The sequence below is a fragment of the Oncorhynchus tshawytscha genome, unplaced genomic scaffold (genome assembly GCF_018296145.1).
Source record: "Oncorhynchus tshawytscha isolate Ot180627B unplaced genomic scaffold, Otsh_v2.0 Un_contig_3034_pilon_pilon, whole genome shotgun sequence".
NCBI classification, from domain to species: domain Eukaryota; kingdom Metazoa; phylum Chordata; class Actinopteri; order Salmoniformes; family Salmonidae; genus Oncorhynchus; species Oncorhynchus tshawytscha.
This window is the reverse complement of record NW_024609330.1, coordinates 25,044-96,264: the sequence shown is the minus strand read 5'-3', so window position 1 is coordinate 96,264 and position 71,221 is coordinate 25,044. Positions and strand designations below refer to the sequence as shown.

Here is a 71,221-nt window from a genome sequence, read left to right as displayed (position 1 = left end):
GAAACAGAGGAGGAGAGAGAGTTCAGACGGAAGACAGAGGAAGCTATTAGAGGAAAGTGAAGATATTAAGGAAATGGAGAATGAGGAGAGGGGCGGGGCCTCTGGGCCGAAAAGGGCCGAAGGGAAGAGGGGCGGGGCTGGGCAAGGGAAGAGAGGGGCAAGGGAAGAGAAGAGGGGCTGGGCCGAAGGGAAGAGAAGAGAGGGGCTGGGCCTAAGGAAGAGAAGAGAGGGGCGGGCTCTAAGGGAAGAGGAAGCGGGGCCGAAGGGAAGGAAGAGATGGGCCGAAGAATTAAGGGAAGAGAGGGGGGGCTGGGCCGAAGGGAAGAAAGAGAAGGAAAGAGTTAAGAGAGGGGCGGGGCCGAAGGGAAGAGAAGAGAGGGGCTGGGCGAAGGGAAGAGAAGAGAGGGGCGGGGCTCTAAGGAAGAGAAGAGAGGGGCTGGGCCGAAGGGAAGAGAAGAGAGGGGGGCGGGGCTAAGGGAAGAGAAGAGAGGGGCCCGAAGGGAAGAGAAGAGAAGAGAGGCTGGGCCGAAGGGAAGAGAAGAGAGGGCTGGGCCGAAGGAAGAGAAGAGAGGGCTGGGCCCCGAGGAAGAGAAGAGAGGGGCGGGGCCGAAGGAAGAGAAGAGAGGGGCCGAAGGGAAGGGCCGAAGGGAAGAGAGGGGCGGGGCTGGGCCGAAGGAAGAGAAGAGAGGGGCTGGGCCGAAGGGAAGAGAAGAGAGGGCCTCTAGGAAGAGAAGAGAGGGCTGGGCGAAGGGAAGAGAAGAGAGGGGCGGGGCCGAAGGGAGAAGAGAGGGGCTGGGCTCGAAGGGAAGAGAAGAGAGGGGCGGGGCCGAAGGGAAGAGAGGAAGAGAAGAGAGGGGCGGGGTAAGGGAAGAGAAGAGAGGGGGCGGGGCCGAAGGGAAGAGAAGAGAAGAGAGGGGAAGGGGGGGCGGGGCCGAAGGGAAGAGAAGAGAAGAGAGGGGCTGGGCTGAAGGAAGAGAAGAGAGGGGCGGGGCCGATGGGAAGAGAAGAGAGGGGCTGGGCCGAGGGAAGAGAAGAGAGGGGCTGGGCCGATGGGAAGAGAAGAGAGGGGGCTGGGCCGAAGGGAAGAGAAGAGAGGGGCTGGGCTGATGGGAAGAGAAGAGAAAGAGAAGAGAGGGCTGGGCTGAAGGGAAGAGAAGAGAGGGGCGGGGCTGAAGGGAAGAGAAAGAAGAGGGCGGGGCTGAAGGGAAGAGAAAGGGAAGAGAGGGCGGGGCTGAAGGGAAGAGAGGAAGAGAGGGTTCAGGCTGAAGGGAAGAGGGCTGAAGGGAAGAGAGGGGCGGGGCTGAAGGGGAGAGGGGCGGGGCTGAAGGGAAGAGAGGGGCGGGGCTGAAGGGAAGAGAGGGGCGGGGCTGAAGGGAAGAGAGGGGCGGCGCTGAAGGGAAGAGAGGGGCGGCGCTGAAGGGAAGAGAGGGGCGGCGCTGAAGGGAAGAGAGGGGCGGCGCTGAAGGGAAGAGAGGGGGGCGGCGCTGAAGGGAAGGGAGGGGCTGAAGGAGAGGAGGGAGGGGTAACCTACAGAGGTGTATGTAGAAGGCTCCCCACTGTTGTGAACTGGCATGGAAGTTCCCTCCCTCCACGTGTAGGTAGCGGGTACTGACGGTCTGAGAACGCAGCCGGTTAAACAACGCAACCTTGGTCCCTGACGCTATACACACTAGAGAGAGAGGGAGAGAGTAGGGAGAAAGAGAGAGAGGGTAGGGAGTGAGAGAGAGAGATGGGAGAGGGTAGTGAGTGAGTGAGGGAGAGGGTAGTGAGTGAGTGAGGGAGAGGGTAGTGAGTGAGGAGAGAGAGAGGGAGTGAGGGAGAGGGTAGGGAGGTGAGGGAGTAGGGAGAGAGGGAGAGGGTAGGAGTGAGGGAGAGGGTAGGGAGTGAGGGAGAGAGAGGGAGGAGGGAGAGGGTAGGGAGGAGTGAGGGAGAGGGTAGGGAGAAAGAGAGAGGGAGAGAGTAGGGGAGAGAGAGAGAGGGAGAGAGGGAGAGGGTAGGGAGTGAGTGAGGGAGAGGGTAGGGAGTGAGGGAGAGGGTAGGGAGTGAGGGAGAGAGTAGGGAGTGAGGGAGAAGGGAGAGTAGGAGAGAGAGGGGGAGAGGGAGAGATGGGAGAGGGTAGGGAGTGAGGGAGAGGGTAGGGAGTGAGGGAGAGGGTAGTGAGGAGTGAGGGAGAGGGTAGTGAGTGAGTGAGGGAGAGGGTAGTGGGAGTGAGGGAGAGGGTAGGAGGAGTGAGTGAGAGGGAAGTGAGGAGTGAGTGAGTGAGTGAGGGTAATGAGTGAGTGAGGGAGAGGGTAGTGAGGAGGAGGGAGAGGTAGGGAGGAGTGAGGGAGAGAGGGGAGTGAGGAGGGAGGGGAGTGAGGGAGAGGGTAGGGAGTGAGGGAGGAGTAGGGAGGGGGAGAGGGCTAGGGAGTGAGGGAGGGGTAGGGAGTGAGGGAGGGTAGGGAGTGGGTAGGGAGGGGTAGGGAGTGGGTAGGGAGGGGTAGGGAGTTCCCTCCCTGAGGGAGAGGGTAGGGGTGAGAGAGGGTAGGGAGAGGGAGAGGGTAGGGAAGGGAGAGGGTAGGGAGTGAGGGAGAGGGTAGGGAGTGAGGGAGAGGGTAGGGAGTGAGGGAGTAGGGAGAAAGAGAGAGAGAGTAGGGGAGGGAGTAGGGGTAGGGAGAGAGGAGGGAGAGGGTAGGGAGTGAGGGAGAGGAGGGAGTGAGGGAGAGAGTAGGGAGTGAGGAGAGAGTAGGGGGAGAGAGATGGGAGAGGGTAGTGAGTGAGTGAGGGAGAGGGTAGGAGGAGTGAGGGAGAGGGTAGTGAGTGAGTGAGGAGAGGGTAGGAGTGAGTGAGGAGGAGAGGGTAGGGTGAGTGAGTGAGGGAGAGGGTAGGAGTGAGTGAGGAGGGAGAGGGTAGGGTGAGTGAGGAGGGAGAGGGTAGTGGGAGTGAGTGAGTGAGAGGGAGAGGGTAGTGAGTGAGTGAGTGAGGGAGAGGGTAGGGTCAGTGAGGAGGGAGAGGGTAGTGAGTGAGTGAGGGAGAGGGTAGGGAGTGAGGGAGAGGGTAGTGAGTAGTGAGGGAGAGGGTAGGGAGTGAGGGAGAGGGTAGGGAGTGAGGGAGAGGGTAGGGGAGTGAGGGAGAGAGTAGGGAGTGAGGGAGAGAGTAGGGAGTGAGGGAGAGAGTAGGGAGGAGGGAGAGGGTAGGGAGTGAGGGAGAGGGTAGGGAGTGAGGGAGAGGGTAGGGAGTGAGGGAGAGGGTAGGGAGTGAGGGAGAGGGTAGGGTAGGGAGTGAGGGAGAGGGTAGGGAGTGAGGGAGAGGGTAGGGAGTGGGTAGGGAGTAGGGAGGGTAGAGGAGGGAGAGGGTAGGGAGTGAGGAGAGGGTAGGGAGTGAGGGAGAGGGTAGGGAGGGAGAAGGTTAGATATGCATTCGTAAAGAGATCATGAAAGAGAGACCACACTTTGAAGTTGATCATTGCCAAATAAAACCGGCAGAGTTACGACAGAGCTTGTAAAAAAAGACCTTTGTCCCGAAACCACTCAGGAAAACCGTACCACTGCGCATCAAGCGCGTGTGTGTGTGTGTGTGTGTGTGTGTGTGTGTCTGTGTGTGTGTGTGTTCTATGTAACCACAAATCTTCTCTAAATGTGGTGAGAGCATCCTGTGTGTGAGAGAGAGACGGATGGGTCCAAATACTATTTAAAACCTTTCAGTACCGTCCACATGCACTTAAAGCATTCAGATATATTTTTATTTGAAATGAAAAGTAGTTGAATATTAACGTATTTAAAAAACAAACACAGGTATTTGAAAATCCTTTCAAATACAATTTTGTAGACTATTTGGACTTCTACAAATAACCGTTACCTATTCCCTATGTAGTGCACTACTTTAGACCAGAGCCCTATAGAACCCTATTCCCTATATATAGTGCACTACTTTAGACCAGAGCCCTATAGAACCCTATTCCCTATATAGTGCACTACTTTAGACCAGAGCTCTATTCCCTATATATAGTGCACTACTTTAGACCAGAGCCCTATAGAACCCTATTCCCTATATATAGTGCACTACTTTAGACCAGAGCCCTATAGAACCCTATTATAGTGCACTACTTTAGACCAGAGCTCTATTCCCTATATATAGTGCACTACTTTAGACCAGAGCCCTATAGAACCCTATTCCCTATATATAGTGCACTACTTTAGACCAGAGCCCTATAGAACCCTATTCCCTATATAGTGCACTACTTTAGACCAGAGCTCTATTCCCTATATATAGTGCACTACTTTAGACCAGAGCTCTATTCCCTATATATAGTGCACTACTTTAGACCAGAGCCTTATAGAACCCTATTCCCTATATATAGTGCACTACTTTAGACCAGAGCCCTATAGAACCCTATTCCCTATATATAGTGCACTACTTTAGACCAGAGCCCTATAGAACCCTATTCCCTATATAGTGCACTACTTTAGACCAGAGCTCTATTCCTATATATAGTGCACTACTTTAGACCAGAGCTCTATTCCCTATATATAGTGCACTACTTTAGACCAGAGCCTTATAGAACCCTATTCCCTATATATAGTGCACTACTTTAGACCAGAGCCCTATAGAACCCTATTCCCTATATAGTGCACTACTTTAGACCAGAGCTCTATTCCCTATATATAGTGCACTACTTTAGACCAGAGCTCTATTCCCTATATATAGTGCACTACTTTAGACCAGAGCCTTATAGAACCCTATTCCCTATATATAGTGCACTACTTTAGACCAGAGCCCTATAGAACCCTATAAAAAAAATTAAAAAATTAGAAAAAACTATTTTATAATATCTGATACTCTAATACACTTTTATTATCCATTGCTGTGGAAATGTGTGTGTGTGTGTGTTCCTCTCCATACTCACGGTCAGCGTTCTTCAGAGACTGTTTCTTCTTGGACGGTTTAGAGATAACTTTGATCCTCTTACTAAGGAAGACTCCTATGTCTGTACTGTTACCATAGAACATCTTGACTGACAGCATGAAGTGTTTCCTCTTGTCACTGTCACTGATGTATAGAGTCTTAGCTGTGCAGAAGTCCTGGAGGGAGAGAGAAGGAGAGGAGAGGAGAGGAGAAGGAGAGAGAGAAGGAGAGGAGGGAGAGAGGAGAGAGAGAAGGAGGAGAGAGAAGGAGGAGAGGAGAGAGAGAAGGAGGAGGAGAAGGAGGAGAGGAGAGGAGGAGGAGAGAGAGGAGGAGAGAGAAGGAGGAGAGAGAAGGAGGAGAGAGAAGGAGAGAGAGAGAGGAGAGAGAGAGAGAGGAGAGGAGAGAGAGAGGGAGAGGAGAGAGAGAAGGAGGAGAGAAGGAGGAGAGAGAGAGAGAGGGAGGAGAAGGAGGAGGAGGAGAGAGAGAGGAGGAGAGAGAGGAGGAGAGAGAGAGGAGGAGAGAGAAGGAGGAGAGGAGAGAGAGAAGGAGGAGAGAGAAGGAGGAGAGGAGAGAGAGAAGGAGGAGAGAGAGAGAAGGAGGAGAGAGAAGGAGAGAGAGAGAAGGAGAGAGAGAGGAGGAGAGAGAGAGAAGGAGGAGAGGAGAGAGAGGAGGAGAGAGAGAGAGAGGAGGAGAGAGAGAGAAGGAGGAGAGAGAGAGAGAGAGAGAGAGAGAGAGAGGAGAGAGAGAGAGAGGAGAGAGAGAGAAGGAGAGAGAGAGAAGGAGAGAGAGAGAAGGAGAGAGAGAAGGAGAGAGAGAGAGAGAGAAGAGAGAGAGAGAAGGAGAGAGAGAGAAGGAGAGAGAAGGAGAGAGAGAGAAGGAGAGAGAAGGAGAGAGAGAGAAGGAGAGAGAAGGAGAGAGAGAAGGAGAGAGAGAAGGAGAGAGAGAAGGAGGTATTTTGCGAGAAGAGAAGTTATTTGAGGAAACAGGATGCAGAAGTTCTGTGAGGAAAGACTGAGGGAGGGGTTTCACTGTTCTGCCTCTGTGTGTGTGTGTGTGTGTGTGTGTGTGTGTGTGTGTGTGTGTGTGTAGACACACGGTTTTACCCTTGCAGACATTCTGGGGAGAGAAAATGAGGAAATTGTGGGTTTCAGTCAGCGTGTCTGTGTGTGTCAGTGTGTGTGTGTGTCAGTGTGACTCTCCCTCTGTGTGTGTGTGTGTTGTCCCTTACCTTCCCCTCTATGTTGAGTTGCTGCATCTCCTGGTCACTGTTTCCTATCCCTATAAAGGCACAGGGCTGAGCCTCCTGCTCTGAACAGCCCTCTCTCTCCATCTCCTCCGTCTTCTTCTTCCAGCCACAGCCCATCAGATAGATACAAGGAGGAGGGCAGAAGAACCTACAGGACAGATCAGCCCATCAGATAGATACAAGGAGGAGGGCAGAAGAACCTACAGGACAGATCAGCCCATCAGATAGATACAAGGAGGAGGGCAGAAGAACCTACAGGACAGACAGATCAGCCCATCAGATAGATACAAGGAGGAGGGCAGAAGAACCTACAGGACAGACAGATCAGCCCATCAGATAGATACAAGGAGGAGGGCAGAAGAACCTACAGGACAGACAGATCAGCCCATCAGATAGATACAAGGAGGAGGGCAGAAGAACCTACAGGACAGATCAGCCCATCAGATAGATACAAGGAGGAGGGCAGAAGAACCTACAGGACAGATCAGCCCATCAGATAGATACAAGGAGGAGGGCAGAAGAACCTACAGGACAGATCAGCCCATCAGATAGATACAAGGAGGAGGGCAGAAGAACCTACAGGACAGACAGATCAGCCCATCAGATAGATACAAGGAGGAGGGCAGAAGAACCTACAGGACAGACAGATCAGCCCATCAGATAGATACAAGGAGGAGGGCAGAAGAACCTATCAGATCAGATAGATACAAGGAGGAGGGCAGAAGAACCTACAGGACAGATCAGCCCATCAGATAGATACAAGGAGGAGGGCAGAAGAACCTACAGGACAGACAGATCAGCCCATCAGATAGATACAAGGAGGAGGGCAGAAGAACCTACAGGACAGACAGATCAGTCCTTCAGGTACACACACACACTATCAACTATAGAGGCACCATGAATACACACACACTATCAACTACAGAGACACCATGAATACACACACACATCAACTACAGACACCATGAATACACACACACACACAGGGACACCATGAACACACACTATCAACTAGAGACACCATGACACCCATCAGAGACACCATGAATACCGTTCTCTCTCTCATAAGACACCATGAATACTAGAGACACCATGAATACAGTTCTCTCTCTCTCACAGAGACACCATGAATACCGTTCTCTCTCTCACACAGAGACACCATGAATACCGTTCTCTCTCATACAGAGACACCATGAATACCGTTCTCTCTCATCAGAGACACCATGAATACACAGAGACACCATGAATACCGTTCTCTCTCTCAACACCATGAATACCGTTCAGACAGAGACACCATGAATACCGTTCTCTCTCTCACACAGAGACACCATGAATACCGTTCTCTCTCTCTCATACAGAGACACCATGAATACCGTTCTCTCTCTCTCATACAGAGACACCATGAATACTGTTCTCTCTCTCATACAGAGACACCATGAATACCGTTCTCTCTCTCATACAGAGACACCATGAATACACCACCATGAATACCGTTCTCTCTCTCACAGAGACACCATGAATACCGTTCTCTCTCTCACAGAGACACCATGAATACCGTTCTCTCACACAGAGACACCATGAATACTGTTCTCTCTCATACAGAGACACCATGAATACAGACACCATGAATACCGTTCTCTCTCTCATACAGAGACACCATGAATACCGTTCTCTCTCTCTCATACAGAGACACCATGAATACCGTTCTCTCTCTCTCATACAGAGACACCATGAATACCGTTCTCTCTCTCTCACAGAGACACCATGAATACCGTTCTCTCTCTCTCATACAGAGACACCATGAATACCGTTCTCTCTCTCTCATACAGAGACACCATGAATACCGAGAGACACCATGAATACCGTTCTCTCTCTTACAGAGACACCATGAATACCGTTCTCTCTCATACAGAGACACCATGAATACTGAGAGACACCATGAATACCGTTCTCTCTCTCTCATACAGAGACACCATGAATACACGTTCTCTCTCTCTCTCTCTCTCACAATACCGAGAGACACCATGAATACCGTTCTCTCTCTCTCTCTCTCATACAGAGACACCATGAATACCGTTCTCTCTCTCATACAGAGACACCATGAATACCGTTCTCTCTCTCTCATACAGAGACACCATGAATACTGTTCTCTCTCTCTCATGAGACACCATGAATACCGTTCTCTCTCTCTCATACAGAGACACCATGAATACCGTTCTCTCTCTCATACATACAGAGACACCATGAATACCGTTCTCTCTCTCTCATACAGAGACACCATGAATACCGTTCTCTCTCTCATACAGAGACACCATGAATACCGTTCTCTCTCTCTCATCAGAGACAGAGACACCATGAATACCGTTCTCTCTCTCATACAGAGACTCTCTCTCTCTCATACAGAGACACCATGAATACCGTTCTCTCTCTCATACAGAGACACCATGAATACTGTTCTCTCTCATACAGAGACACCATGAATACTTCTCTCTCTCTCTCTCTCATACAGAGACACCATGAATACCGTTCTCTCTCTCATACAGAGACACCATGAATACCGTTCTCTCTCTCTCATACAGAGACACCATGAATACCGTTCTCCCTCTCTCATACAGAGACACCATGAATACCGTTCTCTCTCTCATACAGAGACACCATGAATACCGTTCTCTCTCTCTCATACAGAGACACCATGAATACCGTTCTCTCTCTCTCTCATACAGAGACACCATGAATACCGTTCTCTCTCTCATACAGAGACACCATGAATACCGTTCTCTCTCATACAGAGACACCATGAATACCTCTCTCTCTCATACAGAGACACCATGAACACCGTTCTCTCTCTCTCATACAGAGACACCATGAACACCGTTCTCTCTCTCATACAGAGACACCATGAACACCATGAACACGTTCTCTCTCTCATACAGAGACACCATGAACACTGTTCTCTCTCTCTCATACAGAGACACCATGAATACCACCATGAATACCGTCTCTCTCTCATACAGAGACACCATGAATACCGTTCTCTCATACAGAGACACCATGAATACTGTTCTCTCTCTCATACAGAGACACCATGAACACCGTTCTCTCTCTCATACAGAGACACCATGAACACCGTTCTCTCTCTCATACAGAGACACCATGAACACCGTTCTCTCTCTCATACAGAGACACCATGAACACCGTTCTCTCTCTCACAGAGACACCATGAACACCGTTCTCTCTCTCATACAGAGACACCATGAACACTGTTCTCTCTCTCTCATACAGAGACACCATGAACACCGTTCTCTCTCATACAGAGACACCATGAACACCGTTCTCTCTCTCATACAGAGACACCATGAACACTGTTCTCTCTCTCTCATACAGAGACACCATGAATATCGTTCTCTCTCTCATACAGAGACACCATGAACACTGTTCTCTCTCTCTCTCTCTCTCATACAGAGACACCATGAATACCGTTCTCTCTCTCTCTCATACAGAGACACCATGAATACCATTCTCTCTCTCTCTCATACAGAGACACCATGAATACCGTTCTCTCTCTCATACAGAGACACCCTGAATACCGTTCTCTCTCTCATACAGAGACACCATGAATACCGTTCTCTCGCTCTCTCTCATACAGAGACACCCTGAATACCGTTCTCTCTCTCTCTCTCATACAGAGACACCATGAATACCGTTCTCTCTCTCATACAGAGACACCATGAATACCGTTCTCTCTCTCATACAGACCTCTTCTCGTTGCCGTAAGACTTCTGTGCCACTTTAGCGTGTAGTATGAGTAAGGTCTGGTCTCCCCTCTCCTTCAGGTAGTTTCTCATGGCCTCTCTATAGGGGGAAACACACACAACGTACAGACAACATTTATTGAACAGAATCAAACAACAACGTTCTGTCGACAACGTCACATAGAGGCACCGGGGGTACAGAGCCACATAGAGGCACCGGGGTACAGAGCCACATAGAGGCACCGGGGTACAGAGGCACAAAGAGGCACCGGGGTACAGAGGCACAGAGGCACGTACAGAGCCACATAGAGGCACAGAGACACAAAGAGGCAGAGCCACATAGAGGCACAGAGACACAAAGAGGCACCGGGGTACAGAGACACATAGAGGCACCGGGGTACAGAGACACAAAGAGGCACCGGGGTACAGAGACACCGGGGTACAGAGACACATAGAGACACAAAGAGACACAGAGGCACCGGGGTACAGAGGCACAAAGAGGCACCGGGGTACAGAGACACACAGAGGCACCGGGGTACAGAGACACACAGAGGCACCGGGGTACAGAGCCACATAGAGGCACCGAGGGGGTACAGAGCCACATAGAGGCACCGGGGTACAGAGCCACAGAGAGGCACATAGAGACACATAGAGGCACCGGGGTACAGAGGCACAAAGAGGCACCGGGGTACAGAGACAGAGGCACCGGGGTACAGAGACACAGAGGCACCGGGGTACAGAGCCACAGAGGCACCGGGGTACAGAGCCAGCCACAGAGGCACCGGGGTACAGAGCCACACAGAGGCACCGGGGTACAGAGCCACATAGAGGCACCGGGGGTACAGAGCCACATAGAGGCACCGGGGGTACAGAGCCACATAGAGGCACCGGGGGTACAGAGCGCTACAGAGGCACCGGGGTACAGAGCCACAAAGATGAACCTGGGTACAGAGCCACCGGGGGTACACTGCTATATAGAGCAAAATGTTAATTAAAGATTACATTTAAATAAAAAATATATATAATAAGCGTTCAGACAACGCTTATTCAAGGTAATATCACAACTATGTAAAGATCCATAGAACTGGGTGAAATAACAAGGGTGTATACACCATCGGTCAAATACGACGGAGAATTTGGGGTTAGAGTGTTGGGCCAGTAACCGAAAGGTTGCTAGATCGAATCCCCGAGCTGACAAGGTAAAAAAAATCTGTGCTTCTGCCCCCTGAACAAGGCAGTTAACCCCGGTAGGCCGTCATTGTAAATTAGAATTTATTCTTAACTGACTTGCCTGGTTAAATAAAAATAAATACATGCTCTTAGACACTTGCAGTATGAATGGTGTGTACATAGAAACGGGTGTAAAATCAATCTTATGGCAAAGAGGAAGAAATGAATGTGGATCATTTTTAATTTTACCTTTATTTAACTAGGCAAGTCAGTTAAGAACACATTCTTATTTTCAATGACGGCCTAGGAATAGTGGGTTAAGTGGGTGCCTGTTCCGTGGGTGCCTGTGGGTGCCTGTTCAGGGGCAGAATGACAGATTTGTACCTTGTCAGCTCGGGGTTTGACCTCGCAACCTTCCGGTTACTAGTCCAATGCTCGAACCACTAGGCTACGCTGCCGCCCCAAAGTGGCTCTACACCTTAGTAATACAAACGCTGTGGAGGAGGAAGCTAGACGTTTCTCACGTTTAAATGAGACTGATGAGTTATGAAACGTGTGGTGGGAACGTTTCCTTACCTCGTCAGGCGCTGCGGTGGAGCTTGCTCACCAAACTTCCTGTTTAAGTAAACAAAACAGGTACTTTTCTATCAGCTCCACATTATACTAGATAAAGTTAAATCATAAAGTTGTCACAATTCTAGCAATCTGAAAACATCATGACTATTAACAGGTGAGTATTACCATGAAAACAAAACAGTATATTTGATTTATGCTGCAGGTGGCAAGTGAACGATTCAAATCAGTGAAGTTAAAAACTAACTTTGTTGCCCGTTTTTTGTCGGACAAATGCGACTAATATACTGTCTTTGTTACTTTACATGATTAGTATTATTAAATAGGCAACATTGAACAAATATAAAAAACATTGTTTAATTGAACTCAGCAAATACATAATGACTAGGTGATCTGGACATAAAATGTAGCTAAAATAAATAAAATATAGTTAGATATATTATGACTGGCGGATAAAAAAAAAAAGAGGTAGTTTAGTTGGCTAGCTTTTCGTTGTGGCTAGCTAACACCGCACTAACATTGAACAAAAGTAGCAATAAGTGCGCGACGCCAATTTAATAAAGCACTTTAAAAGCTATCTGGTAAACAAAAACGAGTGTAACAAAGTGATTAGGAAACTTAAGTTACCCAAAAACAAAGAAAATGAACTTTTTAAACGGTTCTTTCCTTCATATATATATATATATATATATATATTTTTATTTTTTGTTGCTCTGAATTTCAACACTTACCCCGTCACAACGGGCGCCATTTTCCACTGGAACTTCTAAAGTCCCAACAATCGCGAGATTTCAAATCCATTCCCACCGCCGCTGGGACAAACACAACGAACAGAAGAACCCCCCCGACGGGAACAGATATAAACGAGAGAAAAAAAAAAAAAAAAAAAAAGGGAGAGGGAGAGGCGGACAGAGGGCAGACGCCACAACAGCCGTGGGAAAGTTACGAAATCGCGCGAGAATTGAAAAACTCTCACAATAGACAAGAATGGGGTTGGACTTGGTCTATCGCGAGATTATGCTCGTTTTTTTTTTTTTTTTTTCTCCCACAAGGTGAAACTGTAACTCGATTCCCACGCTTTTAAAAAGTCATACACTACAGTAGAGTGGTTGCTTTAGGAGTGAAGTTACACCTCACAGCATAATTGTAGCCTAAACTGTAGATTAAAATGTTATTCACAAAGTGAAGATGATATTGGTTTGCATTTACCAGTGAAGGGGATTGGAGTGCACAGAGCTAGTTAACCCCGTGAGCCGAGAATACAATTGGCTAGATGACAAAAAAACAACTCACTGTTAAAACTATACCTCACTTCAATTCAAGCCAACTAGATTAATATGATTTTATTAATTGTGTTCACCAGATGGCACTCATATAACATAGAAACCCAGTGCTTCTCAATATATCTCACTGGGTGTGCACATTTTGGTTCCAGCCCAGCACAAACACACCCGATTCAACTAAACAACGGATTTTGTCACAGGTTGATGGAAACGACGTTGTAAAGTAAGAACAAAACGGCACAAGGACCTTACGCAAAAAGATCACATGTAATAGATTATATTTTATTAAAATTAAAATAATTTAATGGAATCATTTGGGATATTCAAATGTCTAAAACAATAACAAAAAATGGGACAGAATGTCAGGATGTAAATGGGACTTTATTCACTATATAGAGTAGCCTGCTACTTCTGACCAGGGCTTTATTCACAATAGGGCTGCTATTCACTATATTCACTATATAGAGTAGCCTGCTACTTCTGACCAGGACCAATAGGGCTTTATTCACTATATAGAGTAGCCTACTACTTCTGACCAGGACCAATAGGGCTTTATTCACTATATAGAGTAGCCTGCTACTTCTGACCAGGACCAATAGGGCTTTATTCACTATATAGAGTAGCCTGCTACTTCTGACCAGAACCAATAGGGCTTTATTCACTATATAGAGTAGCCTGACCAGAACCAATAGGGCTTTATTCACTATATAGGAGTAGCCTGCTACTTCTGACCAGGACCAATAGGGCTGTATTCACTATATGGAGTAACCTGCTACTTCTAACCAATAGGGCTTTATTCACTATATAGAGTAGCCTGCTACTTCTGACCAGGACCAATAGGGCTTTATTCACTATATAGAGTAGCCTGCTACTTCCAGGACCAATGATTCCAGGACCAATAGGGCTTTATTCACTATATAGAGTAGCCTGCTACTTCTGACCAGAACCAATAGGGCTTTATTCACTAATAGGGCTTTTTATTCACTATATAGAGTAGCCTGCTACTTCTGACCAGGACCAATAGGGCTTTATTCACTATATAGAGTAGCCTGCTACTTCTGACCAGAAATAGGGCTTTATTCACTATATAGAGTAGCCTGCTACTTCTGACCAGAACCAATAGGGCTTTATTCACTATATAGAGTAGCCTGCTACTTCTGACCAGGACCAATAGGGCTTTATTCACTATATAGAGTAGCCTGCTAGGGCTTTATTCACTATATAGACCAGGACCAGGATAGGGCTTTATTCACTATATAGAGTAGCCTGCTACTTCTACCAGGACCAATAGGGCTCACTATATAGACCTGAACCAATAGGGCTTTATTCACTATATAGAGTAGCCTGCTACTTCTGACCAATAGGGCTTTATTCACTATATAGAGTAGCCTGACCAGAACCAATAGGGCTTTATTCACTATACCAGGACCAATAGGGCTTTATTCACTATATAGAGTAGCCTGCTACTTCTGACCAGGACCAATAGGGCTTTATTCACTATATAGAGTAGCCTGACCAGGACCAATAGGGCTTTATTCACTATATAGAGTAACTACTTCTGCCAATAGGGCTTTATTCACTATACCAATAGGGCTTTATTCACTATATAGAGTAGCCTGCTACTTCTGACCAGGACCAATAGGGCTTTATTCACTATATAGAGTAGCCTGCTACTTATGAGGACCAATGGGGCTCTGGTCTAAAGTAGTGCACTATATAATAGGGCTTTAACTATATAGGTGCCATAGGGACCAATAGGGCTCTGGTCTAAAGTAGTGCACTAAATAGGGAATAGGGTGCCATAGGTCTCTGGTCTAAAGTAGTGCACTAAATAGGGAATAGGGTGCCATAGGTCTCTGGTCTAAAGTAGTGCACTAAATAGGGAATAGGGTGCCATAGGTCTCTGGTCTAAAGTAGTGCACTAAATAGGGAATAGGGTGCCATAGGTCTCTGGTCTAAAGTAGTGCACTATATAGGGAATAGGGTGCCATAGGTCTCTGGTCTAAAGTAGTGCACTATATATAGGGAATAGGGTGCCATAGGTCTCTGGTCTAAAGTAGTGCCATATATAGGGAATAGCTCTGGTCTAAAGTAGTGCACTATATATAGGGAATAGGGCTGCCAAAGTAGGGCTCTGGTCTAAAGTAGTGCACTAAATACGGAATAGGGTGCCATTTGGCACAAGCTGTATTTACATTTGAGTCATTTAGCAGACTCTCCCCACTGAGCACAGACCGTCTAACCGTCTATTGCCCGTTGGTTCAAAGTCATTGAATTGAAATGACGTGGTAACAACATTGATTCAACCAGTGTATGCCCAGTGGGTTTTACCCTGAATGAATAACAACAGTGAGTGAATACATTTTCCTCTTTATTTAATACGTGTTTGTTTGTTTGTTGGTACTGTATTATTAAATAGCACTGCTAGTCGTCTTTGGTCGCATTTAAAAGATATCGATACAATTTATTCACAATGATGAAAAGTACACATATAACATTATTTGCATGAGCTTAGGTCGATATATAAATATGTTCATTTTTTTTTTTACAGTTTAATTCACCACACCGTTAAAAACACAAATACTAGTACTTGGGCGAAGGATTCAGTAACAGAAGTTTACAGTCGTCTGAATTTGGTATAAATCAATCAATCAGCGTTGCATGAATAGTTGTGCCCTGCCATTCTTTGTGCTCATTTACATATCATACAGTACAATTACCTAAAACAAAGTCCTAAAATGGTACCCTTTGTAGTGCACTCCTTTCTGACCGGGACCCACATGGCTCTGGTTAAAAGTAGTGCACTATAAAAAGAGAATAAGGTGCTATTTGGGACTTAAACTTGTTTTTTTTTCCTTCTGTAGAGTTGTTGACACAATGCTTGTATGTTCATATGGAGGGTCATTCCACGAAATAAGGTACTTTTGCATCCCTTTTATATTTTAGGTAGAAAAAAAAGCCTGTTATATTAAATGAAGCTCCCTTTTAATATAGACCACATGGAAAATTCAATCAATCTGATTTTTTTGGGGGGGGGTAAAACAAACTAAATGCGTGGCGCCCCGCCCCCCACCTTCTGATTTTGACAGCTGTACACATGTTCAGTTATTTCTACAATATTACACTATTTTTTTTCACATGAATAAAGAGTTTTTAAAGTGACAATTCTGCATTATGACACGCCACCCCCCATTGCCCCCACTGCGACTTCTTCTAGGAAGATTTCAACCAACTTAAAACCCCCCCAAAAAATGTCTCCCAGGTTTTCACCATCATTGTAAAGCCCTAGTTATTTTTTGTTATTTTGACAAAAAAAAAAGTCATTTTCTAAAGATTATTTAGGGATTAAAATGAACTGTCCCTCATTTTAAAGTCAACCCCTCTTACGTGAACTGAAGTCTCATTTTAATAGGGCAAAATTATTCATTTTTTATTATTATTATTTTTATTTATTTTTATTTCAAAAAGAGAACATTGAACATCTAATAGTCAAATCATGTAAAATCAGGTGAGCTGGTTTTAGTTTTTATGGCCATTTTCTGGCGTTTTGTGGTGGAAAACTGAGCGTGTCGAGCATCACAAGTCAACCCTGTTACCCATAGACAAGACAGGCTAGAATAACAAGTCAACCCTGTTACCCAGAGACAAGACAGGCTAGAATAACAAGTCAACCCTGTTACCCATAGACAAGACAGGCTAGAATAACAAGTCAACCCTGTTACCCATAGACAAGACAGGCTAGAATAACAAGACAGGCTAGAATAACAGTCCCAACAAGACAGGCTAGCCCTGTTACCCATAGACAGACAGGCTAGACAACCCTGGCTAGAATAACAAGTCAACCCTGTTACCCATAGACAGACAGACAGGCTAGAATAACAAGTCAACCCTGTTACCCATAGATAGACAGACAGGCTAGAATAACAAGTCAACCCTGTTACCCATAGACAAGACAGGCTAGAAATGTTTTAACAATTAAACATTTTTTGGGGTGATTCTTGCATTTAAAAATTGCCACTCCCTGTTGCACACAAGCTTTCCTTCTCCCGTCACAAATGGGATCTATGGCAGATTTACAGATGAGATCATCAACCCTGTTACTTTAGTTGGCATTGAATAGGCACCTACTGTAGTACTCTTGAGATGGGAAAACATGTGATGATGTTGAATATGTGCTCTTTATGACAATATTAAAATGAGGTGAAATCAAAAACACTTCTGAAAAAGGCACTGAATTTGTGGAATGACCCATGAAATGTACACATACAGTTAGGTTTGCGGGTTGGTTCAGCCGTCATTCATTTCCTCGATGACTTTGGCAATAAAAATACAAAAAGACAAATGTCATTAATTAGTACAAGTGATTTCAACTGTCTGCCATTGGTTGTTTCAGTCCCAAGAAAGCAGGTGCTCGTACATGCACAAACGAGAATCAACACATTGGTATTATCCATGGGTACACTATTCCATACCGGTTTGGCTGTACACTCCATTTTATTATTTTATTTTTTTGCGAAGTCCAGTTTGATCTCACATGTATGTCACACACATCCCAGTGACCTCTGACCTGTGTGTCCGTAGTTACAGTGTAGCGTAGACCAGAGCCTGTAGGCATTGTTTCCAGCAACTCTACTTTCTTGAACTGTATTTTTGGTTACGGGCTCGTAAGTAAACATTTCACGGTAAGGTCCACGCCTGTTGTATTCGGCGCATGGGACTAGTAACATTTGATTTGATGAGCAGAAAAAATGGTAATCGTGGTTTCTAGAGTTTCTGTGTGTCTTGTATACAATCCCAGACCAGCCTTTTCCTGAGTGATTATGTTCCCTTCTCAAAAACTTCAGCGTCAAGCAAGGAGAGCACATGAGGAAAGGAAACAAGGAGAGGAAACGCTTTACACTATTCCCTTTTTTAAAAAGGAAGCTGGAGAAAGGATACAAGGAATTGAGGAGACTATTGAGATACGGCCCAGCTCGACATCTCCCAGTGAGTGGATCGTTGGTTAAAGGACACAAGGAATTGAGGAGACTATTGAGATACGGCCCAGCTCGACATCTCCCAGTGAGTGGATCGTTGGTTAAAGGACACAAGGAATTGAGGAGACTATTGAGATACTTTGCCCTGCTCGTCATCTCCCAGTGGATCGTTGGTTAAAGGACACAAGGAATTGAGGAGACTATTGAGATACGGCCCAGCTCGACATCTCCCAGTGAGTGGATCGTTGGTTAAAGGACACAAGGAATTGAGGAGACTATTGAGATACGGCCCAGCTCGACATCTCCCAGTGAGTGGATCGTTGGTTAAAGGACACAAGGAATTGAGGAGACTATTGAAAGGACACAAGTGAGTGGATCGTTGGTTAAAGGACACAAGGAATTGAGGTGAGTAGATCCTTCAGAAAGACCTGAAAAAATACGCAGCCCGGCCCCTTCAGACCTTCCCCTAAATCTTTAGAGGACTTGAAGAAAGACGATTTGAAACGTGTCCTGGCCCTCTAGATCTTCCAGAAGATGTTCTTCCTGTGCAGCAGGAAGGAGATGAGGACCCAGCAGGAAGTGGCCAATAGGTTCTGGGTCAGGTGCTCTGCGTGGGATTGGCTGTCGGCCATGCGCCAGCGGAACGGGAAGTACTCCTCCAGGACCTCGTGGCCCACGTACACCAGGATGGAGTTCATACCTGGGGGTCAAAGGTCAGGATTAGAGCACAGGGGTCAAAGGTCAGGATTAGAGCACAGGGGTCAAAGGTCAGGATTCGAGCACAGGGGTCAGAAGGATTGTTCAGGGAGTTGCGTAAACTGTTGTTTTTTTAAAAGATAGAAATGTATAGTTAGAACAGACGTGATTCTCCCGTCACACAGAATAGGGATCGTTGTCAGATCTACGCGTTACATTTCTATATATGCAGATTGAAATATATAAAAAATTTACAAAGCAGAGGTGCTGACACAGAACTAGTTCTCACCGGGGTAGTAGAAGGGCGCCCCAGACCACCACCTCTTCACATCTACTGTGTAGTAGATCAACACCAGGAGCAGCAAGGCAAAACACGCCAGGGTGGTCACGTAGGAGAGAGACCTGACAGACAACTCAGAGGTCGATTATTCCACACTATTAACACGGATGATTCCAGTATCACTATTCCATGGTAACTAAATAAAAAACACAAAGCAAAACTGTTTGGTGCTTTAGCTTGGAAAATAAATACAATGTGACGCCGGATGACATTATGATGTTTGTTTCCCAACACCAGGGCTGTTTGTTTCCCAACACCAGGGCTGTTTGTTTCCCAACACCAGGGCTGTTTGTTTCCCAACACCAGGGCTGTTTGTTTCCCAACACCAGGGCTGTTTGTTTCCCAACACCAGGGCTGTTTGTTTCCCAACACCAGGGCTGTTTGTTTCCCAACACCAGGGCTGTTTGTTTCCCAACACCAGGGCTGTTTGTTTCCCAACACCAGGGCTGTTTGTTTCCAACACCAGGGCTGTTTGTTTCCAACACCAGGGCTGTTTTTTCCAACACCAGGGCTGTTTGTTTCCAACACCAGGGCTGTTTTTTCCAACACCAGGGCTGTTTTCCAACAACCAGGGCTGTTTGTTTCATAATGCTGTTTGTTTCCAACACCAGGGCTGTTTTCCAACAACATAATGGGCTGTTTGTTTCCAACACCAGGGCTGTTTGTTTCCCAACACCAGGGCTGTTTGTTTCCCAACACCAGGGCTGTTTTCCAACAACATAATGATGTTTGTTTCCAACATCAGGTCTGTTTTCCAACATAATGATGTTTGTTTCCAACATCAGGGCTGTTTTCCAACATCAGGGCTGTTTTCCAACATAATGATGTTTGATTCCAACATCAGGGCTGTTTTCCAACATCAGGGCTGTTTTTTCCAACATCAGGGCTGTTTTCCAACATCAGGGCTGTTTTTTCCAACATCAGGGCTGTTTTCCAACATCAGGGCTGTTTTCCAACAACATAATGATGTTTGTTTCCAACATCAGGGCTGTTTTTCCAACAACATAATGATGTTTGTTTCCAACATCAGGGCTGTTTTCCAACATCAGGGCTGTTTTCCAACAACATAATGATGTTTTCCAACATCAGGGCTGTTCCAACATAATGATGTTTGATTCCAACATCAGGGCTGTTTTCCAACATCAGGGCTGTTTTCCAACAACATAATGATGTTTGTTTCCAACATCAGGGCTGTTTTCCAACACCAGGGCTGTTTTCAGGGCTGTTTTCCAACACCAGGGCTGTTTTCCAACATCAGGGCTGTTTTCCAACACCAGGGCTGTTTTCCAACACCAGGGCTGTTTTCCAACACCAGGGCTGTTTTCCAACATCAGGGCTGTTTTCCAACATCAGGGCTGTTTTCCAACACCAGGGCTGTTTTCCTAAAGAAGGTAAAGCAGCTTTGCTTTCTGTGTTCTTGCCACGACACTAACGAGTATTGTCCCGGCCCTACCAGGAAATATCAAGGGCCAGTTTCCCGCACACAGATTAGCCTAAAACTAGTCCTGGACCAAGAAACATGCTCAATGAAAAGTCTCCATTCAAAGTGCTCTTTAGTCCAGGACTAGATTTAAACCAGTGTCCAGGAAACTGGCCCTGAGAGTGTTAAACTGCATTATAAGAGGTCTGGTCTCCTTACCATAGATTCTTGTTGATGGGGATAAAGCCTTCATTAAGTGAACATTTGGTCAGAACGGCTGATATGATTCCCTGGAGAGATAAACATTTAGATACATCATCACGCTGACAAGGGACATACAGGCACGGTGAAGACGGAAATACTATGTTACTATGTCTCAGTGTTGTCATATGGAGACATATGGAGAGGTTTAGTCTGATAAAAGATGCAATATACCAAGGCTGCGCGATAGACCAAGGCTGTACCAAGGCTGCCCAATAGACCAAGGCTGTACCAAGGCTGCCCGATAGACCAAGGCTGCGCGACAGACCAAGGCTGTACCAAGGCTGCCCAATAGACCAAGGCTGCGGCTGCCAGACCAAGGCTGTACCAAGGCTGCCCGACAGACCAAGGCTATTTACCAAGGCTGACGCGACAGACCAAGGCTGACGCGACAGACCAAGGCTGACGCGACAGACCAAGGCTGACGCGACAGACCAAGGCTATTGACCAAGGCTGACGCGACAGACCAAGGCTGACGCGACAGACCAAGGCTGACGCGACAGACCAAGGCTGACGCGACAGACCAAGGCTATATACCAAATAGCTAATACAGTAATGACAAACAGTAATGTGGTCGTCTCACCAGAACCAGGCTCCATATGAGGAACCGGGCCATTATACTGGAATGCTGGTCCTTGTAGTGGAGGAGAATCTTTCCTGCCTGGATTCAGATATCAGGGACAAAAAAAATGGACCCTCAAAGTTAATCCCATTTATTACATTAGACTGATCCGTTCAGTTAGGCTGAAACATGCAACTCCACGCAATTACACACACGGTCTGTAGAAACAGAACCACTAGAAAGAGAAGGAACAAGGGAAGGAATATGTGAGAGAAACACAGATTAGTTTGGATGCAGAGAAGGAGTGTTGAGACCGACAGACAGACAGCGAGAGAAACAGAGACAGCAAAAGAAAGAGACGATACAGACAGACAGCGAGAGAAACAGAGACAGACAGACAGACAGCGAGAGAAACAGAGACAGACAGACAGACAGCGAGAGAAACAGAGACAGACAGACAGACAGCGAGAGAAACAGAGACAGACAGACAGACAGCGAGAGAAACAGAGACAGCAAAAGAAAGAGACGATACAGACAGACATATTAGTTTGGATGCAGAGAAGGAGTGTTGAAAGAGACAGACAGAGACAGACAGAGACAGACAGACAGACAGCGAGAGAACCAGAGACAGCAAAAGAAAGAGACAAGAGAGACAGACAGAGCGAGATAGTGAATGATAATTGCAGTGACCTGTAGTCCCAGGAAAGCCATGAGGACAGAGTTGATGCTGCCAAGGACTCCCTCTGGGTCAAAGGGCAGGTGAGACTTGTAGATCACCTGAAAGATGAACACGCCACGTTACGAGAGAAACCACCCACCTGCAGAAAGTGTTTTTTTAAATCTTTGTTGCCTGAAACAAGTCAGCGTTTCACTCGCCCGTGAGGAAGGTGTTTGGTAGATGTGGTTCTCTCCCAGTAGCCAACGGTCTACATATCCAGCTGCTCCCCCAGTGCAGTTTGGGTACTGGCCCATGTCCCCAATACCACCTGGGCCCAAATAACCACTAAGAAGAGAGAGATGATGGTGAGTAGAGGATTTATCTCCACCCTCAGACTCATGACCATGGATTAAATCATATATGAACTATATCATCGTCCGTCAACAGTACAACTGAAGGCAACTACTGTCAGACGAGGCATATGTAAAAACTCAGACCGTTTTTTTGAGGGGGTCGGAAAATCTCCGTTGTGTTGGATTCGATATTGATTCGATTGATTCGAATTTATTCGATATTGATTCGATACGAAATTGATTCGATTCTAAATTGATTCGATTTGATTCGATTTGATATTGATTTGATATTGATTCGATTTGATTCGATTTGATATTGATTTGATATTGATTCGATTCGATATTGATTCGATTCGATATTGATAGAGAAGAAGCATGGAATATTAGGAGTGAAAGAGACTGGGTTTTATGTCAGAAGTGAATGGTTCTCTGTAGAAAGACAGATGGCTGTGGAATGTGTTGGGTGGGATGGGAGCAGAGCACCGTGTTGATACCAGTGAGACAGACGGACATCTGTGGATTAGATGAAGGAGGGGTTGAGGTCAGGAGGTGAGGACAGATACTCTTAAGAGAGTAATTAATAAGGGTTTGGAATCCTGTTTCTCTTTTCCTGTAGAACCATAAGATGTAAGGATTGGAGAGAAGGAGGAGTGTCTTAGGTGGGATATAAATATCTGTGATGTGAGAAATGTTGGGTTGTCTGAATTACAGCTGTAATTTGGGGAGAATTAAACCTGGTTAAAGCTTGTCTAGTGTCCGTGAGTTATTTACTGTGAACAATAACAACCTAACAGTTGTCATTCATCCTGCGACAGACGACTCCCATTGAATCTGTGTTGTCTCAATTCACGGCCATAGTCTTCCCTCTGAACTCACCTTGGGCAGTCAGGAACAGGGAGCAGGAAGGTGAGACAGAGCCACACGGTTTCCAAGACGACCACACACAGCCAGGCTGGCCAGTAGAGCAGGAACTCACGAGCAGAGTACCACCAAGCATCCTGGGTAAAAAAACAAAAAAACAACACCAAAACAAAACAAACATTTTTGTCACTATGGAAACAACACCGACCAGCAGACAGCTCAACATTACCACCAAGTGAAATGGAAGGCTGGTCTGACCACGGGGTCATAAGGCTGGTCTGACCACGGGGCTATAAGGCTGGTCTGACCACGGGGCTGGCTGGTCTGACCACGGGGCCATAAGGCTGGTCTGACCACGGGGCCATAAGGCTGGTCTGACCACGGGGCTATAAGGCTGGTCTGACCACGGGGCTATAAGGCTGGTCTGACCACGGGGTTATAAGGCTGGTCTGACCACGGGGGTTATAAGGCTGGTTTCTGACCACACACAGGGCTATAAGGCTGGTCTGACCACGGGGCCTGTTCATAAGGCTGGTCTGACCACGGGGCTATAAGGCTGGTCTGACCACGGGGTTATAAGGCTGGTCTGACCACGGGGTTATAAGGCTGGTCTGACCACGGGGTTATAAGGCTGGTCTGACCACGGGGTTATAAGGCTGGTCTGACCACGGGGCTATAAGGCTGGTCTGACCACGGGGCTATAAGGCTGGTCTGACCACGGGTAGGTTGTCCAGGCGGTTTCTGACCACACACAGATCCAACCATGGTTATAACATGGTTACGTGTGTTATAACAGTATAATAACAGTTTATTTACAGAGGTCCTGTTCATTCTATGAGTATATAATGAGACTGACCACAGGAAGGTTGTCCAGGCTGTTCCAGGCCACACAGAGGTCCAGAGAGACCACCACGAGATAGGAGAAGGCCAGACGCTGAAGCACGCCAGGGATACGCAGGGAGTCCCATGATACTGTAGTATATACACACACACACACACACACACACACACACACACACACACACACACACACACACACACACACACACACACACACACACACTTAGAAGAGTGAAACATTGTAAAGGAGTGAGCACGTGTGTGTGTGTGTGTCTGTACGTAAGTGTGTGTGTCTGTATGTACGAGTGTGTGTACGTGTGCGTGTATGTCTGTACGTGTATGTGTGTGTGTGTACTGACGTGGTCCCTGGCAGTAGTTGGGGTTGATGATGAGGAGTCCTATGAGGAAGAGCTGAACACTCCTCCAGACTGCCTTGGTGAACAGAGAGAAACGTGACAAACCACATCGCAGGGCTGAGCTGACAGACAGGGATATAGATGTGCCCATGATGAAAACAAACCTGAGAGAGACACACAGAGAGAGACACAGAGAGACACAGAGAGAGAGACACAGAGAGACACACAGAGAGACACACAGAGAGACACACAGAGAGACACACAGAGAGACACAGAGAGAGAGACACACAGAGAGACACAGAGAGACACACAGAGAGACACACAGAGAGACAGACACACTTCACTAGAGGCACACAGTTTCCTCATATGGAGCAAAGTTAGATTTCCTCAATAAAAAGACGATACATTTTGTCCTTAAATACAAAATATAAAAACTGATATTACCAGGGAAAGACCAAATCAGCAACTGTGAGCCCTGTGAAGAGAGGGGGAAAAAAATATTGTCATTTTAACAACGCAGTCGTCTAATTTTTCCTGAACATATTGTCGGATCTCCGGGCTAAAAACCACTAGATGTGTGGACGGAACATTTTTCCGATTCAGAATGGTGGGACTCACCGTTCCAGCTCTCGTGTCTGAAGAACCAGTACCTCCCTCCTCCGTAGTTCACAAACACCATGATGACCAGGGACAGCCCTCTGAAGGTGTCCAGGGATCGGAGCCTCCGGCTGGGGGTGGCGGGGCCGGGAGGATGGTGTCTGTGGCCGTCTCCACCGTCCTGCATGGAAACCCCAGGTCCTAGGAGGAAAGGGGAGAGGATGTCAAAAAGGTGTTAGTACTGGGCGGGAACAAAAGCCTGCATACCCTGTATAGTATTAGCTCTCCAGGACCAAGGATATTGAACAATGCTTTAGGAGCATAGTTCAGCCAAGTTGAGAAGAAAATATAACTCTGAACCCAACAAAAGATCACTAAAACTCCCCTCAACTGTAGCGACTCCTCCCCCTCCTATCAACTCTAGCGACCCCCAACTCTATCAACTCTAGCGACCCCCCTACAACTCTATCAACAACTCTAGCGACCCCTCCTATCAACTCTAGCTATCTAGCGACCCCCTCCTATCAACTCTAGCGACCCCCTCCTAACAACTCTAGCGACCCCCTCCCCCCTCCTATCAACTCCTAGCAACCCCCCCTCCTATCAACTCTAGCGACCCCCCTATCAACTCTAGCGACCCCTCCTAACAACTCTAGCGACCCCCCTCCTATCAAACTCTAGCGACCCCTCCTATCAACTCCTCCTATCAACTCTAGCGACCCCCTCCTATCAACTCTAGACCCCAACTCTCCTATCAACTCTAGCGACCCCCTCCTATCAACTATCAACTCTAGCGACCCCCTCCTCTATCAACTCTAGCCCCCTCCTATCAACTCTAGACCCCTCCCAACTATCAACTCTAGCGACCCCTCCCCTATCAACTCTAGCGACCCCTCCCCTATCAACTCTAGCGACCCCCCCCGACCCCTCCCCTATCAACTCTAGCGACCCCTCCCTATCAACTCTAGCGACCCCTCCCCTATCAACTCTAGCGACCCCTCCCCTATCAACTCTAGCGACCCCTCCCCCCTATCAACTCTAGAACTAAGTCTGGAGAATGAACACCACAGAGACTCACTGAGTTGATGAGCCTCTCAGTTTCCATGGAGTTGCCCAATCGGAACATCAGATTCTTCACCGCGTCCAGCCTGTACCACACAAGACATAACCAATCGATTAAGAGAGGCCTCTGATCATCTCTCCACACAAATGGAAATGTGTGTTAATGTTATCTAAAGTAATCCAGACCTACCCCATGACAGTAGCTCCAATAGCAGACAGTATAGCCAGTCCCGTGAACAACAGAAAGGCCACCATGATGGCTTTAAGGACAGAAAGGCATTTCATTGTTCAAGATAATGGTTTCAGAGCATAAACATGAGTAAGTAAGTGAGTGAGTGAGTGAGTGAGTGAGTGAGTGAGTGAGTGAGTGAGTGAGTGAGTGAGTGAGTGAGTGAGTGAGTGAGAGTGAGTGAGTGAGTGAGTGAGTGAGTGAGTGAGTGTATGTACTCACGCAGGTAGCTGTTGACTGTTTCTGTGTCAGTGATCATGGAACAGTTGACCACTGAGGAGTCGTTCAGGTTCTTGACCCACAGAGAGTAGTTACCATGCTCCCAAAAGTGGTAATGAACCCTGGGGAGGAGACAGGAAACTACTACCAGTGAGTGTTCTTTCTGTACAAATTCAACATACTTCCTAGATATTGTATTTTATTTAATTATACCCCACAGTCCAAAATCCAGCTGTAGACACCGAGGCCCAATACTTTCAGATCTATAATAAAAGTGTGAGTCCCAAACGGTATCCTTCTCCCTATATAGTGCACTACTTTAGTAGGGCCCTGGTCTAAAGTAGTGCACTATATAGGGAATAGGGCCCTGGTCTAAAGTAGTTCACTATATAGGGAATCGGGCTCTGGTCTAAAGTAGTTCACTATATAGGGAATAGGGCCCTGGTCTAAAGTAGTGCTCTATATAGGGAATCGGGCTCTGGTCTAAAGTAGTTCACTATATAGGGAATAGGGCTCTGGTCTAAAGTAGTTCACTATATAGGGAATCGGGCTTTGGTCTAAAGTATTGCACTATATATAGGGAATCGGGCTCTGGTCTAAAGTAGTTCACTATATAGGGTCTGGACATAGGGCCAGGAGTGGTAGTTGGTTAGTTAGTAGTGGTAGGGTTGATAGGTCCAGGCTCACGGTGGTGGTGTGTGTGTATGTGTGTGTGTGTGTGTGTGTGTACTTACGTGCAGAGTTCCAGGCTGCTGTTGAGCTGCAGGGTGATGCCATGCTGTGTGCCCACGGTGAAGTCCACTGAGCTGGGTAAGCCTGGTCCAGGGCCCGCTGGCACCACACCCAGGGGCTGGTACACACACTGGAGCACAGGGGGAAAATGACGACAAGTGTGTGTGTAATAGATACAGCAGTAAAGGTCAGTCTTACCTGATAGCAGTGGTCTGATAGCCAGCTCACGACCATCTCAGCGTCCAGCTCATTGTTCACAGTGAGAGAGGCCTCGTCCATCTTTACTACTGCAGCCTTATGCCGGGGGTGGCATGCTGGAGAACACAGAGAGAGAGACAGAGAGAGAAAGACACACAGAGAGAGAGAGAGAGAGAGAAAGACACAGAGAGAGAGAGAGAGAGAGAGAAAGACACACAGAGAGAGAGTGAGAGTGAGAGAGAGAAAGACAGAGAGAGTGAGAGTGAGAGTAAGACACACAGAGTGAGAGAGAGAAAAACACAGAGAGAGAGAGAGAGAGAAGAGAGAGAGAAAGACAGAGAGAGAGAGAGAAAGCTCGTGAGACACCGCAGATCTGATAAGAATAGTCACACACAGTCTTTGATGAGCAGTGGGGTACATAGAGGCTCATATTTACGCTGAGACACACACACACATTTCTAGTCAGTACAGGCCTACACTGCAGTAGCTGCTTAGTGACTACTACTCTCCTCGTTGTTGACGACCGTTTACCTCGAATAAAAAATAAAATAAACTCCTGCTGTATAGACTATCCTTCAAATATCACTGCCCTCAATTTGGCATGCACAGTACTTACCCGGAAGTCAGCCTTCAGACTGCCGCTAGTTACTGAACCTCAACAAGAGGGGAGGGAGGCAAGACGTTATGGCTATCACACTCTCCCGATATCATGTGATTTATTAATCCGCTTCTCCTACAAGTGGAATAAATAACTCTCCCCGAGGAGCCGGGAGGTTTAAACGGTGCTGTGATATATATATATATATATATATATATATATATACACAGGGCTGTTAGCTAAACCGGCTGACATTGTCCAAAGGTAACATTAACTACACACCATTGTAGTCGATAGGAGATTCCCTAAGTTAGCATTAGCATTAGCTACTGTTGTCACTTCTTACGACCAGACGAGGAAATGAAAACCACCGAATTGAAGTCATTTCAATCATTTGTGGCATAAACTTTCAGACAAAAGAGTGAGTTTTCCATATTGTTTAGCTCGATAACTAACGTTAGCACTGGGAGATTTAAAAAAAAAAAACTAACACAGATCGATTTAATGAACTATTCCTCATTTTACTTACAGGGGATTTCTGCCACGCAAATAGCAACCAGCCAAGCAATCACTGCTAGGAAAAACACCTTGTAATGCTTTTCTGGCTGTGCCATGTTGATGTTTTTCTCCCTTCCCTCCCGGTGCCCACCGCCCGAATATATGCCTTTGTGTTTTTTCTTTAATTTGCCTCTTTCCATAACACTTCCGATCCCACCTTGTGTTTTACATGCTAGTGGGAGCGAGGAGGGTCAAAGTACATAACGGCGCTGCACGGGAATCAACTCGTGATGAGTGCGAATCTGTGCGATTTCCAGTAGCAGTGCGTGTGTAAAATCACTTGGGAAGCCATGTCCATAGTCCTGGTGTGTGTGTGTGTGTGTGTGTGCGTGCAAGTAGAAACACATGTTGACTCAACCTACTTTTAGAGAAAAAGCAAATGTCATCCTCCTCTCTCTCATGTTGATGACATGCTCTATCACTCTGTCATACAGTAGCCGCTTTTATGTTTTTGTTGTCCAAGGCTACCTGGCTAAAATGCTTGCTCGCTAGCATCGCTTCCATTCATGGTCAACATTAGCTATTTAATATTAGCCTTCGACATCTTATCTACATATTTAACTTCCATCCTCTCAGGCCAGGGGCACAACAAAGTATGAATTAATGGTTGGATCAGAATCGTTGTTATAATCATTAGCCAGTATGGTTAATTAAGTAAAAATACAAATTGTATCTGAGCAAGAGAGGAGTTGCCATATTTTCCAATAAACCATTTTCCCATAATGTTATCAAGTGAATTAGCTAAGAAGGAATATCGACGTAGCTTGTAATGACGAAATGAGAAGCAAAATTCGGTTTTCGATCAAAATAATAATTTATTACCAGCAAATGTGACATAATAAAGAATTTGAATATGTCGCAAGAGAAAATAAGATTTGCTTTTATTAAACTCACCAGATGATTTTCCACCGATGGATGTCGATTAAACTCCTTTGACTGCTATGATTGTAAATAAATCCCCTTTGCGCATGTGCATAACTACAGATCAATCCGACAGGAGAGTTTGAGTGATGAAAATTGGACAGAGGATCTCGAAATCTCTGAGCAAGAAACACTTGGACGAATTTAAAAATAATTGTAAAAAGTATATCTTCTGGCAATTGTGCGTTATTAGGCCTATGCGCCAGATGTGAAGAACACAAACTGTAATAAATTGTATATTTTGTGAGATTGACTTTTCTTTTCAATAGGTTTATGTTACTGACTGAAATCTTGGTTTAGGATTGTAGGCTAATTCAATTTTGCCATGGTTTGCTTAGCTAGATGCAGGTAGCCTATAGCCTCAGATAGGCCTAACATCTCATTTCAGATAGTAGCCAAGGCTAGATGTAAACTGAAAGATTTAGCAGCATGGTTAGTTCAAATTGACAGACTTAAACATGGCCGTTAATAATGACATAATAACACAAGGCTACAACAACCATAAACTGACGTCAAAGGCATTTGTTTTATTGGTTTGCCAGCTCCAGGTTGGTTAAACTAAGGGGCGCAAACTGACTTGTAAATGACTCCAGTGATATCACCATTTCAACATACTTACAGTAGCCTTACAATGGCATATAAATGAATAGGCTACTTGATGACAACGTATACAAATGTATCATTCTCCACATGTAATGTTAGTTTCATTGTGGATTTTTTCTTCCTTCTCCCATAAACAGAAGCTCAGAGGGCGTTCCATAACTTCCATTTCAAATGTCCACTTGTGCAGTGCTCCAGACCCAATAACCGAGTATGTGTAAAACCCTTCGCTTGATACAGTTTTCCTTCAAAGTAAAGTCGACATTATAGAATGCAGTTTAAACCACCTCCGACCGAATGTAACTAATGCGCTTTTAGTGCTAGTGCGCCTACAGTAGTTTTCTAAAGTAGTTTTCTAGTGTTGATACGCATCAGTTATAGCGGGTACTTTGATATGTTTTATTGAAAAAATGTGTTAGAAATATGTGTGAAGTTATAACAATGTGCGCGCGCATGCTGCTATTCACTCACGTGACTCAGCTGCCTAGCGCTCTCTCCACACACACACACACACACACACCACCTCCCCACCACTCATTCAGCAACAGCCTGCCTCACTGCTTGATAGTCAGCAGCGGCAGGTCACAGTGAAATAAATATATAAATATATATTTAAAAAAATCAAGAGAAATGCCATTGCGGCGGATGTGTAAAATAGAAGTAGCCCAAAAACCCGCGACCAAAACATTTCCACCCGCGACATCGTACTCAAAGTAGCTACATTTCTGGTAACCCGCTGACACGGCAATCTTGCTTTTCGTAGCTCCGCTAGTCCGGATGGAACGCACCAACACAATCAAGGATTAGCTGTCGATTACCGATCAATCGAACTCAGAGCGGAAGTCGACACTCAGAGCGGAAGTCGAAACTCAGAGCGGAAGTCGGAGAATGCACGACGACAAGAAGCTAGCTTGATATTTAAACAAACAAAAGCCCCCAAAATTAGCTATCGCATAAGTGTTCCAACAGAACGATTAATGAACGTGTGTTTCTAGTAAATGTTTTCATATTTGTTCATCCAAAAGAGGGGATTAGACATTTGAAGAAAAAAAAAAAAGGTAACCAGAAATAATCAAGCTAGCTAAATTAGCTTAAATGCTAGCAAACCCCAAAACCTGTCTAACTAGCTAGGTTACTAGCTTTTATTTTGTATAGCAACTAGGAAGCTAATATACATCTTTCAGTTTTATTTTTTGTGTCACTCATAAGATGATATGTCACTTAGATGTACTGGCAGAAGTGTCAGACAACTTGCTGGTTAGGTATCAGAGTAGCAACTTGACAAGTGTGATACCATTATTAGCTACGTAAACCTAGCTGGCTAACGGTATGTGAAATGTGTGAACATCATAAAAGCTATATGGTATGTGAACACCCTAACTAGGTCTAAACCATTGACTTAAATACATAATTAGATTGCTCGTTGTTCAGCCCATATATATACTGAGAAGTGTAACAACGTTGTGCATGTCTTTGAGGAGCTAATAATGCCGCTATATGTTGACTTAGAGGATGGACCCAACCCTAACATTGTGTTGCCTTGAGGTATATATTTTTGTCTTTCTGTAGCTAGCGTCTAACGTTGTAACGTGGTGGTGTATCAGGATGGACCCTGCCTTGTTGAGAGAGCGGGAGCTCTTTAAGAAGAGGGCTCTCTCTCAGCCCACGGTTGAGAAGAGACCTGCAGCCTCCGAGTCAGGCGGTTCCAAGAAGAAGAAGTCCAAAGCTGACAAGGAGGCCTCCGGGTCCAAACATGGGGCAGGTAAGACCAGGGGTGTATTCATCACGCCGATCCTGTTGCAAAACATTTAGTCTGTTGCGAAAAGGTTTCCATTTACTCCAAATAGAAAACATTTTTCAAAGGGAAAAATAGTTTTAAATTGGACAAATTAAGGTAGGTTCGTTTGCCCGGTTTGCTTCCATTTAGTTCCTAAATGGTAAACTGTTTCTTCAAGAATGAATACAACCCAGAAGGGCTCTACAACCTGGGGTGTATTCATTAGTGTAAAATATAGTAAAAGGTTTTGCAACAAACGAAAACAAGCACTTCTTATTGGACAGATTTAGGTGTGTCCCTTCCTCCCCCATTTCAGCCTTTTTTGCATCCATCTGGTTCCTACTAGTGAGTACACACCTTTAATATTTGGGTCATGTTCATTCGGCACCAGATGGAACAAATCTGACTGTGAAACAGGGGAGGGATTACCTAAACTTAGCTGTAAAAATATTTTTTGCTACGGTGGGCCCCGATTTAATACGACCCTAGTCTTGAAATCTATTATACTGCTGGTTGTGTGTCACATCTGTAGCCTGGGTACCTGCTTGCTTATACATTCCACAATGAGAGTTATTTTCTACAAACATGTTTTAAATGGCTCATTTTTTTTTTTTTTTTTTCCGTTGACCATAAAAACACTCTTTGTACATTTGTTTTAATAAGCTTCATATCAACATCTGTCAGTACTTTTGAAATGAGACAGTTTGTTTTTCTTACCTGATAATTGTTTATTCATCATCATCATCATCATCATCATTTTTTAGGCAAGTGAAATAATACCATGTGCTCAATGCAAGTATGTTATTTTATTTACATCGGTGTGTACAGGTGCCCCCTTCTAGAGAGGTAGTATCATGTGTGTGTACAGGTGCCCCCCTTCTAGAGAGAGTAGTATCATGTGTGTGTACAGGTGCCCCCCTTCTAGAGAGAGTAGTATCATGTGTGTGTACAGGTGCCCCCCTTCTAGAGAGAGTAGTATCATGTGTGTGTACAGGTGCCCCCCTTCTAGAGAGAGTAGTATCATGTGTGTGTACAGGTGCCCCCCTTCTAGAGAGAGTAGTATCATGTGTGTACAGGTGTGTGTCCCCCCCCTTCTAGAGAGAGTAGTATCATGTGTGTGTACAGGTGCCCCCCTTCTAGAGAGAGTAGTATCATGTGTGTGTACAGGTGCCCCCCCGTCTAGAGAGAGTAGTATCATGGCCACTTGGCTGTGGTTTAAATATGTTGGTGAGTGGTTACATTATCACAGGCAACATGTTGATTACATCATTACGACACAGCAAGTTGTGAACAGTTTTTGTCAAATGGATGAGGACTTCACTACAATGGCAGTCAAAGCATTAGGGAATAAAAACCATCTGTAAATTACATTAAAATGTGGGACGTCTTCTGTGGTAGCTGGGTTTTTTGGTGACATTTTAAAGTAACTGTCCAGTGATAACAGAATATTAACTTTAAAAGTTAGTTTAACTCATAATGTTTTTGATTAATCCCATACTCGTATTTGTGGTCAAATCATAAATTGGAGAGAAAAAAACACTTCAAAAATCCCCACCTCAAACTTGGATCTCAAACAGACCATTTTAAAAATGCTTGTTATTTCCTCAAAGAGGATGAGGTCATCATCGTGAGCAGGATGAGATGGTCCAATCAGCGGTCTGCTCCATTCATATTTTTAATAACCAGTACATGCCCACACCATTCCAACACACAAAAGCTGGTTTTTAACATAATTAATATTTTGGGGGGGAAGGAAAACTTTCATAGAAATCTGGAAACATTACGACAGTTACTTTAATATCTTGGTCATCTTGATCATCTTGATCTCTTATCATCTTGGTCGTTGACTTTGGGGGACTTCCTTGCTCTGTAGGGTCCTAGAGGGTTGGCTATCATTGTGGATCTCCTCTGTGTCTTAAGCTGTCTCGAATGGTATGTCTTGTACTTACAATGTGGTGATGGATGAAGATGCTAAACATCCGTCAAATAATAGACTTGTTAAACCCTGGACTTGGCAAAGGAGAGCTCTTCTTCTCTCCTGCCTTCCCTGCTGATGTGCTTCGATTAGATAACACCACCGTTATATACACACACACACACACACACACACACACACACACAGGGACAGGGACACACACACACACACACACGGGAACAGGGACACACACACACACACACACACGGGAACAGGGACACACACACACACACACGGGAACAGGGACACACACACACACACAATCTCACACATACGAAGGTGCAGTCTCACTGTTCTCAAACTGTGAGCACACAGCACAGTCAGTCTCGGGTTCAGATTCAGGGTCAACGATCATGACCTAACTTCCTGCTTGGCCCTGGTCACTGGTGGCAACGACCCCTTTAATAACCCCCTTACACCACCTCGGTTTGTGACCCCGTGGGACTGTGGATCTTCTCCACCATGTTGTGGAAGGGACCTTCCTCCTCCATCAGGTCACGGTGGGTCTTCCCCTGCATGAGAAGGAAAACCATAGTTTAGGTTATATAATGGGTTTAGGTTAGATCCAGGTTATATTAACAGGCCTGGTCTAACCCTGGAACAGGTACAGTATAGTAACAGGCCTGGTCTAACCCTGGGACAGCTACAGTATAGTAACAGGCCTGGTCTAACCCTGGGACAGCTACAGTATAGTAACAGGCCTGGTCTAACCCTGGAACAGCTACAGTATGGTAACAGGCCTGGTCTAACCCTGGGACAGCTACAGTATAGTAACAGGCCTGGTCTAACCCTGGAACAGCTACAGTATAGTAACAGGCCTGGTCTAACCCTGGGACAGCTACAGTATAGTAACAGGCCTGGTCTAACCCTGGAACAGCTACAGTATAGTAACAGGCCTGGTCTAACCCTGGAACAGCTACAGTATAGTAACAGGCCTGGTCTAACCCTGGGACAGCTACAGTCAGGCCTGGTCTAACCCTGGAACAGCTACAGTATAGTAACAGGCCTGGTCTAACCCTGGGACAGCTACAGTATAGTAACAGGCCTGGTCTAACCCTGGGACAGCTACAGTATAGTAACAGGCCTGGTCTAACCCTGGAACAGCTACAGTATAGTAACAGGCCTGGTCTAACCCTGGGACAGCTACAGTATAGTAACAGGCCTGGTCTAACCCTGGAACAGCTACAGTATAGTAACAGGCCTGGTCTAACCCTGGGACAGCTACAGTATAGTAACAGGCCTGGTCTAACCCTGGAACAGCTACAGTATAGTAACAGGCCTGGTCTAACCCTGGGACAGCTACAGTATAGTAACAGGCCTGGTCTAACCCTGGGACAGCTACAGTATAGTAACAGGCCTGGTCTAACCCTGGACAGCTACAGTATAGTAACAGGCCTGGTCTAACCCTGGAACAGCTACAGTATAGTAACAGGCCTGGTCTAACCCTGGAACAGCTACAGTATAGTAACAGGCCTGGTCTAACCCTGGAACAGCTACAGTATAGTAACAGGCCTGGTCTAACCCTGGGACAGCTACAGTATAGTAACAGGCCTGGTCTAACCCTGGAACAGCTACAGTATAGTAACAGGCCTGGTCTAACCCTGGAACAGCTACAGTATAGTAACAGGCCTGGTCTAACCCTGGGACAGCTACAGTATAGTAACAGGCCTGGTCTAACCCTGGAACAGCTACAGTATAGTAACAGGCCTGGTCTAACCCTGGAACAGGTACAGTATGGTAACAGGCCTGGTCTAACCCTGGAACAGCTACAGTATAGTAACAGGCCTGGTCTAACCCTGGGACAGCTACAGTATAGTAACAGGCCTGGTCTAACCCTGGGACAGCTACAGTATAGTAACAGGCCTGGTCTAACCCTGGAACAGCTACAGTATAGTAACAGGCCTGGTCTAACACTGGAACAGCTACAGTATAGTAACAGGCCTGGTCTAACCCTGGAACAGCTACAGTATAGTAACAGGCCTGGTCTAACCCTGGAACAGCTACAGTATAGTAACAGGCCTAGTCTCACCTTGACACAGCAGCCACAGTCCAGCAGCTCGTAGAGGAAGGCCAGAGCTGCCAGGGAGACTACTGTGATGATGAAGAGGAGTAGGATGACGAAGCACGCTATGTTCCAGCCGTCGTGGAACGGGTACACCTCCTGAACCTGCAGGGAGACCTGGGACAGCGGGGCGGCGTCAGGGAGCCACGGGAGAGAGGTGGTGTTGAGACGGTCCATGTTGTTTCACCTGGGAGAGAAATGATAGAGGAAGTCATGGTTGGTTTGTTCCTGGAGAGGTTTGAGAGGTCTGCTGGTGTTGACAGTCCAATGGTCGGTAGAGAGATGATAGTGTTGTTTTGTTCCTGGAGAGGTTTGAGTGTCCTGCTGGTGTTCAGGATGTTCTTCTGTCCGTCAGACCTGCTGTCTATGAAGACAGCCTTTATAGAGCCTCAACTCAAGAGTTCTGGTACTGTGACCTGGAGGGAGAGAGAGACAGAACCTCTATAGACAGAGTTCTGGTACTGTGACCTGGAGGGAGAGAGACAGAACCTCTATACACAGAGTTCTGGTACTGTGACCTGGAGGGAGAGAGACAGAACCTCTATACACAGAGTTCTGGTACTGTGACCTGGAGGGAGAGAGACAGAACCTCTATACACAGAGTTCTGGTACTGTGACCTGGAGGGAGAGAGACAGAACCTCTATACACAGAGTTCTGGTACTGTGACCTGGAGGGAGAGAGAGACAGAATCTCTATACACAGAGTTCTGGTACTGTGACCTGGAGGGAGAGAGACAGAACCTCTATACACAGAGTTCTGGTACTGTGACCTGGAGGGAGAGAGAGACAGAACCTCTATACACAGAGTTCTGGTACTGTGACCTGGAGGGAGAGAGACAGAACCTCTTACTCCATCAGGACACAACCTCCTGGGGTGCATAGCGCCTTCCTGCTTACACACACGCACACACACACACACACGCACGCCAGGAGCAGTGAGACTGACCCAGTTTGGCTGAGTGAACCAGAGAGAGACTGAGGGGAAATGGGGCTTGTCCTGAGTACTGCTCTACAGACACTCCTACCCTGGGAAACATTGTTAGAGTGTAACCTGGTTTGATTAGTTGTCTGTCTGTCTGTCTGTCTGTTCTGTCTGTCTGTCTGTCTGTCTGTCTGTCTGTCTGTCTGTCTGTCTGTCTGTCTCTGTCTGTCTGTCTGTCTGTCTGTCTGTCTGTCTGTCTGTCTGTCTGTCTGTCTGTCTGTCTGTCTGTCTGTCTGTCTGTCTGTCTGTCTGTCTGTCTGTCTGTCTGTCTGTCTGTCTGTCTGTCTGTCTGTCTGTCTGTCTGTCTGTCTGTCTGTCTGTCTGTCTGTCTGTCTGTGACTGTCTGTCTGTCTGCCTGTCTGTCTGTCTGTCTGTCTGTCTGTCTGTCTGTCTGTCTGTCCTGTCTGTCTGTCCTGCTGTCTGGTCTGTCCTGTCTGTCTGTCTGTCTGTCTGTCTGTCTGTCTGTCTGTCTGTCTGTCTGTCTGTCTGTCTGTCTGTCTGTCTGTCTGTCTGTCTGTCTCTGTCTGTCTGTCTGTCTGTCTGTCTGTCTCAACCTTCTCTAGTTCAGATAGAATGTGTGCATGAGTTTCACTGTTCTGTTCAGCATTCCACCTTTACTCGTCAAATATGTGTGTGACTGACTTGGCTATTGTTACCAGATGTGTGTGTTTAGCAGTGAGTCATTCCACCTCTCCTCTCCTGTGGTAGAGCCCACTGTCATCATCTGCTCTGAGTAGCTTTACTGATGACTGTTGACTGATGACTGACTCACAGTATGTTACATAGTGCTGTTAGTGTAACCTGATACAGGCCTGTCATTAGTCAGAGGACAGCATGTCTATTATATACAGTTCTATGTTACATAGTGCTGTTAGTATAACCTGATACAGGCCTGTCATTAGTCAGAGGACAGCATGTCTATTATATACAGTTCTATGTTACATAGTGCTGTTAGTGTAACCTGATACAGGCCTGTCATTAGTCAGAGGACAGCATGTCTATTATATACAGTTCTATGTTACATAGTGTGTTAGTGTAACCACAGTCAGAGGACAGCATGTCTATTATATACAGTTCTATGTTACATAGTGCTGTTAGTGTAACCTGATACAGGCCTGTCATTAGTCAGAGGAACAGCATGTCTATTATATACAGTTCTATGTTACATAGTGCTGTTAGTGTAACCTGATACAGGCCTGTCATTAGTCAGAGGACAGCATGTCTATTATATACAGTTCTATGTTACATAGTGTTGTTAGTGTAACCTGATACAGGCCTGTCATTAGTCAGAGGACAGCATGTCTATTATATACAGTTCTATGTTACATAGTGTTAGCAGACCACAGTCATCTCCTGACTGTTAGTCTAGTTACCCTGAACACAATGGCTCGGTCTCTGATGAGGTCAATGAGATCATGTGTTTATTAGGATCCCCATTAGCTGTCGTCATCTAATGAGATGTGAAGTAGCCAATAGGCCTTCAACTTTAATCAGACCGTTCTAATGTTGCTATGGAAGTAGCCAATAGGCCTTCAACTGTTTTCATGTTGCTATGTAAAGTAGCCAATAGGCCTTCAACTGTTTTCATGTTGCTATGGAAGTAGCCAATAGGCCTTCAACTGTTTTCATGTTGCTATGGAAGTAGCCAATAGGCCTTCAACTGTTTTCATGTTGCTATGGAAGTAGCCAATAGGCCTTCAACTGTTTTAATGTTGCTATGGAAGTAGCCAATAGGCCTTCAACTGTTTTCATGTTGCTATGGAAGTAGCCAATAGGCTTTTCAACTGTTTTCATGTTGCTATGGAAGTAGCCAATAGGCCTTCAACTGTTTTAATGTTGCTATGGAAGTAGCCAATAGGCCTTCAACTGTTTTCATGTTGCTATGGAAGTAGCCAATAGGCCTTCAACTGTTTTCATGTTGCTATGGAAGTAGCCAATAGGCCTTCAACTGTTTTCATGTTGCTATGGAAGTAGCCAATAGGCCTTCAACTGTTTTCATGTTGCTATGGAAGTAGCCAATAGGCCTTCAACTGTTTTCATGTTGCTATGGAAGTAGCCAATAGGCCTTCATGTTTTAATGTTGCTATGGAAGTAGCCAATAGGCCTTCAACTGTTTTCATGTTGCTATGGAAGTAGCCAATAGGCCTTCAACTGTTTTCATGTTGCTATGGAAGTAGCCAATAGGCTTTCAACTGTTTTAATGTTGCTATGGAAGTAGCCAATAGGCTCCTCAACTACCTTCATGTTGCTATGGAAGTCCCTAGGCCTTCAACTGTTTTAATGTTGCTATGGAAGTAGCCAATAGGCCTTCAACTGTTTTCATGTTGCTATGGAAGTAGCCAATAGGCTTCAACTGTTTTCATGTTGCTATGGAAGTAGCCAGTAGGCCTTCAACTGTTTTAATGTTGCTATGGAAGTAGCCAATAGGCCTTCAACTGTTTTCATGTTGCTATGGAAGAAGCCAATAGGCCTTCAACTGTTTTCTGTTGCTATGGAAGTAGCCAATCCTTCAACTGTTTTCATGTTGCTATGGAAGAAGCCAATAGGCCTTCAACTGTTTTAATGTTGCTATGGAAGTAGCCATCCTTCAACTGTTCTCTAATGTTGCTATGGAAGTAGCCAATAGGCCTTCAACTCCTTTTAATGTTGCTACAAGTAGAGGCTATTGATACACTCCACATTAGTAACACTGTCATGGTAACTGAAGGTCTCTCTCCTGGGGAAAATACTTAGTCTGACTGTAATACTTCCTGTTAAAAGTGTTGTCTAATTGGGTTATTGGAGGTTCTGTTGGCTGATGTTGATGGAGGGAGAGAAGTGAAGGAAGAGAGGGATATCATTATCTATTATGAATGTAGACCGATACCCATCCTCTTTCCTCTCTGTTCCTCTCTAGTCTGTTACCCTCTCCTCCTCTACAGTCCTCTCTGATCCTCCCTATCGTTACCCTCTCCTCCTCTACCCACACCACACTACCTTTAGCCTAGTACCCCAGCACTACACCTCTCTCTGTTCCTCCTTATCGTTACCCTCCTCCTCTACACCTCTCTACCTCTGTCTCTATTATCGTTACCCTCTCCTCCCCTACCTCCTCTCTATTCCTCCCTCCATCCCTCTCCACCCCTACCCCCTCCTCTCTGGGCCCCCCTCCACCCCTACCCCCTCCTCTCTCTAACCCCCTACTGGGCCCTGTCTGTCTCCTGTCTGCTCTCCCCAGCATAACCCCCCTCCACCCTTACCCCCCTCCCCTTTCTCTCTCCCCCCCATCCACCCCTGGGCCCCTCCTGAGGCAGAGCGGTGCCTCCTGCCGTAACTGTCTGACTGGGGCTCCCACTGCCCCACAGCCCTCCCTAATGTCTAGTCCCATCCTCCCTCTCCACCCCTACCCCCCTCTGTCTCTCCTCTCCCCCCTACCCCCTCCTCTCTCCCCCACCCCCTCTGTCTGCAGGGGCTCCCACCCCCTCCCTAAAGTCTAGTCCCATCCAGTATGCCGGTCTGAATCACAACAACCTCACTGCCTGCTTGGCACCCTATTCCCTGTGGAGTTTGACCCAGGGACCATCCTCTAGCAGTCTAGTCTCTCTGTTCTGCTACAAAAACACTCATCCTTTAGTCTGACAGTCTGTTATATAGACACTCTCCTTTAGTCTGACAGTCTGTTACCCATAGACACTCATCCTTTAGTCTGACAGTCTGTTATATAGACACTCATAGACTGGGCTTAGTCTGACAGTCTGTTATATAGACACTCATCCTTTAGTCTGACAGTCTGTTATATAGACACTCATCCTTTAGTCTGACAGTCTGTTATATAGACACTCATCCTTTAGTCTGACAGTCTGTTATATAGACACTCATCCTTTAGTCTGACAGTCTGTTATATAGACACTCATCCTTTAGTCTGACAGTCTGTTATATAGACACTCATCCTTTAGTCTGACAGTCTGTTATATAGACACTCATCCTTTAGTCTGACAGTCTGTTATATAGACACTCATCCTTTAGTCTGACAGTCTGTTATATAGACACTCATCCTTTAGTCTGACAGTCTGACTGTCTGTATATAGACACTCATCCTTTAGTCTGACAGTCTGTTATATAGACACTCATCCTTTAGTCTGACAGTCTGTTATATAGACACTCATCCTTTAGTCTGACAGTCTGTTATATAGACACTCATCCTTTAGTCTGACAGTCTGTTATATAGACACTCATCCTTTAGTCTGACAGTCTGTCTATATAGACACTCATCCTTTAGTCTGACAGTCTGTTATATAGACACCATCCTTTAGTCTGACAGTCTGTTATATAGACACTCATCCTTTAGTCTGACAGTCTGTTATATAGACACTCATCCTTTAGTCTGACAGCTCACTCATCCTTTAGTCTGACTGTCTATAGACAGCATAACCCATAGACTGGGCTCCCTGTCTGTCTGCTCACAGCATAACCCATAGACTGGGCTCCTGTCTGACAGTCTGTCTGCTCACAGCATAACCCATAGACTGGGCTCCCGTCTGTCTGTCTGCTGTCTGTCTGTCTGTCTGTCTCACAGCATAACCCATAGACTGGGCTCTGTCTGCTCACAGCATAACCCATAGACTGGGCTCTGTCTGTCTGTCTGTCTGCTCACAGCATAACCCATAGACTGGGCTCCTTTAGTCTGTCTGTCTGCTCACAGCATAACCCATAGACTGGGCTCCTGTCTGTCTGTCTGTCTGCTCACAGCATAACCCATAGACTGGGCTCCTGTCTGTCTGACAGTCTGTAACCCATAGACTGGGCTCTGTCTGTCTGTCTGCTCACAGCATAACCCATAGACTGGGCTCCTGTCTGTCTGTCTGTCTGCTCACAGCATAACCCATAGACTGGGCTCCTGTCTGTCTGTCTGTCTGCTCACAGCATAACCCATAGACTGGGCTCCTGTCTGTCTGTCTGCTCACAGCATAACCCATAGACTGGGCTCCTGTCTGTCTGTCTGTCTGTCTGTCTGCTCACAGCATAACCCATAGACTGGGCTCCTGTCTGTCTGTCTGCTCACAGCATAACCCATAGACTGGGCTCCTGTCTGTCTGTCTGTCTGCTCACAGCATCCCATAGACTGGGCTCCTGTCTGTCTGTCTGCTCACAGCATAACCCATAGACTGGGCTCCTGTCTGTCTGTCTGTCTGCTCACAGCATAACCCATAGACTGGGCTCCTGTCTGTCTGTCTGTCTGCTCACAGCATAACCCATAGACTGGGCTCCTGTCTGTCTGTCTCTGCTCACAGCATAACCCATAGACTGGGCTCCTGTCTGTCTGTCTGCTCACAGCATAACCCATAGACTGGGCTCCTGTCTGTCTGTTACTCACAGCATAACCCATAGACTGGGCTCCTGTCTGTCTGTCTGTCTGTCTGCTCACAGCATAACCCATAGACTGGGCTCCTGTCTGTCTGTCTGCTCACAGCATAACCCATAGACTGGGCTCCTGTCTGTCTGTCTGCTCACAGCATAACCCATAGACTGGGCTCCTGTCTGTCTGTCTGTCTGCTCACAGCATAACCCATAGACTGGGCTCCTGTCTGTCTGTCTGTCTGCTCACAGCATAACCCATAGACTGGGCTCCTGTCTGTCTGTCTGTCTGCTCACAGCATAACCCATAGACTGGGCTCCTGTCTGTCTGTCTGTCTGCTCACAGCATAACCCATAGACTGGGCTCCTGTCTGTCTGTCTGCTCACAGCATAACCCATAGACTGGGCTCCTGTCTGTCTGTCTGTCTGCTCACAGCATAACCCATAGACTGGGCTCCTGTCTGTCTGTCTGTCTGCTCACAGCATAACCCATAGACTGGGCTCCTGTCTGTCTGTCTGTCTGCTCACAGCATAACCCATAGACTGGGCTCCTGTCTGTCTGTTACTCACAGCATAACCCATAGACTGGGCTCTCTGTCTGTCTGTCTGTCTGTCTGCTCACAGCATAACCCATAGACTGGGCTCCTGTCTGTCTGTCTGCTCACAGCATAACCCATAGACTGGGCTCCTGTCTGTCTGTCTGTCTGCTCACAGCATAACCCATAGACTGGGCTCCTGTCTGTCTGTCTGCTCACAGCATAACCCATAGACTGGGCTCCTGTCTGTCTGTCTGTCTGCTCACAGCATAACCCATAGACTGGGCTCCTGTCTGTCTGTCTGTCTGCTCACAGCATAACCCATAGACTGGGCTCCTGTCTGTCTGTCTGTCTGCTCACAGCATAACCCATAGACTGGGCTCCTGTCTGTCTGTCTGTCTGCTCACAGCATAACCCATAGACTGGGCTCCTGTCTGTCTGTCTGTCTCACAGCATAACCCATAGACTGGGCTCCTGTCTGTCTGTCTGTCTGCTCACAGCATAACCCATAGACTGGGCTCCTGTCTGTCTGTCTGTCTGCTCACAGCATAACCCATAGACTGGGCTCCTGTCTGTCTGCTCACAGCATAACCCATAGACTGGGCTCCTGTCTGTCTGTCTGTCTGCTCACAGCATAACCCATAGACTGGGCTCCTGTCTGTCTGTCTGTCTGCTCACAGCGTAACCCATAGACTGGGCTCCTGTCTGTCTGTCTGCTCACAGCATAACCCATAGACTGGGCTCCTGTCTGTCTGTCTGTCTGCTCACAGCATAACCCATAGACTGGGCTCCTGTCTGTCTGTCTGTCTGCTCACAGCATAACCCATAGACTGGGCTCCTGTCTGTCTGTCTCTAACCCATAGACTGGGCTCCTGTCTGTCTCTGCTCACAGCATAACCCATAGACTGGGCTCCTGTCTGTCTGTCTGCTCACAGCATAACCCATAGACTGGGCTCCTGTCTGTCTGCTCACAGCATAACCCATAGACTGGGCTCCTGTCTGTCTGTCCTCTGGTGTTGATAAACCTTTTACCGTTTATAATGTAGTTCTGTTACCCAGAATGCTGTAGGGATGGAAGGTAAACCCTCCTCTTATGAGAGCAATCACAGATACAACGTAGGCTTCATAGGATGGATTAGGCTAGTAGACACACACACACACTACACACACTACACACACACACACACTACACACACTACACACACACTACACACACACTACACCCCCACACACGCGCCTTGCCCTGATACATGGCTGTAGCAGGCAAGCATGCGAACAGACTGCAGATCTGCCAGTGTGTCCCCCCACACACACACACACACACACACACACACACACTAACCGTCATTGTGCCAGAGAAATATGCAGACTCACCTGTGTAGCTTATACTGTGGGGTGGATGCTTGTAAAGGATTCAGGCAAAAGATGCTCTCCCTTCCCCCACTCTTCCTCTCTCTCTTCCTCTCTCTCTTCCTCTCTCTCTTCCTCCCTGCCACTCCTTGCAGTTCTGCTCGTCTTCCCCACACAAGGCACAGCCTGTGCTCAGACCGTACCACTCTACCAATGGCTAAGCTCACCCTCGTTTCTCCCCTCTCTATTTGCCAAATCTTCTCAGATGAAATGAATGCCCCGCCTTCTCATTAGCACCCAGCAGCAGCTCCCGCCCACGTGATGAATCATTTAGTGAGTCACAACAACAGGCCGCTCTGATTGGCTGGTCTCCAGAAACAGGATCTCACAGCTGAAGCCACAGACGCAGAGCCACTAGAGTAGGTAGCTGTCTTGTGCCCTTATACCCCCTAGCTAGTGCCATGATACCCCCTAGCTAGTGCCATGATACCCCCTAGCTAGTGCCATGATACCCCCTAGCTAGTGCCCTGATACCCCCTAGCTAGTGCCCTGATACCCCTAGCTAGTGCCCTGATACCCCTAGCTAGTGCCATGATACCCCTAGCTAGTGCCCTGATACCCCTAGCTAGTGCCCTGATACCCCTAGCTAGTGCCCTGATACCCCTAGCTAGTGCCCTTATACCCCTAGCTAGTGCCCTTATACCCCTAGCTAGTGCCCTTATACCCCTAGCTAGTGTCATGATACCCCCTGTCTAGTGCCCTGATACCCCTAGCTAGTGCCCTGATACCCCTAGCTAGTGCCCTGATACCCCTAGCTAGTGCCCTGATACCCCTAGCTAGTGCCATGATACCCCTAGCTAGTGCCATGATACCCCTAGCTAGTGCCCTGATAACCCCTAGCTACTAGCTAGTGTCATGATACCCCTGTCTAGTGCCATGATACCCCTAGCTAGTGCCCTGATACCCCTAGCTAGTGCCCTGATACCCCTAGCTAGTGCCATGATAACCCCCTAGCTAGTGCCCTGATACCCCTAGCTAGTGCCATGATACCCCTAGCTAGTGCCCTGATAACCCTAGCTACCCCTAGCTAGTGCCCTGATACCCCTAGCTAGTGCCATGATACCCCTAGCTAGTGCCCTGATACCCCCTAGCTAGTGCCCTGATACCCCTAGCTAGTGCCATGATAACCCCTAGCTAGTGCCCTGATACCCCTAGCTAGTGCCATGATACCCCCTAGCTAGTGCCCTGATACCCCTAGCTAGTGCCCTGATAACCCCTAGCTAGTGCCCTGATACCCCTAGCTAGTGCCCTGATACCCCTAGCTAGTGCCCTGATACCCCCTAGCTAGTGCCCTGATACCCCTAGCTAGTGCCCTGATACCCCCTAGCTAGTGCCATGATACCCCTGCTAGTGCCCTGATACCCCTAGCTAGTGTCATGATACCCCTGTCTAGTGCCCTGATACCCCTAGCTAGTGCCCTGATACCCCTAGCTAGTGCCCTGATACCCCTAGCTAGTGCCCTGATACCCCCTAGCTAGTGCCCTGATACCCCTAGCTAGTGCCCTGATACCCCTAGCTAGTGCCCTGATACCCCTAGCTAGTGCCCTGATACCCCTAGCTAGTGCCCTGATACCCCTAGCTAGTGCCCTGATACCCCTAGCTAGTGCCATGATACCCCTGCTAGTGCCCTGATACCCCTAGCTAGTGCCATGATACCCCCTAGCTAGTGCCCTGATACCCCTAGCTAGTGCCCTGATACCCCTAGCTAGTGTCATGATACCCCTGTCTAGTGCCCTTTTATACCCCTAGCTAGTGTCATGATACCCCTAGTCTAGTGCCCTGATACCCCTAGCTAGTGCCCTGATACCCCTAGCTAGTGCCCTGATACCCCTAGCTAGTGCCCTGATACCCCTAGCTAGTGCCCCCTGATACCCCTAGCTAGTGCCATGATACCCCTAGCTAGTGCCATGATACCCCTAGCTAGTGCCATGATACCCCTAGCTAGTGCCCTGATACCCCTAGCTAGTGTCATGATACCCCTGTCTAGTGCCCTGATACCCCTAGCTAGTGCCCTGATACCCCTAGCTAGTGCCCTGATACCCCTAGCTAGTGCCCTGATACCCCTAGCTAGTGTCATGATACCCCTGCTAGTGCCCTGATACCCCTAGCTAGTGTCATGATACCCCTGTCTAGTGCCCTGATACCCCTAGCTAGTGCCCTGATACCCCTAGCTAGTGCCCTGATACCCCTAGCTAGTGCCCTGATACCCCTAGCTAGTGCCATGATACCCCTAGCTAGTGCCATGATACCCCTAGCTAGTGCCCTGATACCCCTAGCTAGTGCCATGATACCCCTAGCTAGTGCCATGATACCCCCTAGCTAGTGCCCTGATACCCCTAGCTAGTGCCATGATACCCCTAGCTAGTGCCATGATACCCCCTAGCTAGTGCCCTGATACCCCTAGCTAGTGCCCTGATACCCCTAGCTAGTGCCCTGATACCCCTAGCTAGTGCCATGATACCCCTAGCTAGTGCCATGATACCCCTAGCTAGTGCCATGATACCCCTAGCTAGTGCCCTGATACCCCTAGCTAGTGCCCTATACCCCTAGCTAGTGCCATGATACCCCTAGCTAGTGCCATGATACCCCTAGCTAGTGCCCTGATACCCCTAGCTAGTGCCCTGATACCCCTAGCTAGTGCCCTGATACCCCTAGCTAGTGCCCTGATACCCCTAGCTAGTGCCATGATACCCCTAGCTAGTGCCCTGATGCCCCCTAGCTAGTGCCATGATACCCCTAGTGCCCCCCTCCCTGATACCCCTAGCTAGTGCCCTGATACCCCTAGCTAGTGCCCTGATACCCCTAGCTAGTGCCATGATACCCCTAGCTAGTGCCATGATACCCCTAGCTAGTGCCCTGATACCCCCTATCCATGAGACCCCCTAGCTAGTGCCCTGATACCCCTAGCTAGTGCCCTGATACCCCCTAGCTAGTGCCTGATACCCCCTAGCTAGTGCTATGATAACCCCTAGCTATTGCCTGATACCCCCTAGCTATTGCCCTGATACCCCTAGCTAGTGCCCTGATATTGACAGGACCTAGCTGAGTGCTATGATAACCCTACTGAGCTAGTGCCTGATAACCCCCTATCTGTGCCCTGACAGGACCTATGTGCCCTGATAACCATATCAGACACAGAGAGAAGGGCACTTCCTAATGCTTCTACTACAGCTTTTATTTATTTTTGAAATTGTTTTTTAAATCTTCCACAAAAACAATATAATCACAACGTTATTGAATTAGTACAATGTGATATTGACAGGACCTATATGAGTCTCTATTGAATAACTGATATTGACAGGACCTATATGAGTCTATTGAATAACTGATATTGACAGGACCTATATGAGTCTATTGAATAACTGATATTGACAGGACCTATATGAGTCTATTGAATAACTGATACTGACAGGACCTATATGAGTCTATTGAATAACTGATACTGACAGGACCTATATGAGTCTATTGAATAACTGATATTGACAGGACCTATATGAGTCTATTGAATAACTGATATTGACAGGACCTATATGAGTCTATTGAATAACTGATACTGACAGGACCTATATGAGTCTCTATTGAATAACTGATATTGACAGGAACTATATGAGTCTCTATTGAATAACTGCTACTGACAGGACTCATCTTAGTGTGGCACAAGAGCAGGACAACATGTCTAGATTCTGATCCTGGTCTGTATTTGAGCAGGACAACATGTCTAGATTCTGATCCTGGTCTTTATTTGAGCAGGACAACATGTTTAGATTCTGATCCTGGTCTTTATCTGAGCAGGACAACATGTCTAGATTCTGATCCTGGTCTTTATTTGAGCAGGACAACATGTCTAGATTCTGATCCTGGTCTTTATCTGAGCTGGACAACATGTCTAGATTCTGATCCTGGTCTTTATTTGAGCAGGACAACATGTTTAGATTCTGATCCTGGTCTTTATCTGAGCAGGACAACATGTCTAGATTCTGATCCTGGTCTTTATTTGAGCAGGACAACATGTCTAGATTCTGATCCTGGTCTTTATTTGAGCAGGACAACATGTCTAGATTCTGATCCTGGTCTTTATCTGAGCTGGTAATTAGGATATCTGACCAGTTTTCTCTTTCTCTCTCCAGACACCAGTAATGGTAACTTCAACCTGAAGGCCCTGACAGGCAGCTCTGGCTACAAGTTTGGTTGCCTGGCTAAGATAGTCAACTACATGAAGGTAAGGTGAACACACACACACACACACACACACACACTTACACACACACACACACACACGCACACACACACCTAATACGTGGATGATGCTATTTCCATGACGTTTGAGTCATTTAGCAGGTGCTGTTGTCCAGAGTGACTAACAGTAGTGAGTGTTAGTTGTCCTACTGTCAAATCCCCACTGTAGTAGTGACTAACAGTAGTGAGTGCGTACTGGTGGAACCCACAAGCCTGGTGTTGCTAGAGTCACCCTCTACCAACTGAGCTACACAGGACCACACATGTTAGTTATCCTACTGTCAAATCATCACTGTAGTAATGACATGTTGTCAGAGAGGTGGTTCACTGTAGTAATGACATGTTGTCAGAGAGGTGGTTCGCTGTAGTAATGACATGTTGTCAGAGAGGTGGTTCGCTGTAGTAATGACATGTTGTCAGAGAGGTGGTTCGCTGTAGTAATGACATGTTGTCAGAGAGGTGGTTCACTGTAGTAATGACATGTTGTCAGAGAGGAGGTTCCCTGTAGTAATGACATGTTGTCAGAGAGGAGGTTCCCTGTAGTAATGACATGTTGTCAGAGAGGTGGTTCCCTGTAGTAATGACATGTTGTCAGAGAGGAGGTTCCCTGTAGTAATGACATGTTGTCAGAGAGGTGGTTCTCTGTAGTAATGACATGTTGTCAGAGAGGTGGTTCACTGTAGTAATGACATGTTGTCAGAGAGGTGGTTCACTGTAGTAATGACATGTTGTCAGAGAGGTGGTTCGCTGTAGTAATGACATGTTGTCAGAGAGGTGGTTCCCTGTAGTAATGACATGTTGTCAGAGAGGTGGTTCAGTGGTGTCCTGATTGGTGAGCTTCCTCCTTCCAACAGTCTGAGCTGTCATCTCAATTAAACCACTCCCCTTTTAACCTCTGAACCCTCTATTGTTTGGTTTTCCACTCTTTATTTTGGAAGTAAACAACAACAACACAGACTTTTGTTTGTCAACATGTTTATGGTTCAGCTCTGGTGCAGTAACTCTGACAGCCTGGGTGGTTTTTCACACCAGACGTTGACTCATAACAATCTGCATAACGTTCGCAGAGTGTGTGTGCCAGTGTGTGTGTGTGTGTGTGTGTGTGTGCCAGTGGGTGTGTGTGTGCCAGTGGGTGTGTGCCAGTGGGTGTGTGTGTGCCAGTGGGTGTGTGCCAGTGGGTGTGTGTGTGTGTGTGCCAGTGTGTGTGTGTGTGCCTGTGTGTGCCTGTGTGTGTGTGTGTGTGCCAGTGTGTGTGTGTGCCAGTGTGTGTGTGTGTGCCAGTGTGTGCCTGTGTGTGTGTGTGTGCCTGTGCCTGTGTGTGTGTGTGTGTGTGTGTGTGTGTGTGTGTGTGCCTGTGTGTGTGTGTGCGCCTGTGTGTGTGTGTGTGTGTGTGTGTGTGTGTGTGTGTGTGTGTGTGTGTGTGTGTGTGTGTGTGTGTGTGCTCTGTCTTTTTCCCAGTACTGTATACTACCTCGTCTGGACCCAGTCGATGCAGACAGGCTGCCGTTACACAGAGGACTTCTTTTAAACAATGTATCATGTGACCAACCAATAACATCCTGGATTCTGTGTTCTGTTCTTCTCCGTCCGGTACTCAGACTACTACACTGAAGTAAAGGATTGTAGAAACGGGCCATCTGGCTATTAGACCACACTAGCCCGGGTGGCATTCAGGTCCTAAAGGCCAAACTTGAAAATTCAACATTTTACTGGCGGTCTAGTTGTTCATATTTTTAAGCCCAAACTGAAAGCCTTGGCTAGCAGGTTAGCTTCATTTCTTACAATTGAGTTACAATTGATCATGTTTTCCTTCCTGTTCTTCTGTGTTCCTTCCTGTTCTTCTGTGTTCCTTCCTGTTCTTCTGTGTTCCTTCCTGTTCCTCTGTGTTCCTTCCTGTCCTCCAGACCAGACACCAGCGTGGTGATACTCACCACTTGACTGTGGAGGAGATTCTAGATGAGACCAAACTACTGGACATCGGCATGAAACAGAAACAATGGCTGATGACTGAGGTGTGTGTTGGGGCTTGACCTTTCACCTTTTCAATAAGATGGTGTGTGTTGGGGCTTGACCTTTCACCTTTTCAATAAGATGGTGTGTGTTGGGGCGATCACATGTTATCAGAGTTATCATGAAGCAGAAACAATGGCTGATGACTGAGGTGTGTGTTGGGGCTTGACCTTTCACCTTTTCAATAAGATGGTGTGTGTTGGGGCTTGACCTTTCACCTTTTCAATAGATGACGCCAAATCTGTTTTTTGACAATCGCAAACTTATCAATGGGAATAATGTAGATCGTTTGACAATTATTACCAAGGTTAAGCAAGCTAGCTAACTTTTATTATTTATTATCTTTTATTAGAGAGGTATCAGAAACAACGTGTTAAATGATAATTGATATGGATCAATTGTTAAATCTTTAAAACCACCTCCCCTCATTATTCTGATCATAAAACATAGTTTCTAAAAATATAATATCTTCCACCTCTCTCTCTTCTTGCTCTCCCTCTCTCTTTTATTTACCTCCTTCCCACCCTCCTCTTCCTCGGGCCAAACAGACTAGTGTTTTGAGACCCATGTAAATAAAGTTGAAATAAATGTTTGACTCCGTCTCTGTCCCGTCCCCCAGGCGCTGGCCAGTAACCCTAAGATAGAGGTGAGGGATGGGAAATATGCCTTCAAGCCCAAATATCACCTGAAGGACAAGAAAGCCCTGCTCAGACTGTTGGATAAACATGACCAGCTGGGACTGGGAGGATTACTGCTAGATGACGTGGAGGAGGGGCTACCCAACTCTGCCAAGGCACTGAAGAAGGTGTGTGTGTGGTGTGTGTGTGTGTGTGTGTGTGTGAGTATTAATGAGTCAGACATATTAACGGCCTCTGTTCCTCCCCAGGTTTTGGGAGACCAGATCATCTTTGTGACAAGACCAGACAAGAAGAAGATTCTGTTCTACAATGATAAACACTGCCAGTTTACAGTTGACGAAGGTGAGAGCGTTGGTGTAGTTTCTCTACCTTAATTACTTTTTTGGGGCCCTCCGTGGTAGATGAGTGGGAGCATTTGTATGGTGTCTTTTTGCTTAGTTCTCTGTAGAAGGTGAGAATATAATGTTAATTAGAACTAGAGTGTTGGTATGGTCTCTCCCTTAATTTAGTTTGCAGTGGTTGAAGATGAGAGCATGTGTATAGTTTCTCCCCATTAAATATCTGTTGAAAAGCTGAGCATTGGTAGGGTTTCTCCCATGTCATCCAATGCAGAATGTGAAAATGTTGGTACAATTTCTCCCTTAATTATCAGTTTGCAGTAGATTCAGATAAGAGCGTTGATAAGGTCTCTCTTCCTTATTTCAGTTAAGGGAGCTTTGTTGACCTTAAATACATTCTGTAAATATTGCCAAAGGTTAAAAAATAAAATAAATATATATATAAAACTGTAAATATTGCCAAAGGTTAAAAATAAAAAATATATATATATAAAAATGTTTTATAAGTCTAAAGACGTCTAAAGTACAACTGCATAAAGCCACTCAGTTCTCTGTAGAAGGTGTGAGCACTGGTCTGGTTTCTCTCCCTTTGCACTGGTCTGGTTTCTCTTTCACGTAATGACTTCAATGGCTCCACCCAGTGGTCAGATTTTTAAATTATTTTTTTACTATGACGTCATTTAGAAGTGTAGAACTTTCAGTTCCTTCATACCAGGATCCATTCAGTCGATACGGGATATTAACTGAATTTAATTAGTTTGTTTACTTTTGTATGTTTTGATTTGTTTACTTGAATGTTTTGATTTGTTTACTTGTATGTTTTGATTTGTTTACTTGTATGTATTGATTTGTTACTTGTATGTTTTGATTTGTTTACTTGTATGTTTTGATTTGTTTACTTGTATGTTTTGATTTGTTTACTTGTATACATTGATTTGTTTACTTGTATGTATTGATTTGTTTACTTGTATGTTTTGATTTGTTTACTTGTATGCATTGATTTGTTTACTTGTATGTATTGTGTACCGCAAGTCAGCTTTTATCTGCCAAGTACGACCTACTTGTAAAAATGTAATAAACTACTACTGCTATTGTCCTACCTGAGCTAATGGTATCCTGTCTGTGTTTCCTGGTCTATCGTCCCAGAGTTCACCAAGCTGTGGAGGAGTATCCCAGTGGACTCTATGGACGAAGAGAAGATAGAGGACTACCTCAAGAGACAGGGCATCTCCTCCATGCAGGAGACTGGACCCAAGAAAGTTGTGAGTTTCTCTCTCTGTCCCTACCTCTTTCTCTACCTCTCTACATCTCTCTCTACCTCTCTACATCTCTCTTACCTCTTTTCTCTTTCTGTCTGTATTTCTGTCTCACAGGCCTGGGTAATTCCATTCCTCGGGGGGCCTGATTGGTGTTACACTTTTGCCCCCAGCTAACACGCCTAACTCCAGTAATCAACTAATCATGATCTTCAGTTTAGAATGCAGTTAGTTTAAATCAGCTGAGTTCTGCTAGGGACTGGGGGGGGGGAAGACAGACCCCCTCGAGGACTGGAATTACCCCGGCCTGCCGGTCTGTCACATAGCTGGGACAATAAACCGAAAATGATCTTGACACCCAAACAGGACAGAGAGAGGACATTTGACGCTTGGATAATAATGATACGGATCCTTTACTAGAGGAATGTGATGTTTGACATGTAATGAGTTGTCTGATATACTGATATGGGCTGTTTGTTAACAAGACAGTTGATCGCTACAACATTCAAAGTAGAAGTAGTAGGTTGAAGGGTCATTTAAAAGAGTAACTCTGGGGCACATTCATGTTATAAACGTGTTCTACTTATCGACATTGTGATCATTTAGTCAATTTATGGTGGTACGGATTTACGTCCACATCTCCTAGCTCTTATCACTCTCTTTATCTTTCTCTCCATGTTTCTCATGACTTATCTGTGATTGGTTGTTTCTACAATAACCCGGTCTGTGATTGGCTGTTTTGGTTGTGTTGCTACAGTTACCAATCAAGAGGAAGAAGCCAGGTGGACAGAAGAAGAGACGCTTCAAGACTCACAACGACCATCTGGCCGGAGTACTGGAGGACTACTCAGAGGGCGTACCCGCTAAGAAGTGATGTCACTTCCTGGTTATACCCCTCCCACTTCCTCTTCCCTGGCCCAGTGAGAGAGGGGTGACCTGGGCGTTGTTGTTTTTGGGCGGAAATAAACTTTTTTTTTTTATTTGTCTCACCAAAACTACAATGAAGATGAGAGGAGACAATGGCCCTGTCTCAAAAGTGTGAACTTGCTTCCTTTTCTTGGGTCCTTTCCTCCCCCGACGATAAAGGAGAGGAGATGAGGAAAGGAAGCCATTTTGGAATGTTGAGACACAAGATGGCTGACTGATTGACTGAAGTGAAGTCCAAACACACCAACCTAAAGAGGTGCTCGCTGTCCTTTTTGATAATACTGTACCAGGTTGGTTCTAAGCAGTAATACAAAATGGTGGACGACTTAAGAGAAGCAAAAATTCCCATTAAATTTTCCCCAAAAAATCCCAGGTTTTCCAGAAATCCCAGTTGGAATATTCCTGTATTGACAAATTCCCTGGAATCTGGTAACACTTCAAATGGGGATGTCTGGGAAACATAGGGGATTCTGGGGAAGTTACTGGGTATGTGCAACCTTAGAAGGGGCTGTATGTGTAAATGTCTGGCACACGATGGACACTGTGTGTGTGTGTGATAGTGGAGAGAGGATGTGTGTGAAAGTGTTTTTAAAAAAAAGAATACCAGTCGTATTGTCTGCTGTAGTTGTTCCTTATATTCATTTACAACAGTGGTCACCAATGGCAACCTGGAGAAATACAGGTTGTGCAGGGTTATGCTACAGACCTGCACAAACACTCCTGATTTAGCTAAACGACTCGTAGAATCTACCAGGTTTACTCAGACAAACACTAGCCTGGTCCCAGGGTCTTTGTGCTGTCATTCCAAACGGCATGACAACGAGTCATAGCAGAGCTGAAATCAGGCTAGACAAACACCCCACTCCCATAGAAGCCCTTCAGCTAATAAACTGTCCCTTCAGTATATACTCAAACTGTTCATCAAGACCTTGATTGGGTGAATCGGTTGTGTTATAGTGCAAGGCTAGAACAAAAGCCCGAGACACCCTGTATCTCTCCACTTCCTGGCTGGTCTCGGAGCGTTCTTCATTACTGAGCACGTTACCCACAGTACCTTTCTCCTGAGGCCTTTCCTCTGACGCACAATAAAGTCCTAGAAAACACACTGTACTGTGTCTTCTTGATAACACAGAGGCCTGGATTCAATCTGATGGTTGCTGCTCGCTGACATTTTAAAAGGTCATATCTGATTCGGAGAAAGAGAGAGGATGCGAGGAACCACGGAAAGACAAATGAAGACTGGTTGGATGAAATCTCAGTGGGCGAGGCTTAATGACAGATCAGTGAGTGGAATTTACATCTGAGAGACAAATAAAATTAACTTTTTAGGGTTGCAGGTGGATGGGGGTTAAACGCGGGTTGCAACCTGCCGAGGTCGCCAGTTCTAATCCCGGTTGCGACTAGTTTCCCAACTCTACCCAACATAACTAATTACATTTCTAATCTACAAACTCTGAACAGCTTTAAATATGTGCAAAAACAAGGATGGTGGCGGAGGGTACTAAGCACTGAGATAAATGACACTCAACTGCTTTTCTCCTCCCGCCTTCTGACACCCAGATGGTGACACATGTGCCTGGCAGACATCTCAGCTTTGATGTCAGCCCACCACCTCAAGCTCAACCTAGACAAGACAGAGCTGCTCTTCCTCCCGGGGAAGACCTGCCCGCTCCAAGACCTCTCCATCACAGACGCCAACTCCACTGTGTCGACGTGACCCTGTGCAACACCCCGTTGTTCTCTGCCAGCATCAAAGCAGTGACCCGCTCCTGCAGGTTCATGCTCTCTACAACATCCGTGGAGTACGACTCTACCTCACACAGGAAGCGGCGCAGGTCCTAATCCAGGCAGTTGTCATCTCCCGTCTGGACCACTGCAACTCTCTGTTGGCTGGGCTCCCTGCTTGTGTCATCAAACCCCTGGAACTGATCCAGAACACAGCAGCCCGCCTGGTTTTCAACCTCATGTCACATACGGACTACGTTCAGGACATATTTTTTATTTCTATGCCTGAGATATGTGGTTGTCCCACCTGGATATTTTAAGATTAATGCTGTCAGTCTCTCTGGATAAGAGCGTCTGCTAAATGACTCAAATGTAAAGGTCACTTGTTCAAGGGGGCAGCAGGGTAGCCTAGTGGTTAGAGTGTAGAGGTCGGCAGGGTAGCCTAGTGGTTAGAGTGTAGAGGGGCAGGGTAGCCTAGTGGTTAGAGTGTAGAGGGGCAGGGTAGCCTAGTGGTTAGAGTGTAGAGGGGGCAGGGTAGCCTAGTGGTTAGAGTGTAGAGGATCGGCAGGGTAGCCTAGTGGTTAGAGTGTAGAGGGGGCAGGGTAGCCTAGTGGTTAGAGTGTAGAGGGGGCAGGGTAGCCTAGTGGTTAGAGTGTTGAGGGGGCAGGGTAGCCTAGTGGTTAGAGTGTAGAGGCGGCAGGGTAGCCTAGTGGTTAGAGTGTAGAGGGGCAGGGTAGCCTAGTGGTTAGAGTGTAGAGGCGGCAGGGTAGCCTAGTGGTTAGAGTGTAGAGGGGCAGGGTAGCCTAGTGGTTAGAGTGTAGAGGCGGCAGGGTAGCCTAGTGGTTAGAGTGTAGAGGCAGCAGGGTAGCCTAGTGGTTAGAGTGTAGGGGCGGCAGGGTAGCCTAGTGGTTAGAGTGTAGAGGTGGCAGGGTAGCCTAGTGGTTAGAGTGTAGAGGTGGCAGGGTAGCCTAGTGGTTAGAGCGTAGAGGCGGCAGGGTAGCCTAGTGGTTAGAGTGTAGAGGTGGCAGGGTAGCCTAGTGGTTAGAGTGTAGAGGCGGCAGGGTAGCCTAGTGGTTAGAGTGTAGAGGTGGCAGGGTGGCCTGTGGTTAGAGTGTAGAGGCAGGGTAGCCTAGTGGTTAGAGTGTAGAGGTGGCAGGGTAGCCTAGTGGTTAGAGTGTAGAGGAGGCAGGGTAGCCTAGTGGTTAGAGTGTAGAGGGGGCAGGGTAGCCTAGTGGTTAGAGTGTAGAGGCGGCAGGGTAGCCTAGTGGTTAGAGTGTAGAGGCGGCAGGGTAGCCTAGTGGTTAGAGTGTAGAGGCGGCCTAGTGGGGTGTAGCCTAGTGGTTAGAGTGTAGAGGCGGCAGGGTAGCCTAGTGGTTAGAGTGTAGAGGCTGGCAGGGTAGCCTAGTGGTTAGAGTGTAGAGGCCCCTGCAGGGTAGCCTAGTGGTTAGAGTGTAGAGGCGGCAACTAGCCTAGTGGTTAGAAAAATGTAGAGGGGGTAGGGTAGCCTAGTGGTTAACATGTGGTTTCTCCTGAGGGGGCAGGGTAGCCTAGTGGTTAAAGTGTAGAGGTATTGTGGCAGGGTAGCCTAGTGGTTAGAGTGTAGAGGCGGCAGGGTAGCCTAGTGGTTAGAGTGTGGAGGCGGACAGGGTAGCCTAGTGGTTAAACAGACTGGACTAATAACTGGAAAGGTTGCAAGTTCAAACCCATGGTTAGCTGACAAGGTACAAATCTGTCGGGAAGGGAACTGCCCCTTTAGAACAGGCAGTTAACCCAGTGTTCCTAGGCCGTCATTGAAAATGTCCTAATTTGTTCTTAACTGAAACTTGCCTAGTTAAATAAAGGTTTTTAAAAACAATTGGAAAAATTAAAGAGGGTATATTTATAGCCCTGGTTAGCACCTCACAGTTAACATGTGGTTTCTCCTGATCTGATCGAAGTGATCCTCGGTGGTTGATCCAAACCTGTTTCAAAGTTTGCCGCATCTACACTTGGTATTGTGTCTGAATCCCAATAATCTCTCCATCCTCCTGAGCTTTAAGCATTCGTTCACTACTCCTACACACATTTTAAACCATCGGAGTGGTGGGGGTGTTTGGCATGACTGGTGGAGCAAGTTTCCATGTGGTGGTAGTTAAACAGACTGGCTAAAGTAAGACCAAAAACACATGTTGTTCTCCTGCTCATCGTGGATCCTCGAAACCCATTTAAAAACAAGGCGAGAAAGACGGAACAGGGACCCGGATCCTAAAATCCATGTAGTTAAAAACAAGTGCTAAAGAAAGGGGAAAACATATTGGTGTGTTACACCTCACCTGTGGTCTCTCTGTCTGCATCGCCAGTCTCCAAACAGCAAACTCTTTTAAACCCATTGGAAGATGAAGTGTTGGTTCAGGAACCTCACAGGTGAGCACTTCCACTCAGGCTAAAACCATGTAGTTAAACAGAGGTGGCTGGAGTAAACCAAAACAGATTGGATTGGATCTCCTCTCATCGCCTCCTGTAAACCCATTGGATGATGAAGGTCGGAACAGGGAGGGATGTAATAAAATCCATGTTTAAACAGACTGGCTAAAGTAAACCAAAACAGATTGGATTGGATCTCCTCTCATCGCCTCCTCGAAACCCATTGGACGAGAAGGTCGGAACAGGGAGGGATCCTAAAATCCATGTAGGGAAGGGAACAAGTGCACACTTTAGGAGAAAGGGTTTAGAGATGATTGGGACACACCCAGTGAGTTTTTCTAGTCAGAATACAGCAACACTGTCCTACAGTCTCCAAACAGCAAACTAAATACTTTTAAATAAGTCATTTTTAATTAATTACAATTGGATATAAAGCATTTGGTGATGTAAAACCAATCAGACAGAAACATATAGCACTTCCACTACCAAGGGGCAGTTTCCCAGTCACAGGTCACACCTCATCATGGACTAAACTGTTTAAATCCAGCTGGGTCTGGGAAACTGGACCTCGGTGTGGTGAGACAAGGAGAACAGTTCAGTGACATTCTTCAGATTCTTGTTAAAGTAGTGGCAGTACATTTTGGAAGGGTTCTCTCCAGTGGTAAGATGTTCCTTTGTTCGGCTGTGTCCGCCTGAATAACCATTCCTTTAGTTCGCTGTCTGCCTGAGATGTACATTTTTTGGGCCCGGGGCTGAGAGCTGGTGGGGTTTAGTTTTTGGCTCGGCGTGACAGCGGAGGTGGTTTTGACAGTCTTCTTCATGTGATGGTAGTTGGGGAGGATCTTCAATCAGGAAGTTTAGATGATGAAGAGTCTGAGGCTGAGAACACAAATCACATTTAGATTGTTCTTCCACTGATAACAGGGAATCAACAGTGGATGGACTGGTTCTTTGGTTAAAAACAAGTGCAGAAAGACAAAGCTACATAGACCCGTAGATCACTAATCTCAGTTTAGATGATGTGTGTTCTGTCCATAGTGATGTAATAACCAATCAACAGTTTAGATGATGGAAGTGTGTCTGTCCATAGTGATGTAATACCTGTGGTCGCTCTGTCTGCACAGTGATCTCTGACACCCAATCAACAGTTTAAGATGACAGTGTTTTCAGGTATGACCTCACAGGTGTTGACCTGGCAACAGGCGCCGATGATACAACCAGAAGTTAGAATCATGTTCCTGCCCAGGTCAGCTGGAGGGGGAGAGGGGAGAACACAGTTTAGATGGAAGGGTTCTCTCCATAGTGATGTAATAACCAATCAACAGTTTAGATGGAAGGGTTCTCTCCATAGTGATGTAATAACCAATCAACAGTTTAGATGATGGAAGGGTTCTCTCCATAGTGATGTAATAACCAATCAACAGTTTAGATGGGAAGTTCTCTCCAAGGATGTTCTTTAGATGATGGAAGGGTTCTCCATAGTGATGTAATAACCAATCAACAGTTTAGATGATGGAAGGGTTCTCTCCATAGTGATGTAATAACCAATCAACAGTTTAGATGGAAGGGTTCTCTCCATAGTGATGTAATAACCAATCAACAGTTTAGATGATGGAAGGGTTCTCTCCATAGTGATGTAATAACCAATCAACAGTTTAGATGATGGAAGGGTTCTCTCCATAGTGATGTAATAACCAATCAACAGTTTAGATGATGGAAGGGTTCTCTCCATAGTGATGTAATAACCAATCAACAGTTTAGATGGAAGGGTTCTCTCCATAGTGATGTAATAACCAATCAACAGTTTAGATGATGGAAGGGTTCTCTCCATAGTGATGTAATAACCAATCAACAGTTTAGATGGAAGGGTTCTCTCCATAGTGATGTAATAACCAATCAACAGTTTAGATGGAAGGGTTCTCTCCATAGTGATGTAATAACCAATCAACAGTTTAGATGATGGAAGGGTTCTCTCCATAGTGATGTAATAACCAATCAACAGTTTAGATGATGGAAGGGTTCTCTCCATAGTGATGTAATAACCAATCAACACAGACACACACAGTCATACAGATCATTGGGACGAAGACCGTCATTTCTGAATTTGTGGCATTTTAACCTTTCTTACCTTTGGATTCTATGACATTGTTGTCCCCAATTTTCATAGCTTGAGACACTGCAAGTATCATTGGTTAAGGAGAGTTTCATACTTTACCAACAAAATGACTTTCAGAGCAGCAATATACAGATACAGATATGGAATATCAGATAGAGGTCAAACAATAACACATACAGACATGGAATATCAGATAGAGGTCAAACAATAACACATACAGACATGGAATATCAGATAGAGGTCAAACAATAACACATACAGACATGGAATATCAGATAGAGGTCAAACAATAACACATACAGACATGGAATATCAGATAGAGGTCAAACAATAACACATACAGACATGGAATATCAGATAGAGGTCAAACAATAACACATACAGACATGGAATCAGTGGCAAACAATAACACATACAGACATGGAATATCCAAACAATATAGACATGTCAGTGGCTGTCAAACCCATACAGACATGGAATATCAGTGAGGTCAAACAATAACACATACAGACATGGAATATCAGATAGAGGTCAAACAATAACACATACAGACATGGAATATCAGATAGAGGTCAAACAATAACACATACAGACATAATATCAGATAGTCAGTGGACATGGAATATCAGATAGAGGTCAAACAATAACAGGTCAGTAGAGGTCAAACAATAACACATACAGACATGGAATATCAGTGAGGTCAAACCACATACAGACATGGAATATCAGATAGAGGTCAAACAATAACACATACAGACATGGAATATCAGATAGAGGTCAAACAATAACACATACAGACATGGAATATCAGATAGAGGTCAAACAATAACACATACAGACATGGAATCAGTGGGTCAAACAATAACACATACAGACATGGAATATCAGATAGAGGTCAAACCACATACAGGTCAGTGACATGGAATATCAGATAGAGGTCAAATGTCCAAATAGCTGTACCCTATAAGTCAGTGTACCCTACAGGTCAGTGTACCCTATAGGTCAGTGTACCCTACAGGTCAGTGGCTGGTAGGTCAGTGGCTGTACCCTATAGGTCAGTGGTCAGTGTACCCTATAGGTCAGTGGCTGTACCCTACAGGTCAGTGTACCCTATAGGTCAGTGTACCTGTAGGTCAGTGGCTGTACCCTATCAGTGTCAGTGGCTGTACCCTATAGGTCAGTGTACCCTACAGGTCAGTGTACCCTACAGGTCAGTGTACCCTATAGGTCAGTGTACCCTATAGGTCAGTGGCTGTACCCTAGGTCAGTGTACCCTATAGGTCAGTGGCTGTACCCTAGGTCAGTGTACAGTGGGTCAGTGTACCCTAGTGTACCCTAGGTCAGTGTACCCTACAGGTCAGTGTACCCTACAGGTCAGTGTACCCTGTAGGTCAGTGGTTGTACCCTACAGGTCAGTGTACCCTGTAGGTCAGTGTACGGTCACCCTACAGGTCAGTGTACCCTGTAGGTCAGTGTAGTAGGTCAGTGTACCCTACAGGTCAGTGTACCCTGTAGGTCAGTGTACCTATAGGTCAGTGTACCCTGTAGGTCAGTGTACCCTATAGGTCAGTGTACCCTATAGGTCAGTGTACCCTACAGGTCAGTGTACCCTATAGGTCAGTGGGTCAGTGGCTGTACCCTATAGGTCAGTGGCTGTACCCTATAGGTCAGTGGCAGTGTACCCTATAGGTCAGTGGGTCTGTACCCTATAGGTCAGTGGCTGGTCAGTGTACCCTACAGGTCAGTGTACCCTACAGGTCAGTGTACCCTATAGGTCAGTGGCTTACCCAATAGGTCACCCTATAGGTCAGTGGCTGTACCCTATAGGTCAGTGGGTCAGTGTACCCTACAGGTCAGTGTACCCTGTAGGTCAGTGTACCCTGTAGGTCAGTGTACCCTACAGGTCAGTGTACCCTGTAGGTCAGTGGTACCCTACAGGTCAGTGTACCCTGTAGGTCAGTGTACCCTGTAGGTCAGTGTACCCAGTGTACCCTACAGGTCAGTGTACCCTAGTGTGTACCCTGTAGGTCAGTGTACCCTACAGGTCAGTGTACCCTGTAGGTCAGTGTACCCTACAGGTCAGTGTCAGGTCAGTGTACCCTATAGGTCAGTGTACCCTATAGGTCAGTGTACCCTATAGGTCAGTGGCTGTACCCTACAGGTCAGTGGCTGTACCCTACAGGTCAGTGGCTGTACCCTATAGGTCAGTGGCTGTACCCTATAGGTCAGTGTACCCTATAGGTCAGTGTACCCTATAGGTCAGTGTACCCTATAGGTCAGTTTACCCTATAGGTCAGTGTACCACTTCAATATAAAGGATACTACACCCAACTTCAAACACGTTGTTGATGCCGATGGTCATCGTCTTTGGCTCCACCCCCTCAGAGTCAGGCGCTATGTTCTCTGGATAACTGATCAAAGACAGACAGACAGCTTCAATCAGACAGACAGCTTCATATCAGAGAACCGGCTTCAATCAGACAACCAGCTTCATATCAGACAGCCAGCTTCATATCAGACAGCCAGCTTCATATCAGACAACCAGCTTCAATCAGACAACCAGCTTCATATCAGACAACCAGCTTCATATCAGACAACCAGCTTCATATCAGACAACCAGCTTCAATCAGACAGACAGCTTCAATCAGACAACCAGCTTCAATCAGACAACCAGCTTCAATCAGACAACCAGCTTCATATCGGACAACCAGCTTCAATCACTACAATGTAGACCATAACATGACAGAGGAAAAAGAGACCATAACATGACAGAGGAAAAGGAGACCATAACATGACAGAGGAAAAAGAGGTAGACGAGTGTGTAACAGTATAACTTTAGACTGTCCCCCTCGCCCATACCCGGGCGTGAACCAGGGACCCTCTGCACACATCAACAACAGTCACCCTCGAAGCATCGTAAACCCATCGCTCCACAAAAGCCGCGGCCCTTGCAGAGCAAAGGGGGAACTACTACTTCAAGGTCTCAGAGCAAGTGACGTCACCGATTGAAACGCTATTTAGCGCGCACCGCTAACTAAGCCAGCCGTTTCCACATCCGTTACAAGTGCAAACGAGAATAAAAGAAGACAGAATAAAAGCATGGAAGGAATAAAGTGTAGGGAGAATGGATGGATGTAACGGGGGGAGGGGCAGAAAGAGAAGCGGCAATAGAACACAGGAGAGACCTCACCACTGTACCCTTTTCCACTTCTAGAAGATTCACTATTGTTATGTTCACCTGTTAATTATAAGAGCTTGTTCCTCGATGAGGTTGCCTTCTCCGATGACTATGGGTCCTGCCTCGGCAATGATGCGGGCTTTGGGATGGACCACCGTTCTGGCACCTGGAAAGACCATACATGAACAGTCAAATGTGTAACGCTAGCCTACCACATCAACCATTTTTTTTAGCTGGCTCCAAAGTGGATATGTACTCAGTAACCTGAACCGTGTAATAATGTCAAGCTATATAGAGACTAGAGCTACTACAGACAAACGAATGTTGTTGTTGCTCATTGTTAAATAAATAGTTAGCGGACGTTACCTGACTAGCTAAGCTAAATGCTACATTTTACGTCTTCTTACCAATAGTGACTTCCCCTCTGATCTCGCTTTCGACGCACACCACGGCGCCAGCTGCTATTTTAGCACTACAAAACAGAAAACCAAGTGTTGGTAATAATCAGCAATACAAAAAGTGTACAATTTATGAATCATCTGTATGTCTACAAGTTAGTTAGCTACGATTTTAGCTGTAGCAAGTAGCTAACTTAGCTAGTCACGTTAGCTAGCGGTTTCCTAAAACATTCAACACATTCAAACTATCACAAAACAGTATGAAACAGTAACAATGTGTTATTTGAGACACAATACTGAACTAAAAACGAATTCAAGTTGGAGTCGTAATACCTTTTTTGAGCATTTTGTTTATCCGACATTTTGTTGAGCGACTTGAGTTTTTTTCGACAATCGATTTCGAATCCTTCGCAGCATAAACGACGTCATTGTGCGCTTGCGTAGAACGCAGACAAGATGAGGAGGGGGGTGGGGACATTCATGGGGATTCAGTGTCACCTAGCGAATGTTTACAAAACTGCAGCTGAACTAATCTCCTAATAATATTTTTAGTCAGAGAAAATGGTTAAAGTATTATTAATTGTCCTCCTTTTTATGCTACTCTCTGTTTATCATATATAAATAGTCACTTTAACTATACATTCATGTACATACTACCTCAATTGGCCCGACCAACCAGTGCTCCCGCACATTGGCTAACCGGGCTATCTGCATTGTGTCCCACCACCCGCCAACCCCTCTTTACGCTACTGCTACACTCTGTTCATCATATATACATAGTCACTTTAACCATATCTACATACTACGTACATACTACCTCAATCAGCCTGACTAACAGGTGTTTGTATGTAGCCTTGCTACTTTTATAGCCTCGCTACTGTTTATAGCCTGTCTTTTTACTGTTGTTTTATTTCTTTGCCTACCTTATGTTCACCTAATACCTTTTTTGCACTATTGGTTAGAGCCTGTAAGTAAACATTTCACTGTAAGGTCTACTACACCTGTTGTATTCAGCATTTCACTGTAAGGTCTACTACACCTGTTGTATTCAGCATTTCACTGTAAGGTCTACTACACCTATTGTATTCAGCATTTCACTGTAAGGTCTACTACACCTGTTGTATTCAGCGCACATGACAAATGAACTTGATTTGATTTGAATCCCAAATCAAACCTAGCCCCTATCTCCTAACCATATCCCCTAGCCCATATCTCCTAACCTTATCCCCTAGCCCCTATCTCCTAACCTTAGCCCCTATCTCCTAACCTTATCCCCTAGCCCCTATCTCCTAACTTTATCCCCTAGCCCATACCTCCTAACCTCATCCCCTAGCCCCTAACTCCTAACCTTATCCCCTAGCCCATATCTCCTAACCTTATCCCCTAGCCCCTATCTCCTAACCTCATCCCCTAGCCCATATCTCATACCCTTATCCCCTAGCCCCTATCTCCTAACCTTATCCCCTAGCCCCTATCTCCTAACCGTAACCCCTAGCCCCTATCTCCTAACCTGATCCCCTAGCCCCTATCTCCTAACCTTAGCCCCTATCTCCTAACCTTATCCCCTAGCCCCTATCTCCTAACCTTAGCCCATAGACCCTATGTGCCTGTGTAGATCTGAAAGTTTAAGAAGTGTCAACAACAAGTCATCTGATAGATAACCTTCACCTTGTCCTTGACTAGTCTCCAATCACCATTTATCCTGGTCCCAGATCAGTGTTTACTGTAGCCAGGTCTTTGACTGTATTCGTTCATCGTCATGCCGACCGGTGTGTACACAGAGGACAGAGTTACCTGTCAATCATCAACCCAGCTCAATGTCACTGTATCTGAAATTAGTACACACACACACACATACACACACACACACACACATACACACACACACACACACACACTTACATTTACACTTTTCAATTACCCTCTCCCACCTATCCCACTCCCTGATCATTTAAAAAAAGCATCATCAACAACAAATGACCCAACATTTTCTAGATAGTGAGTCCGAACTTCAAAACACGGAGCTTCAAATCCCTCAAACGTTCAGATGGATCAGAAAGGAAATTAGCATTTTCAAAACTCTATAAATTATTAATTATGGGTTGTAGAAGAAGAGAGTACATAAATGATTAAATATGCACTAACCTAATTTAGAAAGTAGTACATAATATATGAATTATGCACACACACACACACACACACACACACACACACACACACACACACACACACACACACACACACACACACACACACACACACACACACACACACACAGGGGCATGGACACACACACACACACACACACACACACACACACACACACACACACACACACACACACACACATGGACACACACACACACACACACACAGGGGCATGGACACACACACACACACACACACAGGGGCATGGACACACACACACACACACACACACACACACACACACACACACACACACACACACACAGGGGCATGGACACACACACACACACACACACACACAGGGGCATGGACACACACACACACACACACAGGGGCATGGACACACACACACACACACACAGGGGCATGGACACACACACACACACAGGGGCATGGACACACACACACACACACACATTGGGCATGGACACACACACACACACACACACAGGGGCATGGACACACACACACACACACACACAGGGGCATGGACACACACACACACACACACACACACACACAGACACACAACACACACAACAGACACACACACACAAACAGGGGGGCATGGACACACACACACACAACAGACAGGGGCATGGAAACCAGAACAGATTTCATATGAGTTAACACACACACACACAGGGGCATGGAAACCAGAACAGATTTCATGGACACACACAAACCAGAACAGATTTCATGGACACAGTTAAACCAGAACAGATTTCATATGAGTTAAACCAGGGGCAACAGATTTCATATGAGTTAAACAGACACAGGGGCATAAACCAGAACAGATTTCATATGAGTTAAACCAGAACAGATTTCATATGAGTTAAACCAGAACAGATTTCATATGAGTTAAACAGACTGGCATAAACCAGAACAAGATGGGGCATGGACACACACAGACAGATGGACACACACACACACACACACACACACACACAGGGGCATGGACACACACACACACACACACACACACACACACACACACACACACACACACACAGGGGCATGGACACACACACACACACACACACACACACAGGGGCATGGACACACACACACACACACAGGGGCATGGACACACACACACACACACAGAAGAGCGATTGACCAACCAGACTCTCCCCTTTTTAGATGTTGAAAGTGACTGATAACCTTGTCCTTGAACAGATTTCATATGAGTTAAACAGACTGGTTAAACCAGAACAGATGACATATGAGTTAAACAGACTGACTCCACCAGAACAGATTTCATATGAGTTAAACAGACTGACCTAAACCAGAACAGATTTCACTGATGAGTTAAACCAGAACAGATTTCCTATGAGTTATAGTTGAACAGAACTCCAGATTTCATATGAGTTAAACCAGAACAGATTTCATATGAGTTAAACCAGAACAGATTTCATTTGAGTTAAACAGACTGGCTAAACCAGAACAAGATGATGAGAAGTTACAGACAGATGGACAGAAAGACACTCACCCCAAACTCCATAAAAACGAACAGACCAACATGACCATTCCCTTTTACCTTTGAACTCTGACCTCACCTTGTCCTTGACTGATAGTTGAACTCTGACCTCACCTTGTCCTTGACTGATAGTTGAACTCTGACCTCCACCGTGTCCTTGCATGATAGTTGAACTCTGACCTCCACCTTGTCCTTGACTGATAGTTGAACTCTGACCTCCACCTTGTCCTTGACTGATAGTTGAACTCTGACCTCCAGTGTTTACTGTAGCCCAGACTCTGGCTGTATTCGTTCATCGTCATGCCGACCGGTGTGTACGCAGAGGACAGAGTTACCTGTCAATCATCAACCCGTCACTGCTGACAGCTCAATGTCACTGTATCTGAAATTAGTACACACACACACACACACGCACACGCACACACACACACACACACACACACGCACACGCACACACACACACACACACACACAGCTAACAGCTCAATGTCACTGTATCTGAAATAAGTACACACACACACACGCACACACACACACACACACACACACACACACACACACACACACACACACACACACACACACACACACACACACACACACACACACACACACACACACACACACACACACACACACACACACACACAGCAGGTGTGTCCTTTCCTCTGGCTGCTGCTGAACTCTGAGAACCAAACAGGAAGTCTATCATGTCAGAACAACAATCCCCTCTTACACCACTTCCTGTTAAGATCGAGAGAGACACACAGAGAGAGAGGATCAGTGTGTGTGTGTGTGTGTGTGTGTGTGTGTGTGTGTGTGTGTGTGTGTGTGTGTGTGTGTGTTGCTGTTATGGCCTCCTGTTGGATGTCAGACAGGAAGCTCCCAACTACCCAGAGTTCATCAGTCATCTCCATTGTTTCCTCTGACTCAATAATGACTGTAATGATGAATACGGATCACCTATTCATTCTCACACACACACAGCTAACAGCTCAATGTCACTGTATCTGAAATTAGTACTCACACACACACACACACACACACACACACACACACACACACACACACACACACACACACACACACACACACACACACACACACACACACACACCTCTCTCTCTGTGTGTCTCTCTCTCAAAAGACTTCACTGGAGAGTTTCCCGATTCATTAACTATTTTAATGTCAAAGTAAGTTGACAACACTCTGCAAAACCAAAACTGAATAAAAGTTTTGGGGATTTGACCTCATACCATTTTATTTCGAACTCAGGGAATCTATTTGAACTGTTGCCAGTTGTCTCCAAGAGTCAAAACATTTCTGTGATGTCGAATGCCTCCAACCTCAGTGGAAAATAATTAGCTGCAGTATTCACTTAGTCCACTAGGTGGTAGTAAAACCCCACTATCTCTACTCGCATTCAACCAGTCATTCATAAATTATAACTGCAGGGGCTCAGTCTCACATTAAACCCTATTCGCTATTTATTGCACTACTTTTCAAATCAAATCAAATGTATTTATAAAGCCCTTCTTACATCAGCTAATATCTCAAAGTGCTGTACAGAAACCCAGCCTGAAACCCCCAAACAGCAAGCAATGCAGGTGTAGAAGCACGGTGGCTAGGAAACACTCCCTAGGAAGGAGTTTTGTTGCCTTAGCGACTCAAACTGAATTCTTCCGCTGCTCAATCGGTCAGTTACATACTTCAGTCTGAGACTGTCAATCACTGTGTTCCAACCACTGTGTCATAACCACTGTGTTCCAATCACTGTGTCACAATCACTGTGTTCCAACCACTGTGTCATAACCACTGTGTTCCAATCACTGTGTCATAACCACTGTGTTCCAATCACTGTGTCACAATCACTGTGTCACAATCACTGTGTTCCAACCACTGTGTCATAACCACTGTGTTCCAATCACTGTGTCATAACCACTGTGTTCCAATCACTGTGTCACAATCACTGTGTCACAATCACTGTGTTCCAACCACTGTGTCATAACCACTGTGTTCCAACCACTGTGTCATAACCACTGTGTTCCAATCACTGTGTCACAATCACTGTGTCACAATCACTGTGTTCCAACCACTGTGTCATAACCACTGTGTTCCAACCACTGTGTCATAACCACTGTGTTCCAATCACTGTGTCACAATCACTGTGTCACAACCACTGTGTTCCAACCACTGTGTCATAACCACTGTGTTCCAATCACTGTGTTCCAATCACTGTGTCACAATCACTGTGTTCCAACCACTGTGTTCCAATCACTGTGTTCTAATCACTGTGTTCCAATCACTGTGTCATAACCACTGTGTCATAACCACTGTGTTCCAATCACTGTGTCACAATCACTGTGTTCCAATCACTGTGTTCCAATCACTGTGTTCCAACCACTGTGTTCCAATCACTGTGTTCCAATCACTGTGTTCCAACCACTGTGTCATAACCACTGTGTCATAACCACTGTGTCATAACCGGCCGTGATCGGGAGTCCCATAGTGCGGCACACAGTTGGCCCAGCGTCGTCCGGGTTTGGCCGGGTTAGGGTAGGGTTTGGCCGGGTTAGGGGAGGGTTTGGCCGGGTTAGGGTAGGGTTTGGCCGGGTTAGGGTAGGGTTTGGCCGGGTTAGGGTAGGGTTTGGCCGGGTTAGGGTAGGGTTTGGCCGGGTTAGGGTAGGGTTTGGCCGGGTTAGGGGAGGGTTTGGCCGGGTTAGGGTAGGGTTTGGCCTGGTTAGGGTAGGGTTTGGCCTGGTTAGGTTAGGGTTTGGCCTGGTTAGGTTAGGGTTTGGCCTGGTTAGGGTAGGGTTTGGCCGGGTTAGGGTAGGGTTTGGCCGGGTTAGGGGGGTTTGGCCGGGTTAGGGTAGGGTTTGGCCGGGTTAGGGTAGGGTTTGGCCTGGTTAGGGTAGGGTTTGGCCGGGTTAGGGTAGGGTTTGGCCGGGTTAGGGTAGGATTTGGCCGGGTTAGGGTAGTGTTTGGCCGGGTTAGGGTAGGGTTTGGCCAGGTTAGGGTAGGGATTGGCCAGGTTAGGGTAGGGTTTGGCCGGGTTAGGCCGTCATAGTAAAATAAGAATTTGATCTTAACTGACTTGCCTAGTTAAATAAAGGTACAATAACAAATGGTTTCTGGTGACCTCATGAGGGATGTTGTACTAAACTAAGTAGACTATTCAGCGATTGGATCATTTCTATCCAATCAGAGAAGTAAAGACAATGAAAATGTACAAACCTCTGCATGACCCGCAGAGGCTCTGGTCCCACCCATCTGTTTCAGGGACCAATCAGAAAGGTTAAAATGTTTTTCCTGTTCTGGAACTCATCATGGAGGTACTCAGATCCTGACTCATTGAGAGAAGAAGGAGCTAATGTCCATGGGCTGGGTGGTTTTGGTAGCTAGGCAACTACTTTTGACTAGGGTCCATTAGGTTCTGGTCTAAAGTAGTGCACTATATAGGGGATAGGGCTCTGGTCTAAAGCAGTTCACTATATAGGGAATAGGGCTCTGGTCTAAAGCAGTTCACTATATAGGGAATAGGGCTATAGTCTATAGTAGTTCACTATATAGGGAATAGGGCCCTGGTCACTAGTAGTTCACTATATAGGGAATAGGGCTCTGGTCTAAAGTAGTGCACTATATAGGGAATAGGGCCCTGGTCTAAAGTAGTGCACTATATAGGGAATAGGGCCCTGGTCTAAAGTAGTGCACTACATAGGGAATAGGGCTCTGGTCTAAGGTAGTGCACTACATAGGGAATAGGGCTCTGATCTAAAGTAGTGCACTATATAGGGAAAATGGTGCCATTTGGTAGCAACTAGAAAACAACTAGCCTATTTTCCTAATAATGACCCTAATCAGTTGGCGAGTATTAACCTTTAGGAAAATGATACAACCTCCCCTTTAACTCATAACAGTTAAATGGTAGAGATGAAATGATACAACCTCCCCTTTAACTCATAACAGTTAAATGGTAGAGATGAAATGATACAACCTCCCCTTTAACTCATAACAGTTAAATGGTAGAGATGAGATGATACAACCTCCCCTTTAACTCATAACAGTTAAATGGTAGAGATGAGATGATACAACCTCCCCTTTAACTCATAACAGTTAAATGGTAGAGATGAAATGATACAACCTCCCCTTTAACTCATAACAGTTAAATGGTAGAGATGAAATGATACAACCTCCCCTTTAACTCATAACAGTTAAATGGTAGAGATGAAATGATACAACCTCCCCTTTAACTCATAACAGTTAAATGGTAGAGATGAAATGATTCAA

General features: G+C 46.1%; 4 protein-coding genes and 1 pseudogene across 5 annotated transcripts in view; 1 reads left to right on the top strand and 4 right to left on the bottom strand.

The window, feature by feature from the left end:
- The window catches only part of LOC121844609 (recombining binding protein suppressor of hairless-like), a 19,596-nt gene extending 7,110 nt beyond the window's left edge, over positions 1-12,486 (bottom strand). Inside the window, exons 1-6 of the mRNA XM_042314892.1 lie at positions 12,357-12,486; positions 11,629-11,667; positions 9,887-9,982; positions 6,113-6,278; positions 4,886-5,060; positions 1,532-1,669 (exon numbers count right to left, since the gene is read on the bottom strand). Coding sequence (XP_042170826.1) covers positions 1,532-1,669; positions 4,886-5,060; positions 6,113-6,278; positions 9,887-9,982; positions 11,629-11,667; positions 12,357-12,376 — 634 coding nt within the window. The 5' untranslated portion in view covers positions 12,377-12,486. The remainder of the gene's footprint in view (positions 1-1,531; positions 1,670-4,885; positions 5,061-6,112; positions 6,279-9,886; positions 9,983-11,628; positions 11,668-12,356) is intronic.
- Positions 12,487-18,372: 5,886 nt separating this feature from the next.
- LOC121844612 (heparan-alpha-glucosaminide N-acetyltransferase-like) lies at positions 18,373-26,148 on the bottom strand. 2 transcript variants are annotated; one of them, XM_042314895.1, is made up of 13 exons: positions 26,081-26,148; positions 25,907-25,976; positions 24,850-25,029; positions 24,676-24,706; positions 24,235-24,395; positions 23,892-24,007; positions 23,051-23,172; positions 22,040-22,166; positions 21,854-21,940; positions 21,185-21,262; positions 20,560-20,630; positions 18,870-18,982; positions 18,373-18,584 (listed from the first exon to the last, which is right to left on the bottom strand). In XM_042314895.1, exons 3-13 carry the CDS (start codon positions 25,013-25,015, stop codon positions 18,403-18,405), a joined length of 1,254 nt encoding a protein of 417 aa, XP_042170829.1. In that variant the 5' UTR covers positions 25,016-25,029; positions 25,907-25,976; positions 26,081-26,148; the 3' UTR covers positions 18,373-18,402. The 2 variants fall into 2 exon arrangements, 1 of the variants encoding a protein (XP_042170829.1); XR_006082066.1 differs by having other exon boundaries at positions 18,446-18,584; positions 18,870-19,056.
- Positions 26,149-31,506: 5,358 nt separating this feature from the next.
- On the top strand, positions 31,507-54,531 carry LOC121844611 (general transcription factor IIE subunit 2-like). The gene is made up of 7 exons (XM_042314894.1): positions 31,507-31,707; positions 48,149-48,240; positions 50,162-50,269; positions 50,887-51,072; positions 51,154-51,247; positions 52,390-52,505; positions 53,257-54,531. Exons 1-7 carry the CDS (start codon positions 31,551-31,553, stop codon positions 53,371-53,373), a joined length of 870 nt encoding a protein of 289 aa, XP_042170828.1. The 5' UTR covers positions 31,507-31,550; the 3' UTR covers positions 53,374-54,531.
- On the bottom strand, positions 33,876-44,198 carry LOC121844610 (small integral membrane protein 18-like). The gene is made up of 3 exons (XM_042314893.1): positions 43,986-44,198; positions 35,727-35,946; positions 33,876-34,209 (listed from the first exon to the last, which is right to left on the bottom strand). The coding sequence occupies exons 2-3, from the start codon at positions 35,934-35,936 to the stop codon at positions 34,111-34,113; spliced, it is 309 nt and encodes a 102-aa protein (XP_042170827.1). The 5' UTR covers positions 35,937-35,946; positions 43,986-44,198; the 3' UTR covers positions 33,876-34,110.
- Positions 54,532-58,695: 4,164 nt separating the features above from the next.
- On the bottom strand, positions 58,696-63,690 carry LOC121844614 (annotated as a pseudogene).
- Positions 63,691-71,221: the final 7,531 nt, after the last annotated feature.

What these genes read in the sequence shown, in the direction of transcription:
- LOC121844612 (XM_042314895.1), bottom strand. Translation starts at nt 25,015, where the DNA reads ATGCAGGACGGTGGAGACGGCCACAGACACCATCCTCCCGGCCCCGCC. An exon ending in CCCATCAACAAGAATCTATG is followed by an intron (nt 18,983 to 20,559) that starts GTAAGGAGACCA and finishes GTTGTCTGTCAG; the next exon opens with GTCTCTCTCCTACGTGACCA. An exon ending in GGCGCCCTTCTACTACCCCG is followed by an intron (nt 18,585 to 18,869) that starts GTGAGAACTAGT and finishes TTTGACCCCCAG; the next exon opens with GTATGAACTCCATCCTGGTG.
- LOC121844611 (XM_042314894.1), top strand. Translation starts at nt 31,551, where the DNA reads ATGGACCCTGCCTTGTTGAGAGAGCGGGAGCTCTTTAAGAAGAGGGCT. An exon ending in CGGGTCCAAACATGGGGCAG is followed by an intron (nt 31,708 to 48,148) that starts GTAAGACCAGGG and finishes TTCTCTCTCCAG; the next exon opens with ACACCAGTAATGGTAACTTC. An exon ending in CCAGTTTACAGTTGACGAAG is followed by an intron (nt 51,248 to 52,389) that starts GTGAGAGCGTTG and finishes CTATCGTCCCAG; the next exon opens with AGTTCACCAAGCTGTGGAGG.
- LOC121844610 (XM_042314893.1), bottom strand. Translation starts at nt 35,936, where the DNA reads ATGGACCGTCTCAACACCACCTCTCTCCCGTGGCTCCCTGACGCCGCC. An exon ending in ACTGTGGCTGCTGTGTCAAG is followed by an intron (nt 34,210 to 35,726) that starts GTGAGACTAGGC and finishes CTTCTCATGCAG; the next exon opens with GGGAAGACCCACCGTGACCT.